Source organism: Carcharodon carcharias, chromosome 14 (genome assembly GCF_017639515.1).
Source record: "Carcharodon carcharias isolate sCarCar2 chromosome 14, sCarCar2.pri, whole genome shotgun sequence".
In the NCBI taxonomy this organism is placed as follows: domain Eukaryota; kingdom Metazoa; phylum Chordata; class Chondrichthyes; order Lamniformes; family Lamnidae; genus Carcharodon; species Carcharodon carcharias.
This window is the reverse complement of record NC_054480.1, coordinates 42,559,174-42,631,262: the sequence shown is the minus strand read 5'-3', so window position 1 is coordinate 42,631,262 and position 72,089 is coordinate 42,559,174. Positions and strand designations below refer to the sequence as shown.

The 72,089-nt window shown below is 43.5% G+C and overlaps 1 pseudogene; it reads right to left on the bottom strand.

Annotated features, from left to right (window-relative positions):
- Positions 1-23,443: 23,443 nt before the first annotated feature.
- On the bottom strand, positions 23,444-63,917 carry LOC121287525 (annotated as a pseudogene).
- Between the last annotated feature and the right edge of the window lie 8,172 nt (positions 63,918-72,089).

Here is a 72,089-nt window from a genome sequence, read left to right as displayed (position 1 = left end):
ACTTTACTTACCAACAGTTTCATCTGAGCAAATACACTATGTTGATCACCAGATTGATTGACTTCTTGTCTCCACAGAATGCAACCTGTGATGATTACAGAACACCTTCGCCTCTCACATCAGATCTCCTTGCAAGGCCTGCTGGACCTTTTTGGTCAAACCATGCCTAGTTTTTATTGGTCAGGTAGCACTCACAAGCTTTGGCAAACCAAATTTTATTGCATCTGCATCTCTAAAGCCTTTGTGAGATTAAGGCACAAATTAGAACTTTCAAGGCCTAAAGTGAACTTTAAGCACATTGTTATTTTCACTGTCTGATGATATCAAGGTAAAGTGGTGTGAGAAGTGATGTGCAGGAGTAGGCTTGGGAAGAGAGTGATAGATTTGAGGTAATAGACACATGTAGCTGAATGTCACAGTGCTCACATTACCTGCCCTAAATAGGTCACTAACCACTTCTGGCATTGCATCCAGGCATGTGGCAACACAAATAAAACCAGAAAATGCTGGAAAAGCTCAGCAGGCCTGGCAGCATCTGTGGAGAGAGAAACAGAATTAACGTTTTGAGTCCTTATGTCCCTTCTTCAGTGTGGCAATACAATCCTGCTGCTATCCTCCTCAGTGCATCTCCCATCACGCATCCTTACTCTCTGAGGCAGGTTCTTTCCTGTCACTGGCATGAAAGAATATCTCCCTCTATAGAGCCCAGGATCAGGTCTGGGAAAGCAACCATAAACCAACACACATCCTTGCCATTTTGGGTATGTATAAGAAGAGGTAGTTACTCTGTTTCCCCACCTGCACAACCCTTCATCTATCACCTTTGCATTTCCCCTTTCAGTAGTTCAGCTGAAATAGACTCATGGAGGTCATCATCATGCTCACTCACCCTAATTGGTCAAGAACCCTAGAAGTCAGATATTACTGCAGTGGCTATGCATCTGGCTACAGATACTTTTAGGTTCTTTACATTCAGTCAGGCTCCCCCTGCTCCTGACAAATCACAAATTAGAAGTCCACCAAATATGTGAGGTGGGAAAAAACTGGTTGTAATTTTCACAATGATGGCATAATGTGCAAGTAACACAATCATGTTTTTATGAACCCAGTGATATGTTTCAATGTGATTTGTGCCTGTCAGAGAGATTGTTGAATGCTTTTTGCAATAACGGTGTCTCTAAGAGCAAATGTGGGACAACCCCAAGAGCGCACTGATAGACTGACATTTACAAGTATTGTGCACTGAATAAAAAAAAACAAAGATACAACTAGCCTTTATAAAAAAATTCAAAATCATGAATAAGCAATAAGCAAAGGCATTATGAATACATTGTAAAGTATTAAGTTGGACAAGCTTGGTGATTTTCAAGTTATTTGAGCACTCAAAGTATCCGAATATTTCAGCTGTAAAAGTAAAGACAAAATTTAAAGGAAACTTACAACTTTAAACCAAAATGTGATTAAGGGGGTCAATAAAGCACCTCAGTCCCTGCGGTGCCCACCGGGCACGGAAGGCCTCGAGAGTGCCGGCAGACACCGCGTGGTCCCTCTCCAAAGACACCCGGCCACGAACGTAGTCGTGGAAGAGGGACAAACAATCGGGTGGGACTCCCCTGTCGATCGCCCGCTGCCTGGACCTGTTATCAAAGTATCCTAATACATATGCATTACGCTTTAGCCAACTAAACAATTATAATGCAAATTCAATCAACTCTCCAATTATCTATGCAGTCTGTTTTCTTTACTTTAATGCTTGCCTGTTTATGGCCTCGATTTAAGGGCTTTGAAGACATCTACTCTTACTGGAGAGTCTCAAATAACTGCATACTAATTACATGGCAATTCTGAAGGGACACTTGAACAAATAAGCATCATTGCATGTACAAGAATAGTTAATAGGATTGCACTTTAATTACAATCTAATTACTGTCATTGTTCCTTTTTGTGAGAACATCAGTACTGATTCTGAATTTGATGTGGTCTGAACAAATTACTAGTTGTTAAATCTTTATCAGAAGTCTAGTTCACCATAAAAATACATCTTGGGGGTCAATTGACAGAGGCCTGAGAATTAGGGCATCTGGTTGCGATGAATGGCTAAATAAATTCATGAAACAAAGTACTCAAATTTGGTGATTATTCACAGAAGATTTGAATTTAGTCTAAATTGAAATCATTTCAGGTTGTGCTTCCCTTGTCCAATTAATATCTGAAGGACCTACAACTGTGCAAGTAACATGTCCCACTGTAAATTTTCTGCAATGGCTGATGAACCACAGAGTCAAAGATAGGTGTTGTTATACTAGAAGTTTTAAATGTTGATAAAAGCAAAAAACTGCGGATGCTGGAAATCCAAAACAAAAACAAAAATACCTGGAAAAGCTCAGCAGGTCTGGCAGCACCTGCGGAGAGGAACACAGTTAATGTTTTGAGTCCGCATGACCGTTCAACAGAACTAAGTAAAAAGAGAAGAGAGGTGAAATATAAGCTGGTTTATATTTCACCTCTCTTCTATTTTTACTTAGTTCTGTTGAAGGGTCATTCGGACTCGAAACGTTAACTGTGTTCCTCTCCGCAGGTGCTGCCAGACCTGCTGAGTTTTTTCAGTTTTAAATGTTGATTCTTTTTTGTCATCTGGTGGGAAGATGGAGGTGTAATCCATGGTGGTCTTTTGGATATGTAACTGTCCCAAAAATACAAATGGTAAAAATATGTCTGATATAGACATCAGTTACATGTTGACCTTTCTCCCATTGGGACTTGTCTTATGCTTAACTGCCTGGGATGAGGAGAGTTGTCTCCCTTTTCTCTGTCAAAGATTGTGATACAAGTAACCTGTCTAATTTCAGGCTAACTTTGCCAGACCTGAACCCTGCTCCACCAGGGAAGACAGAATGGTGAGTATCAAAACTGCTCTTTTGAAACAACATCTTATTCAACAACAGAGTCTTTATTGCATTTGGTTTATTTTAAACTTAGTTTACATCCATACAGTTCAGTACATAAATACAATAGGATACAATTTCCATAAGCATTTCTGAATTTCCAAAAAAATAAATATCTGTTAGCATGGTGCAGTTCTTAAAAATATAGATAACAGATTGGCTGGATGATGCCTGATTCAGAATCCTGTTTTCTGAACCAAATCACTTTGTTATGAAGTAACTGGGCAGTATGAGCCCTGTTGAACTAACTACTCAATAGTTATAAATGGTGACATCTGTTTTATATTAATGATGTATTAAATATTTTGAGAATCTCAATAAGGTAAGATGCTGGATCTTAGAGTAAATATTGATTGGGGATCAGGAGATAAATGGATCCATCAAGATCCACACCTGCTTTTAAAAGGTATAAAACCTACCCACATTGGAAAAAGTGGCAAGTCATTGCTTGCTGATGCAGATGAAAGTGTCAAGTTTGATGCTAGTTTTCTTGCAGGAGGTGGTATCAGTCATTTGATCTATAATAAAGATAAATACTCTGGATAGATTCATCATTTCTGTGTAAACTGTGGCTCAGTGGATAATTTCCTTTTGTCTGAGTCAGGTGTTACTCCAAATGCTTGAGCACAAAGATCTAGGCTGACACTTCAGTGCTGTACTGAAGGAGTATGCACTATAAGTAGGCACTGTCTTTCAAATGAGATGTTAAACCAAGGCCCTGTCTGCCCTCTTGTGTATATGTAAAAAGTCACATGATATTGTTTTGAAGAAAAGCAGTTGAGTCCTCAATGTCCAGGCCAATATTTATCCTTCAATCATTAATAGATTATCTGGTCATTGTTAAGTGTTGTTTGTGAGATCCTACTGTATGCAACTTGTCTGTCACCTTTCCTAAATTACAATAGTGGCTCACTTCAAAAGTGCTTTATTGCCTGTAAAGTGGTTTGGGAAATCCCGAGCTCATGAAAGGTGCCATATAAATTCAAGTCTTTCTTTCTGCAAGAAAACATTTTTAAAAATTCTCCAAAGCGTATAATTACAAGAGCAATTGTGGTGCAAACAACCATATGGGGAGAATTTTCTCCGTCAGGGGTGTTGTGTGGAAGCGGGCATGGGTGGGCACGCAGCCAATCGCCACCTGCGATTGGCTGGGCACCGCCATTTTACATAGATGGGCCGATTTAAGGCCTGCCCAGAGACACATGCCCAGAAGCGCTGAGCGCTCCCTGTGTGGGCAGGGGGGTGGGTTTCCTGAGCATGCCACAGCATATGTGTGAAAGAGCACAGAAATCTCCCTGAGGCACAGAGCTGCCTCAGGGAGATTAGTTTAAGTTTAAATAATTTTAATAAAAGGAAAAAAAAATTAGGACATGGCCCCTCATGTGAAACTGTCACATGAGCCAGGAAATGTCTATGAATTTTATTAAAAATGTTTACAAACCTTTAAAAACCTACATGAAACCTCACCCCGCCCGTGGATGAGGTTCCTTGAAAAATGCAAAGGCTGCCTGGGCTCTTAGCCTGCCCGCCAACCTTAAGGTTGGATGGGCAGCTCTGTTTATTGTTTTACTTAATAGTTAACTAGCCTTAATAGGCCTTTGACAGTTCGGCGGGTGCGCAGCTGACTCCGGTGCGCGCCCGCTGAACTGAAAATCTGAATGACCGGCAGTGACGTCGGGGCGCATCATTTTACACCTCGGGGAGTGGGGGCTGGGGCCCCTACTCGCTGAGCCGAAGGTTCTACCCTATGTTTTTGTGGTAGTGAAACTTTTTTTATTTCAATGGATGGGAATTTTTTTTTAAATGTGCTCAAATATCTAAACCCTATTGCTGTTCAAGACTACAACCAATGTCCCCGCTAAGTTGCTTGGTTGCATGGCCGCCCAGCAGCCTGTACGATACTGCATAAGCCTTACACTTGCTCTCCATGTAAAGAGATCTAAGGAGACCACACACTATAAAAAACAGGCTGTGCACAACAATGAAATTTTAAAGGGAACACTACTGAGGACCATTGCAAATTTCTTTAGTTCCTTTCCTCTAGCTTATGCATGTATGTATAATGAAAATGCTTCACTCTGTAAAATACCTTGAGATTTTTTATGTAATACTATATAATTGCAAGCATTATTACAATGTTTTATTAACTTCCTCTATTATATTAGTATAAATTTGTTTTGTATTTCCCACTCTACGGGCTGGGTTTTCAAAAAGCCCCAGCGTTCGGGATCCGGTGCGGGCAGGAATTAAAAATCCTGGTCCTGGATGTGGTCTCTTGCGCCCCCAACTCCTTTAAGCCAGCTTTGAATTTTCAAAGGACCAGCAATGGCAGAGGTGGGGGAACCGGAAATGCAGGCGCCGCCAATTAATGGCCCATTACACTCCTTAAGGAGCTTGATAAATGGCTTGTCTGTTTGGCATAGCAAATTTCATTGCTTTTTCAGGTGAGCCCAAACAATCTTGTGCAGGCTATTGCATAGCTGTCAGGTTCGCTGCTGGGCCCAAATGAGGTTGTTAGCTGCAGATATTTTTTTAAATGTTTGGGGCCAATTAGCACCGGCATGAACACTGCTCCTAACCTTATCATCAGTGGCCACATTCTACCTCCTAGCCACCCTGAACTGCCTGTTCTAAATGACAAGGTCATGGCAGCCCCCGGCATAACTGCTGCCTACCCTTGCCGCTGGCACCAGACAGGCAGCTCCTGTCTCCAGGATGCCCTCAGTGCCACTAATTGGGCACCAAGCTCACTACCTGGCAATTAGGTCATTTGCACTTAAAAACAGCATTGAGAGATCGACGCAGCTGAGACATGGGTTTGGGACCCGAAACTCATCTGGGGTTTCAGGTCCCTGGTCCTACTTTTAAAATCCAGCCCGACGATTCTCATATGTCGCTTATGTGATAGTGCCAGTTGATACCAAATGGTGGGCAGCTTTGTGCCATACATCTGAATCTAGTTGATCAAAGCCCCACAATGGGTTCATGATACCATATGGTTCGCTTAGCTCACCTGAAGCTGGAAATAAAGTTGTATTGTTTATAATAGGCACAGGAGCCTATTGCCCCAAAAAACAGACTATTAATTTTATCAACCATTTTATCTCAGATCCAACACTGGTGGACAATGGGAAATTATTTTGATTATGTAGAATAAACTGCCTTGGGGTTTGATACAAGTACAGCATGAAGATAGTGAATTTGGTCACCAACTGCTTATTTGTTATTTATACCTCAAAACATCTTTATGGTTTTTTTGTAGGAGTGAAAATGGCTAAATTGTGTGAATTTAAAAACAATAGTTCTATTGATTATCAACTGAATTTTAGTGCTGGTGTGATGCCAGGTATGTAGGCCATTTGTAGTCCCAGTTATTGGTTGATCGAATCAAACACCCTTTTGTTTGTTCATAACAGGCAGAGTACTGTACTCAACCAGTCCATGTTTGCAAACACCCAAAACAAAACGTCTGCTGTTAGATGTGATTCTGCAATTGAGCAGCACTTGCTGAATAATCCTGAGTGTGCTAATCACTATACTAACAAGCAATTTAAGATAATCAGTCAAGTTCATAATGTGGCTCATTTACACTTGCTAAAATTTACATACATTCATACACAGGGACAAATTCTGAGCAAACAAAAGGAATGGGTTCAAGTCTTGCACACTTTTGGAATTACCTAGGTGTTTGGGGAGCCTCTAATTCCCTGTTGCTTTCTCCCTGGCTATGACTTGGCTAATCTAAGTCAACTTGCCAACCAATCAGCACCCTTTTCTCCAGTAATATGAATGATTGTAATTGTTTGAAATTTGGCATCCTTGTGTTTGTCTAGATGATTGCAAGCTGAAAAACTTCAGCAACATGCCTTTCTCTTCAGCAGTAGTTCTAAATCTCTATAATATAGCTTCATTGATATTTAAAATTGATTATCGTAAGCTGGATAACATCAGTCAAAACTTGTCTATTAATCTCTATACACAATGCTTGCTCAGAACTGTTGAACTGGGTACTACTTTCTCATAATCATGGCTATGACAAGATCATTATAGTTATGAAACTATAAAAATTTAATCCAAAAGTTTTATTTATATAGTTATCATCTGAACAGTAACTTAGCACTGGTCTGGAACAATTATTCTTCATTTACTTGCAAACTTGGAGGATCTTCCACATGCAAAAAGAAGCACCAGAAGATGTTAAAACTGAGTGTGTTGGTAAAAAGAAATATTGTCAAACTGACAAACTCTTTGTGTCACATCCTGTCAGTACTTGTTGAAATTGTTATTGCTGTTAGCTGCCTTGATGGAACTGTCAAGTGTAACATGACAGAATTGTTTCCAAAATGTCGCTGAGTCACAAACACATTGTTGATGTTATTAACCTTTATTCGCAAGGTTCAGAAGGTAATTTTCAACTTTGCCATAGCAGACCGTCTACATATTGTAGAACCTACCCTATTATATCACTGATTTTTTTCATTTTCTGTAAGTACAGTAAATGCAGAAAGAAGCAAGTTACTTGTAAAATCCTACAACAAGTCATTTTTCCAAATATTTGTACCTGTTTTCATGATCGCCTAGTACTTCAGCATTTGTGAAAAGTTAATGTACTATAGAGCCATAGGGTAGAATCTTGTGTCCTCCCCATGGCAAGTTTGCTGGTGGTGGGTGGTGGGGGGGGGCATTTAATTGAGGCATGGAGGTGGGGACGTCACCACCTTTCCATGTCCATCCCAATTAAGTCTGAGACAGGAAGGCCTGGTGATGGTCTTCCCATCCTGCTGCCAAGTGAGGCCCTTCAGACAGCAATTAATGCCCACTGAAGGCCGTCATCCCACTGTCACTGATATTAGCCTAAAGGCTGCAGGGGGCTCGTCTTGTGAGGAGCAAGACAAGTAAAACCTGGTGTATTTGCTTGCAGGCTCCTGGGGGGGATCCCTTGTTCAAAGGCACTCAGTGACTGATTGAGGTACCTGGCACTGGGAAGGGGGAAACTGCTGAGAGCCAACCCCTGCCCTTGTTGACACCCCTCTCTCTACATCCCTGTGACCACCCCCCCTCCCCCTCCTGCCATCACTCACCTGTGTTAGATCCTTCCATGATGCAAGGCCTTTGGTGGGTGTAGTATCAGTAGCAGCAACCACCACCTCGCTGGTGGAGTTGCTAAACAAAGAAGAGCTGCTGGCCTCTGATTCGACGGCTGCTCTCGGTAAGTGGGACTACCACCCCTGTTGTCCTTGATCCCAGGGAAAACTGCAATGCTTGTCTGTTAAGTGCCCGAGTGGCACAAAATGCAATAGGAATACAGGGCTCTTGCTCGGTCTTCAGTCATCAGCCAAGACCCCCATCACTTCCACAAGATTCCATCCAGAGTGTCATTACCACATAGAAGGAACCCATTTGGCCCATTGAGTTTATGCTGGCTCTCTGTAGATCTATACCGTCAGTCCCATTCCCCCACTCTATCCCTGTAAGCCCTGTGGATTTATTTCCCTCAAGTCCCATCCAACTTCATTTTGAAATCATCAGTCATCTCCACTTCTATGACCCGTATAGGCAGCAAGTTTCAGATGGTTACCACTCACTGAATAAAGGAATTTCTTCCTCCCAACCTCTTGCATCTCTTGGCTAAAGCCTTAAATCTGTGCTGCTGAGTCCTGGTACCATCAACCAATGGGATTGGCTTATCTTTGTCTACCTTATCTAAACCTGTCATAATATTGTACAGCTCTATCAAACTCCCCTCAATCTCTTTTGCTCCAAGGAAAATGACCAGGGATTCTAGCTAAAATCCTTCATCCCTGGAACTGTTCTGGTAAATCGCCTTGGTAACTTCTCAAGGACCCTCACATTCTTCCTAAAGTGTGGTCCCTGGAACTGGATTCAATATTCTAGGTGTGGCCTAAGCAGAGCATTGTAAACATTCAGCATAACTTCCTTGCTTTTGTATTGCATGGCCCAATTTATGATGCCCAAGATCCCATATGCTTTTTTAACTACTCTCCAGTACTAGTGTTTCAGTACACTACAACACTGGCATCTACCCGGCAATGCAGAAAATTGCCCTAGGTATGTCCACAAAAAGCAGGATAAATCCAACCCGGTCAATTACCACCCTGTAGTATAAGGGTTAACATGGGACTGGGTACAGTACCACCCACACTGAGATTTAAAGGAACACGTGATCTGAGTCTAGAGGGCAGTCTTGTACTGGACAGAGATGTGCGCAGAGGCAAGCATGGAAACAGCTCCTAGCTTAGACTTTATATGTATGAAGTTACTTAACACACTGTTAACCTATACAAGCCTCGGAACCTCTTCATGAGACCTGCTGAACTATATGCAACATCTTTAAGCATGGTGGCAGTGAGGGATGGACCCCAAAATCTGAAAGCATGAATAAGGAAAGAGCAGAAATCTGACCTGACTGAAAGCACCAGCAGAGAAGATGCAGAGGGAGATCACTTGACAGAAGCTCTGAAACGGGAATGGAAGCAGAAGGCAGAAAGCAGAAGACAGAAATAACACTCCACACTGCAGCAGAAAACTCCATTGAATCCAGTGGAGGTCCAGCATCAATGCCCAGAGAGTGCAGAGTCGGAAGGCCTAGCTGGGGTGAGCTAAAAAAATTAAACCTTGGCCAAGATGAGTTTTAAGAAGCGTTTAAGTCAGCAGCAGTCAGAATTGCCATTTTAAAATGCACTGCAAACAGCCCAAGTTCCAAGTCAGCGCCTGAACACATGATGGCTGATTTTGCTCCGATCGTGTAAAATATATCATTTAAAAAATAATCGACAGCTAAAAGACCCAGCAAGAGCAGGGAATTGATGGTTTCATGGCCCCAAAATACTTAGATACTGTGGGGAAAGCTCATAAAAGTCAATTCAGGGAATCACTGCTGAAAATTTTAAAACACAGAACTCGCCATTACTGCGGGAGCCCGCTAAAAAGCACGGGAAACTAACTTCATTGAGGAGAAGCAAACAGCATTGGCACCTCGGATTTCCTAACAGCATTGAAAACTATACACCATTTTAATTTTAAATGGTCATGGATCAAAAATCTACTTTACCAGACCAGTTTGGACTCATTCAAGGGCCATACCTAAAGCAGAATTGGGCTTACTGGAGAAGAAAATTTTTAAACTGCCAGAGTACATCAGGTCTAATTAGGAAATCAGAAATCCAGAATAAAATACATTTTTATACTCGTTTCGTGTACTTGCTGATGAAGTAATCCTAATGCAGTGCATTCATGAATCTTCAAATAGCTTTGATGAACTATTAAATTCTTTAAACTCCCAGATGTGGAGTGCACAGAGCTTTTAAGGAGTACTAGAAACCCCCCAGTAAAGCTACAGTAGGGGAAAATACAATTCCCACGCAAAACACATGAATGGCACCCAGATCCCATTAATTAATTTAAAAAATGGTCCTACCTTTAAAGATGTTTATGCCTGAACCACCTTCAGAATTGTGCAATTAAGTCTATTTTTTCCAATCCCTATCCCTTCTACTAAATGCATCACCTCACAATTCTCTGTATTCAATTCCATCTGCCACTTATTTGTCCATTCTGCTAGCCTATCTATGTCCTGTTTCAGTCGATTAGTATCATCTTTAACAATTGTTGATCCTAGCATTGACCCTTGGGAACACCACTGTCTACCATTCTTCACTGTGAAAAACACCCATTTACCATGACTCTTTGTTTTCTGTCCTTAAGTCAATGTTTTATACAAGCTGACATGCTCCTATTCCATGAGCCCTAATTTTGTTAATGCTTGGTACTTTCAGGTCAAATGCTTTCTTAAAATCCATATGGACAACATCCACTGCATTCCCTTCATCAAACTTCTTTGTTACTTCAACAAAAATTCATTAGGTTAGTCAAGTATGATCTGCCTTTTATAAAAATCATTCTGGCTCTGCTTAGTTAACTCAAACCTTTTTCCAGATTATTGTTTCTAAAACCTTGCCTACCATTGATGTCAAACCTACTGGCCTGTAACTAGAAATGTCTGTTCACATTTTCTTGCATAAGGGTGTCACATTTGCTACTCTTCAATTCTCTGGCTCCTTCCCCACATCTAGGAAAGATTGAAAGATTACGGCAAGCCCTTCCACTATCTCTAACCCCACTTCCCTCAGCAAGCTGGAATGCATACCTTCTGAACAGGTGACTTACCCACTCTAAGCATAGCTAACATTTCCAGTACATCCTCCCCTTCAATTTCCACCCCATCCATTACCTCTACTATCCCCTCTTCTACCAATATTTTGTCAGCATGCTATTCCTTAGTTAACACCGATACAAAGTATCATTAAGTAATGCAGCCTTGTCCTGCACCTCTAAGAATATATCACCCTCTTTGTCCTGAATAGGCCCCACTTCGCTTCTTACTACTTTCATAAACACTGAACTTAAAAAGACAGTGATGTTTTAAAATGTATCTTTAACTGAAATTAAAATAGACAATTCTGGATAAACACTTTAGCTCAGAACCATAACCATGTGATCTGGTTGCCATGAAGATAGAAAATCACACACAAACCCATTGAAGTGTGACAAACTTTGGCTTGGAAGCAATAACAATAAGGAAAACTTGTAATTACTTTAAAATGTTTGAGGAATCTGTAATGACTTCTAAAAATGTTTGAATAGAACTTGAAGAGCTGGATTCCTGAGCAGAACGAAAGTACATTTAGAACTGCTACCTATGGAGAAACAGCTAAATCCTTGAAAGAAAGGCCTGGAATTTAGCTCAGAAGACCTGTGTGGCTGAAACTGAGGCTATACAGGCATGGGCTGCCTAAAAAACCTATAAGATTGTCTGTTGTATCTGCTATACCAGGTGTAATTTATAGTTTGTACCTATTGTTGTTTCCCTGTTATTTTTAATTTATGTTGATTCTGATTTGTGTTCAAGTAAAAGTTACAGAAAGTGAAATCTTGTTGGTAATTTCTTCATTTGAAGTAATTTGATAAACTTGGTCATTTTGGTTTATAGATCCCCACAGTGATCATATCACTACCTGCTTACTATTTACAGCGGAATAGCAATGGCAGGAGTTTCTGGGAGTAATTTGGGAGACACGGCAAAAATTCATCCCTAGGAAGAAGAAGCATACTAAAGGGAGGACGAGGCAACCATGGCTGACAAGGGAAGTCAGGGACAACAAAAAGCTAAAGAGAAAGCATACAATGCGGCAAAGAGCAGTGGGAAACCAGGGGATTGGGAAGCCTACAAAGACCAACAGAGGACAACTAAAAAAGAAATAAGGAAGGAGAAGATTAAATATGAGGGTAAACTAGCCAGTAATATAAAAGAAGATTGCAATAGTTTTTTTAGTTAGATAAAGGGTAAGAGAGAGGCAAAAGTGGACATTGGGCCACTGGAGGAGTAGCAGTGGGGATCAAAGAAATGGCGGAGGAACTGAATAGGTACTTTGCATCAGTCTTCATGGTGGAAGACACGAGTAACATCCCCAAAGTTAAAGAGAGCCGGGGGGCAGAGGTGAGTATGGTGGCCATTACCAAGAAGAAGGTGCTAGGAAAACTGAAAGGTCTGAAGGTGGATAAATCACCTGGGCCAAATGGATTACACCCCAGAGTTCTGAAGGAGATAACTGAAGAGATAGTGGAGGCTTTAGTGGTGATCTTTCAGGAATCACTGGAGTCAGGGAGGGTCCCAGAGGACTGGAAAATCGCTAACATAACCCCCTTGTTTAAGAAGGGAGTGAGGCAAAAGACGGGAAATTACAGGCCGATTAGCCTGACCTCGGTCATTGGTAAGATTTTAGAGTCCATTATTAAGGATGAGATTTCAGAATACTTGGAAGTGCATGATAAAATAGGGCAAAATCAGCATGGTTTCATCAAGGGGAGGTCATGCCTGACAAATCTTAGGATTCTTTGAGAAGGTAACAAGTAGGTTAGACAAAGGAGAACCAATGGATGTTATCTACTTGAACTTCCAGAAGGCCTTTGACAAGAGGCTGCACAGGAGGCTGCTCAGTAAGATAAGAGCCCATGGTGTTAGAGGCAAGGCACTAGCATGGATAGAAGATTGGCTGTCTGGCAGGAGGCAGAGAGTGGGGATAAGGGGGTCCTTCTCAGGGTGGTGGCCAGTGACTAGTGGAGTTCTGCAGGGGTCAGAGTTAGGACCACAACTTTTCACTTTATACATTAATGATCTAGATGAAGGAACTGAGGGCATCCTGGCTAAGTTTGCAGATGATACAAAGATAGTTGGAGGGATAGGTAGTATTGAGGAGGAGGGGAGGCTGCAGAAGGATTTGGACAGGTTAGGAGAATGGGCAAAGAAGTGGCAGATGGAATACAACGTGGGGAAGTGTGAGGTCATGCATTTTGGTTGGAAGAATAGAGGCGTAGACTATTTTCTAAATGGGGAGAGAATTCAGAAATCTGGAGTGCAAAGGGACTTGGGAGTCCTAGTCCAGGATTCTCTTAAGGTTAACTTGCAGGTTGAGTTGGTAGTTAGGAAAGCAAATGCAATGTTGGCATTTATTTCAAGAGGACTAGAATATAAAAGCAGAGACGTGCTGCTGAGGCTTTATAAGGCTCTGGTCAGACCACATTTAGAATATTGTGAGCAATTTTGGGCCCCGTATCTCAGGAAGGATATGCTGGTCCTGGAGAGGGTCCAAAGGTGGTTCACGAGAACGATCGCAGGATGAAAGGCTTAAAATATGAGAAATGTTTGAGGACTCTGGGTCTATACTCGACGGAGTTTAGAAGGATGAGGGGGATCTGATTGAAACTTACAGAATACTGAAAGGCCTGGATAGAGTCGATGTGGGGAAGATGTTTCCATTAGTCGGAGAGACTAAGACCCGAGGGCACAGCCTCAGAGTAAAGGGAAGATCTTTTAGAACAGAGATGAGGAGAAACTTCTTTAGCCAGAGAGTGGTAAATCTGTGGAATTCATTGCCACAGAAGGCTGTGGAGGCCAGGTCATTGAGTGTATTTAAAACTGAGATAGATAGGTTCTTGATTGGTAAGGGGATCAAAGTTTACGGGGAGAAGATGAGAGAATGGGGTTGAGAAACTTATCAGTCATGATTGAATGGTGGAGCAGACTCGATGGGCCGAATGGCCTAATTTCTGCTCCTATATCTTATGGTCTTACATGCAAATATGGGGTTTTTGAATTCCCTTGTGTTAACTGCCATTCTATTCTCATATTCCTTCTTTGCCAGTTTTATTTTCCTCTTCACTTCCCCTCTCAACTGATTGTATTTGGCCTGGCTCTTGCTTGAAGAGAATTCACCTTCCTTTTTTTTGTTTCATCATATTCTCTATCTCCCTCATCATCCACAAAGCCCTGGCTTTGGATCCCCTGCCATTCCCCTTTGTGGAATATACCTATTCTGGAGTTAAAACATCTCTTCCTAAAATATCATCCATTGTTCCTGGCTAGATCACCTCTCATCCTATTGAATTTAACCATCTTCCAATTTAGAAGTTCTACTTTTAGATTGTTCCTTGCTCTTCTTCATTACTTGTGTAAACCTTATGGTACAATGAGTGTTCTTACCTAAGTGTTCTCCCACAGGCACTTAGTTCATTCGGCACACCTTTTATTCCCTAGCTTCAGATCCAGCAATGCTTCCTTCCTTGCTCATTATGAGCTTAGTCCAATAGAAAGTTCTCCTGTGAAAATTTCAGAAATTCCTACCCATTCCATACTCTAGCATTATCCCAATCAATACTTATGTAATTGTGTCCCCAATATTGCCACTCTATAGTCCTTGCACTCTTCATGCAGATTCCCTGCAGATTAGGTCCTCTATTTCTCTCTCACTATTTGGAGGCCTATATATTACACTCAATAGCTTGATCATACCCTTTTTACTTCTCAGCTCTAACCAAATGGATTCTGTCACTTTGAGGACATCTCCCTTTCCAACACTAAGTGGCCAATAATTGGACAATGGGGCAAGGGAGGGCAAGACGCCCCAGGCCTCACATGCCCCCCTGTAAAATTGAGAACATGGGATGGGGGGGTTGGGGAGTGGGCCAGATGGTGGTGGAAAGACCACCCAGGGAATTTTACTGGTCACCCCACCCCGCCTGCAAACCCATTGATGAAAGACTATAAAATTCTGCTCCAAAGGTTGTAGGCAGATGATGAATTTTGATGCTGTAACCTTAATACCATACACAATGATCAGTGAAGTAGATACACAGGGAAATATCATATAGCTTTTAAATTGAAGGCAAAGTAGTACACATGGGATGGAAATGTTAACAATATCCACAAGATAACAAGATAAATGGGACCTATTTTGATAATGCCAATAAAAATATGTTGGACCAGGTAAACCTAACCTGCAGTAGCATATAAGTGTCTCCCTTAAAGTAGTAATGCTATGAATATATCCTTTTGGAAGCTCTTTTTTGATTACAAGAGGATTACATTGATAGTCAAGGAAAAGCTTCTAGTTTGATCATTCACACCTTTTCAACTAAACAAGTCAAATATTGGAACATGTCACAAAGGTTTAGCTTCAGAATAGAGTGAAAAGGCTGATTCTTGGACTGGAAACTCTAATTTATGGGGCAGAATGTTGAGCTCAGTGGACGGGCACACTGAGTGTAAAATGATGCGCGATGACGTTGGGCGATTGCGCAGTCCCGCGATATTTCATTTTGCGGGTGCGTGCCGGAGCTGGCAGCGCACCCACCAACAGTTAAAAGGCCTGTTAAAACCATTAAAAAGGTAATTAAAATTCAAATTTATGCTGCCCGTCCAACCTAATGGTTGGCGGGAAGGCGAAAACGCCAAGCGTCCTTTTCACTTTTTAGGAAACCTCATCCACGGGTGGGATGAGGCTTCCTAAAGCAAATAAAAATCAAATAAAAAGCTTATGCTTGAATTAAAAACATGTCCCTGCTCATGTGACAGAGTCGGCATGAGGAGACCTGTTTTATTACATTTTCATTTTCTTTATTTTTTTTTCAACAGCACTTCAACTGCTCTGTGCCTCAGGGAGATTATGAAGCGCTCACTCGCGTGCATGTGCGAAGTTCGCCCTCGGCGCATTCAGCCCACTCACCGTCCTCCCCCTGCCTGCACAGGTAGTGCTGAGCGCTGCCGCTTGTGTTCCATGCTGGGCGGAACTTAATTGGCCCATCAGCGTGACATCATAGTGCAATGCCGATCACGGGCAGCGGTCGGCTTCCTGACCATCCCTGCCTGCCCCCCGCCGAGCCTGCACGCCAAGGGCAAAATTCTGCCATAAAGTGAGAATCAAACAGATCAGTTTGTTTTTACTGTGGAAAGGCTCATGTCTTTAACATTCTGACTAACATCATATTAACAATATTGGACTTAATGAGAATTCATTTTTGCACAGAGTACTGGATGTGTAGAATATAGAACCAAGCAGCATTCGTTAGTGCTATTAAGTGTGGACAGAAATGATCATTTATAACAAACATCACAGTTGTTAATGCTGCTGTATATATAAGTCATATATAAGATCATATATAAGTCATCTGTGGTAATCAGCAAAGTAATGTTGGATAACTCAGGTTATATGGTTAAGTTAAGACACCAGAGATTTAATCAATGGTGTTTGGTGAGGAATGAGAATTTTTTCTGAAATTAGGATTTGGATAGTGTATGATTCATAACTTTGTTAACAGAAGGAAATTGCATGGAAGGAGCAGCTCTAATAGTTGAATGGATTTTTGGCTTTTCTCACTATTACGTTCTTATCTGCGAGTCCATTGTTATCATTTTAATTGATTTTTTAAAAAATCTTAAAACAAAACTAAATAGACAAATTGTTCAACCTGAAAAACAAAGGCCACCATATTTAATCTGGAAAGGAAAGAACAGTGAAACCACTCATCATAATTTCTAAATTTTCTATTACGATAAAAAATAATGCTCACAGATAGAATCAGTCCATAGGGAAAAGGTCTTTTGTTTTCAATTGTATCATTAGTCTGGATATAAGACCTATGAGAGAATGATATGGTAACCACCACCTTATGGCAATTAGCTGGTCCCGGAAATGTATTAGGCATTAAATGTGAATGTGTTCTTTATAAACCTGCTTTCTGAAGAAATGCATATTGCCTGTAAACCAGCTCCTGATAAACAAAGCATTTCAAAATCGTAATAGGAATATATCTTCTAGGAACACTGGACTTTGAAACGGGAGTGGGCCATTTAGCCCTTTGAGCCTGCTCTGTCATTCAATAGGATCATGGCTGATCTAGTTGTGGTCTCAACTCCACTTCACCATCTGCCCAATAACACTTGACTTCCTTGTCTGTCAAAAATCTGTCCAACGCTGCCTTGAATAAATGCAATGACCCAGCCTTCACTGCTTTCTGGGGAAAAAAGTTCTGCATAATAATGACCCTGTGAGGGAAAAAAAACTCCTCATCTCTATCTTACATGGTAGACCTCTTATTCTTAAGCTGTGTAGCCTCTGCTACAAGTGGAAACATCATCCTGGTATCTCCCCTATCAAGTCCCCTCCGTATCATATGTTTCAATAAAATCACCTCTCATTCTTCTAAACTCCAATGTTTGTGGGCCCAATATATTTAACATTTCTTCTTTCTTTTTCTTTCTTCTCTTTGGTGAAGCTGTTCATGTTGTGCTTTTCTCTATTAAAATAACTCTTTATCTTATGGGTCTGCAGTAAATTTATATGGAGGTGGGTTTTGTGTTTGCAATTTCTTGGTTCAGATTCTCACTAGGGAAAACTGATAGGCAAGTCATTATGCATTTCAAGTATTCAAGTACATAAGAAAGGTTTAGATAAAAACATTAAATACTAGTTAAATAGGCTATGTATTTCCAGTATTTCTGTTTTTATTTCTGTTAAATAATAGGTATTTTTAAAATGTTCAGTGATAAGTTTAGCTAAATATTTCAGGATAACAGCATTTCTAATTAATATACTTTGACCAACAATGATACTGTCAGGAAGGACACACAAAGGACTGGATTTAACACTCTCTTGCCGGCAATTTGAACTTAGTGGGGGTGGGGTCTCATTATATCCAGCGGGCAGCCTTCCCGCTGCTCACCCACCTGCCCCTGCCCCCACCACAATTACACCAGCAGCGAGGGTGGTGTAGGGTGGCCCGCCTGTCAGTGGGCTAATTGAAGCCCTTAAGTGGATAATTAATGCCCACTTAAAGGCTTCACCCCACCACCACCAGTATTTAACTGTCAGTGGGAGAGGCCCACACCAAGCAGCTAGCCCAACAGGTTTCCCACCCCATGCTGGTGGTGGACAGAGGGGTCCCTCCTTAACTGGCCCAAAGGGCCTATTGGGAGCTCCACCAAGTTGCAGCCCCACACCCCCTACCCCATTTCCACCCCCCCCCCATGGTCTCTCAAACCCGAGACCCCACCCACCTCGCCAACTCCCAAACACCTACAAAGTTCTGATCCATTGCAGCTCGTCTCCTTGTCACCCGAGTGCCGTACCAGCAGTGGCCACTGCTCCCATAGGCACAAATGTTACATCGAGAGCTGTTGGCCTTTGATTGGCCAGCAACTCCCTGAGGCAGGACCTCCTGTCCCCGAGGGGCGAAAATCCCACCTCCAGCCTATTAACGGGCAATTGGAAATTAAATATCTGCGGGGCAGGTGTTCTTCCCCTGGGTGGGCTCTCCCCTGATTTATTAGGGTCTATGGCATCTTAATTCAGCCTATAATTTTTAAGAGAGCATTTGCTAGTTCTATGCCACGTTCAGAAAATGCACATACAATTCAAGCCTGCATTCAAACAGACACACATGCTGACTTTTAATCCATTAACTTCATAGAAACTCAATTTGCCCAATTGCTCAGCAGTGGTCCCAGACCTCTGAATTAATAATCCCAACAAGCTAGCAAAGTGCCACGTTACAGGAGCCAGTACACTTGCTAAACCAATGATAAGTTCAGTACGATGACAACATAATAATAGAGCATTCTGAATTGCTTTTCCTTTGGATTATCATTCTTAAAGTGACGTCAACATCAAGTCAATAAACTTGTTCTTTGTCAGGCTGGTTAAACTTACACAATTGTAAGCCCTGACACTGGCCTGTCCATTTGACTGATACATTGAGAAATGATCCAAATAATAGAATAAATCATCTTGGTTGATGCTTGATGGTTATACCTGTTTAACTGGGTCTTTCTCAGTAAAAACTAAAGGTATTTAAGGTCATGCGTATTTATCTAATGCTATCATTCTGATTTGGAAGTTGTCTTCTTTCAAGATGTTAGCATGTCTACTAACATCCTTCATTACTCCCTCATCCAATGATTGCCTTGATGTCAGGAAGTCAGTGGGTCTAGGTTGACCATTCAATAGCTGACACCCAGCAGTTTGCAAACAGACCCCCTCAAACCCAAGTAAGCTGAGCACAAGTGTCTCAATGGTCCCAATGCAAGCAGTGATAGTCAGCAGGGGAGTACCTCATAAGAGCAGCAAACTTTGGAAACCTCCTTATAATAAAGGTACAATGCAGTGGCACTTGGATGAGAAATGAAGGCAGTTATTGTGTCTGATATTAAATTCACTTCTTTCATATATGGAATTTTGGTCTGCAGTGTGGCTTCAGATTTTTAGTGGCTTCACAATTTGCATTATCAGTACATTGACATAGAAGTTGGATGAATGGTTGTAAATGTTCTTTAATGCAGGAATAAGGTAGGATGAAGTTGAAAACTTTCCTGACAATCAAAATAGTAAAATGTCACACAATTGACGTTTTACTGTCTGGAGCTTCTGTGATTTCAAGTTAAAGTTGTGTTGGGGTCCCAGTGATATCAGAGGACTCAATTATCATGTATGTATGAGGCTCCCACCTATCTCTGGGTACACTCCTGCTGACAGCTGACCAAAAAAAATCATGATGGAAAGGCAATTGACAGAAATGCAGTGGAAATGGAGCAATGAGTAACCTGCAGCAATTTTATTTGTCCGCCTCTTTCCCATCAGGCAAGCAGGGTCAAAGTTACCCCTTAAGAATAAAGGTTGTGTTCGGTATTCTATTTGGAAGCTCTCTATGGGTCTGCAATCTGTTCATTATTGCATTGGCTCACAAGGAATGTGAAGGGTGTGAAACTCTTCCATATTCTAGACGTAGATGTGATTGTAACTATAACTCAGCTTGAAAAGTATATTTTAGGAAACTTCTCCTATGTTCACCCAAGCAATAAAAAATGTTCTTGCTTTTGCAGGATGACACTATGAAAGTGAAGTATGATCAAGGAAGTAAATAAGTATACTGCTGAAATTTTGAGTAGGATAAATTGGCTAGGCTGACCAAGGTAAATAAAGTGATGATCAAACGCTATTGACCAGTTTTCAAATTAAATTCATTTAAGAGAGAGAACGCTAAAGGATGATATTAGACTTGGGCGGTCCCTTCAAGGGCATTTAAAATTTACATTGCCTCATACGTTCCATATAACAGCGCTGTTCACCAGGAGTGCAGAAAACCCGACACATTAAATATTTCTGCACCTTATTTATGTTATATGAGTACCATTTTGGATAGCTGCCATCACTTCCAGCAGGAAATTCCCTATACTTGTAGGAACCTAGCAGAAAGATTTCCTGCTCGATTTTCCTCTCAGCTGGAGATAAACCAGGGCAATTCCAGAGAAACCATATCCTCAGCAGAGTGTGGATTAAGATTTTAGTCCTGCATGTTCCTATTGCAATAATCTTAAGGGCTAAGAGAAGGTGAATTTCTTATTCTGCACCCCTCTATTGGGAATAGGGGTGTTTTGTATATAAGACAAAATTCTGAAGATTCTGTAATGGAGAAAATGATAGAGAAAAAGTAAGACAGAGGTGGAAGGCAAAATTCTGTTACATTTTTTGACTTGTACCATTGTTAACAGTTATTAAATACACACTCATCTATTTGTTTGAAGCCTTGACTGCAACATAAAAATACAGTTATCTGTGCTTATGTGAGTCTTCACACAATGTTCCTTTGCCATCAACATTTCCCCAAAAGTCATGATCAGAAATGTCACCACAAATTACTTGTCACTCTGTGGAAACAAAAGCTGCAGAAAATCTCTGAGCTGTATGGCCACAGCAAGACTCAATGTTAGTACAACAATGACCTGTCAAAATAAAACTCAATCAGGAATCATCACCATTTCAATTGGAGGAAAAGAGGTCATCAAGGAACAGGCTTATCAAACTTCTATTCAGCATGAGAAGTTATATTATCTAAAATACAGAAAAATCACACTAAAAAAATCAGTTCAGACTAGTTCAAGATTGAACTGGCCTGAACTGATAGGAACAGGTTTTGAACTGGTCTCAGTTGGATCTTACTGGAGAAATCCAAGAGGGACTTGCAGTTGCTGAGTTGGCACCAGTACTTTTCAGCTACCGTCAGCTGGAACCAATTTACCTGTTGTCAATTTTACTAAAACCTGTACACCAGTCGAAACCTCTCTCTCACCTCTCTCTGTCCCCTCCAACTGTCCCTCTCTCCCCCACCCCTGAATTATGTCTCTCTCCCTCAGCTTCCCCTCCCTTGTACCATCTCACCTCCTGCACCACCTATCATTTAGTTTACACTGTCTCTTCTCGTGATTGGATGTGTTCTCTGAATGAAAATCCATTTGAGGGGGCATGTTCATTGTCTCATGTTTAAAAGTTTTCTTTGTATGGAAGCAAAATTGCAAGTATTACAAAGTGACAATTTCAATGGAGATTCATACATGCTGAAATGTTTACCTGATCTTAATCGGCTCTTATTCCATTATTATTCATTGGGAATGGATTTACCCAATACCCACCAGGCATTTTGCATAGTCCTCTGTGCTGTACAACCTTTCAACCAGATGCAGCAATTCCCCGCTCCCACCACCCTCCCCCAGATTGCAGCAACGGTGCCCCCCTTCCCCCCACTGATTGCAGAAACTCCCTCATTTCCCCCAGTTACAGAAACTCCCACCTCCCCCCAATTGCAGCAACTCCCACCTCTCCTCCCCTATCCTCCCTCATCCCACCCCTCTCCCCATTGTAGCACTCCTCCCCCCTCCCCCAACAATTGCAGCATCTTCCCTGCTCACCCCACCACCTGATTGCAGCATACCCTTCGCCTGCTAGCATGGCATTTGGGGGTCGGGCCAGAACCAGAAGCGATGGGGTAAGTTCAGGCCGTGCTCCAAAGGTGCAAGCAGGCCCCATGAGAGAACCAGCTACAGCAGAGGAGGTGGCGGTGGCAGCAGAGTCAGCAGCAGTGGTCGAGCTGGTGGGAAATGGCGGGGGAGTGGGCAACAGTGGCGGAGGTGGTGAAAGCAGCAGTATAGCTGGAGGCGGTGGTGGCAGAAACGACGGCGGAGTCGGCAACAGCGGCGGAGGCGGAGGTGGCAACAACAGCAGCGGAGGCGTCAGCAACAATGGCGAGGAAGTGGAAACAGCTGTAGAAGTGGCTGAAGAGGAGGAGGCCAAGGAGGCGGCTGAGACAGTGGCTGTGGGTACGGCGGTAAAGGGAGCTCGAGGAACAGCCACAAAACCCCGCCTAGCTCTGAGGCTCTGGGCAAGGTGGCGGCCATGAGCGAATATATCTCATCCTGTGCCATCGCTGGGAGTTCCCCGCGTGGCTCCAAGTCAGCAGCATACCAGGCCACACTGCTCCTGCCTGAGCTGCGGTTGGTGGAGATTTCCAACTCCAACCCCAGTCCAATCCCACCCAACTCGCATTCCCGAAGACAGGTGTTGGAACCTGCCCGGTGCCGGGGAGAGCTGCTGGGTTATTTGAGGAGGTTGGAAGCAGGGAAGGCCGCCCTCCAGGGAAAGGCGGAGAATATTTCCAGACTTAATGGCTACTTCCAAGAAGAAATTCTTACAGCCTTCAGACAGGATAATAGAGTTGTTTATATATTGCAGTCTAACATTACCTACCACCTTTCTTTCAATGCTGATTAATGCAGCATCCCTCTGGTCAGAAACAAAAGAAAGATTTATTGGGGTTGTGCAAATATCCCCCCAACCTCTGATATTAAAGTAATAAACTAATTTTTTTGCTTCCAGTTGTAACTGGAGGACCACTCCAGCCTCTCAAGGTGACAGTGCAGCCCAGGGTTACACCTCGTGGTTAGACAACTCCGTCCTGTGCATGTGGCATAAATGTCCGATTAGGAAGGCATTGATTCTCACAATAAAATTTCCACGTCTTTTACTCAGCCTTTTGTTCTGAGTGATATGTCTGGACATATGATGAAGTAACCTCAAAATCTGCTGATACTCATACTTAATAATCCAGAGCACCTTCATTCACACACACACACACACACACACACACATATTGGAAAGGGACTGCATACTTTCAGTTGATTATTGACATTAGTTGACCCTCATTCGAGCCTGCAATGAATAAGCAGTTTGGACCAGTATTAATGGCAATGTCGCTAGTTTTACTACTACTAGCACCAGTACTACTGGCAACATCACCAGTTTTACTGACACTTCCTACTGGGCTATCAGTTCAAAACTGACCTTCATTTCCCAGTTCAGAACTGGATCAACTGGTACCAGTTTTACTGGCCAGTTCCCTTTGGAAAGTAAGTGTTAGAATATTATAAAAGAACTAATTGAAAGAATGTATAAAGGTTTAAAAGAAAGGTTGAATAGTTAAAAGCACATGGATTGATTCTATTCTCCCAGTCTATATCTATTAATTTTAATGAATGGAAAATAGCAGGCAGCTTAAGTATAATTTCCTGCGATGTACTCTCCAATAGTCCAATAGTGCTGCGGCCTGCTAGGAGCACAAGAGTGTGGAATCGATCCTACAAAGTTAACTTGTTATATTTATCTTTTGTAGAGAAGAAGATACAATGATATTGGTTTAGTTAGCAGACAGACAGGCACCTGGGGATCATTATGCACTGTTGCAGCTGTTGCAGTTATAAGTTAGTCACACCATATAATTAAATTGTGCACTGAATAAGACACACTGCAGGAATGTTTCCTGGTGCGTTATTATTTTGGCCATATATTCTAATTAATAAAGTCTGTAAAATAGATATAATTGTTATCAAGAGCCTTACATTTTTTGATATTATGTTGAAGTGCATCTTATGTCTCAACAGTAGAAAAAGGCAAACCAATATTTAACCTGAATTGAACAATCTGATTGAACTAGTAACAGCTTATCTACCAAGATTAAGAATGTTATAAACACCTGATCAATCTCATTTTATCAACTATTTAATATATTACAATGAGAAATGGGAAGGAGTTTCTATTGTCACTGACATGCAGTAATATTATAATTTTCAATGCACTTAATGATTTAATTAGTTTGCATTATCAACTGCCTGAGAAAATTTAAGACGACCTGACAATTTAATTTTACAAAATATTTTGTGTTCCTCTCTTTGTATTGCCATTGCAATATGCTAATAAAACGATTTTCCCCTTATAAACCATGTTTAGACCGGAAATTATAACAGCAAACTCAACCCTGTGAAACCTGCAAAGTCCTCCTTACTAACATCTGGGAACTTGTACCAAAATTGGGAGAGCTGTCCCACAGACTAGCCAAGCACAAGTCTGACGTAGGTATACTCCCTTCCTAACAGCACTGTGGGCGGACCTACGTCACATGGACTGCTGCGCTTCAAGAAGACAGCTCACCATCACCTTCTCAAGGGCAACTAACGATCCGCAAAAAATGCTGGTCCAGCCAGCAAAGCCCACATCCCGTGAATAAATAAAAAACTCTCATGGAATCATACCTTACAGATCATGTCGAGACACCACCATCACCAACGCTGGGTATTTCCTGTCTCACCAACAAGGTAGTACCGGCAGAGTTGGCAGCACAATGGTGTACAGTCTGCAGGGTGTTGCCCTGTGAGCCTACAACATCAACTCTGGATCCCCTGATGTCTCACAGCATTAGGTCAAAAATGGGCAAGGAAACCTCCTGCTGGTTACCACATACCATCCCACCTCAGCTGCTGAATCAGTGCTCCTCAAGTTGAACACCACTTGTTGGAAGCACTGAGGGTGGCAAGGGCACAGAATGCATTTCAATTTCTATTACCAAGAGTGGCCCAGTAGCACCACTAGTGATTGAGCTAGCCAAATACTAAAAGACATAGAGGAGGAGGCAGTGAGGTAACCAACAAGAGGGAAAAACCTACTTTACCCCATCTTCACCAACCTACCTGTCATGGATGTATCTATCCATGACAGTATTGGTAGGAGTGACCACCACATAGTCATTGTGGAGACAAAGTCCCGTCTTCACATTGAGGATATGGTCTATCGTGTTGGGTGGCACAACCACCTTACTAAATTAGATAGACTGCAAACAGATCTAGCAACTCAAAGCTGTACATCCATGAGGCGTTGTGGGGCATCAGCAGCAGAACTGTATACAAACACAATCTGTAACCTCATGGCCCAGCATATCCCCCAGTCTACCATAAGCATCAAATTGGGGGATCAACCCTGGCTCAATGAAGAGTGCAAGAGGGCATGTCAAGATTAGCACCAGGCATAGCTAAAAATGAGGTGTCAACCTGGTGAAACTATAACACAGGACAATTTGTATGCCAAACAGCAAAAGCAGCATGCAATAGACAGAGCTAAGTGATCCCACAACCAACAGATGAGATCTAAGTTCTGCAGTCCTGCCGCATCATGTGAATGGTGGTGGGCAATTAGACATCTAACTGGAGGAGGAGGCCCCATCCTCAATGATGGGGGAGCCCAGTATATCTGTGCAAAAGATAAGGCTGAAGCATTTGCAGCTATCTTCAGCCAGAAATGCCAAGTAGATGATCCATACTGGTGGCCTCCTGAGGTTGCCATCATCTCAGATGCTCGTCTTCAGCCAATTCGATTCACTCCACATGTTATCAAGAAATGGCAGAATGTACTGGATACTGCAAAGGCTATGGGCCCTGACAACTTCAGCAATAGTGCAGAAGATTTGTGCTCCAGAACTTGCTATGCCCTAGCCAAGCTGTTCCAGTACAGCTATAACACTGGCATCTACCTGGCAATGTGAAAAATTGTTCAGGTATATCCTGTCCACATAAAGGAAGAAAAAGCCAACCCAGCCAATTACCACTCATCAGTTTACTCTCCATCATCAGCAAAGTGATGGAAAGTATCATCGATTGTGGACTGAGTACCTCCAGTTGTTGGGTAAGAAAGTCTAATCTTTTTTATTTTGCAAAAACCTAATTTAGTTTGTAGTTTGTCGTTGCTATTAAACTAAAATCTACAGTTTAAATTCTGTAGTTGCCAGCCTTAAGCCAGGTTTTCTCAAGGGTTCCACTGAAAGAGCAGCTTAATGAAGAACCAGCTGAAAAGGGATCCTCATTAAGTGACTCAGATAGGCCTTTTGTGGTAGGGGCATATAGTGCAACTTAGAACTTGAGTGCAACTTACAATAGAGTGCCGGAGTTGAGTGCTTCAGGAAGTGCGACTTACAATAGGGTGTGACTTACAATAGAGTGCCGGAGTTAAGCACTTTAGGGAGTTAAGTGGAGGAAGGGAAAGGGGTGTTTGGTTGCTTTTGCCTAAACTTTTTCAGCCTCCAGGAATTGATTCTTGCTCTGCTACAGGAGAAGCTGCTTAATTGGTGATTATCTGGTAAGTGATTAAGCTTTAATTCTTTTCCTAATGCTCAAAACAGTATGTTTTGAACAAGAGGTGAGCGAGAGAGGATAAAAGGATAGATCGAGAGGCCTACCTGCAGTGAGACCAGCAGCGGAGTGACATCACGCACCATAGCATGAAGCGAGTGCAGGGAAAGCAGCTGATTGGTGGGTAGGATTGGTAAGTATTCCTTATCTTTAAAGTAAAAGTAAGGTCTTTAGCTTGTGTTTAAACCTTAAGTCTTTTTTCTCTATTTTTCTTAAAAATAACATGTTTAGTTTAAGATCAACACTGGTGTTAAAAAAGCATTAATTACAATAAAGTGTCAAGAGCAGGGGATTCTTCAAGTATAAAGAGCAGGAATGCTAGAGTAGTTAATTCATAAATTAAATAAGATATGATCATGATAGCAGGATGGGTGATGTGTTGCTGTTGCAGCACATGGGAACTATTGGACACCAAGGTAATCCAAAGTGAACGCATCTGTAGTAGGCATTTGCAGCTCGAGGAACTTCGGATCCAAGTTGAGGAGCTGGAGACCGAGCTGTAAACTTTGCACCACATCAGGGAGGGGGAAAGTTACCTGGGCTCTTTGCTCCAGGAGGTGGTCATAGCCCTCAGATTAGGTAATTCAAGTTTGGACTGTGATCATGGACAAGAGGGTGTGACTGCAGGTGAAGCAGGTATGGGGATTCAGGGGATAGAGTTCGAGGAGGCTTGGCCCCTGCAATTGTCCAACTGGAATTGTCCAATCCTTCCAATTCTTGCCAGCTGTGTGGATGAGAGCGGAGACTGCAGGGAGGATGAGCAAACTGACCACGGCACCATGGTACAGGGAGCCATTCAAGTTGGGGGAGGAAATAGGAGCATAGTAGTGGTAGGGGACAGTATATTTAGGGAGATAGATACTGTTTTCTGTAGTCATGAGCATGAGTCCCGAAGGCTGTGTTGCTTGCCCGGTGCCAAGGTTAAGGACATCTCTTCAGGGCTGGAGCAGAACTTCGCGTGGGAGGGGAAGAATCCAGTTGTCATCGTCCATGTTGGTACCAACGACATTGATAGGACTAGAAAGCAGGTTCTGCTGAAAAAATTTGAACAGTTAGGAGCTAAATTAAAAAGCAGAACCTCCAAGTTAATAATCTCGGGATTACTACCTGAACCATGGGCAAACTGGCATAGGGTAAATAAAGTCAAGGAGTTAAATGGGTGGCTCAAAGATTGGTGTGGGAAGAATGGGTTTCAGTTCATAGGGGACTGACATCAATACTGCAGTAGGCAGGAGCTGTTCCGGTGGGACGGGCTTCACTTGAACCCTGCTGAGATCAGTGTCCTGGCTAATCGAATAACTAGGGCTGTAGAGAAGGCTTTAAACTAAATAGAGTGGGGGAAGGCTCTGGAAAGGGGATACAATGCTTACAAAGCAAAAGGATATGACAGAATTGCAGAGCAGCTATTTAGGTAATGATACCCAGAGTGTGACAGGAAGGGACAGAGAGTACAAATATAAAAAAAAACAGCATGATAAAAAGGCAAATTGAATGGCTCTTTACTTAAATGCACACAGAATTCAGAACAAAAAAAATTAATTAATGGCACAAATAGAGGTTAATGGTTCTGATCTCACAGCCATTACAGAGGCATAGTTACAAGGAGATCAAAGCTAGGACCTAAACATTCAGGGGTATGTGGCTTTTCAAAAGGACAAGCAGAAGGAAAGGGTGGTGAGGTAGCTTTGTTAGTACAAGATGGAATAAGGACGATGGCAAGAAATGATCTTGGATTGGAAGATGTAGAATGCATATGAGTGGAGATAAGAGATAACAAGGGGAAGAAGTCACTGGTGTGAGGAGTCCATAGGCCCCCTAACAGTAGCTATATTGTAGGACAGAGAATAAATCAGGAGATAATGAGGGCATGTAAGAAAGGCAGAACATTAATTATGGGTGTCTTTAATCTTCATGTGAATTGGGAAAATAAAATTGGCTGAGTAGCCACGAGCAAGAATTCATAAAGTGTATTCGGGGTAGTTTCCTAAAACAATATGTTGTGGATCCAACCACGGATCAAGCAATTTTGGATCTGGTAATGTGTAATAAGGCAGGAATAATAAATGATCTCAGAGTAAAAGATCCCCTAGGAAACATTGATCATAACATGGTAGAATTTAGCATTCAGTTTGAGAGAAACTGGTGTTGGAAATAACTATGTTAAACTTAAATACGGGTAATTACAAAAGAATGAAGGCATAATTGACTGGAGTGGATTGGGGAAGGAGTTTTTAGTAGAAAAGATGGTTGATGAACAATGGCAGATGTTTAAGAAAATAGTTGATGACTCACAACAAAGATATATCCCAGTGAGGAAGGATTCTAGGAAGGGGATAAACCAATCATGGTTAACCCAGGAAGTTAAGGATAGTATCAAATGTAGCAAAGATTAGTGGTAAACCAGAGGATTTGGAAAGTTTTAAAAACCAACAAAAGATGAGCAAAAAATATTAGAAAGAGAAAATAAATGTTGAGGGTAAACTAGCAAGTAATATAAACATGGACAGTGAAAGCTTCTTTAAATATTAAAAAGGAAGAGAGAAGCCAAAGTGAACATAGGCCCCTTAGAGAATGAGGCTGGGGAAATAATAATGGGGAACCAGGAAATGGCAGAGGAGTTGAATAAATACTTTGCATCAGTCTTCACAGTAGAAGACGCTAATAGCATTCCAAAAATACTAAATAATCAAGGGGAAAAAAGGGAGGGAGGAAATAAATACAATAACTATCCCTAGAGAAAATGTACTAGGGAAACTGATGGGGCTAAAGGCCAATAAGTCCTCTGAACCCAATGGGTTGCATCCTAGACAATTAAGGGAAGTTGCTACAGAGAAAGTGGATGCATTGGTAGTAATTTCCAAGAATCCTTAGATTCTTGAGAAGTCCCAGAGGATTGGAAAATTGTCAATGTAACACCCTTATTCAAAAAGGGAGAGAAACAAAAACATGTAACTATAGGCCAGTTAGCTTAACATCCATCATTGGGAAAATGTTAGAGTCTAATATAAAGGATGTAATAGCAGAGTATTTAGAAATGCATAATATAATCAAGCAGAGTCAGCATGGCATCATAAAGGGGAAACCATGCCTGACAAATTTATTAGAATTCTTTGAGGGGGTAACAAGCAGGATAGATAAAGGGGAACCAGTAGATATAATATATTTAGATTTCCAAAAGGCGTTCAAGAAGGTACTGCACACAAGGCTACTTAATAATATAAGAGCCCATGGTGTTTGGGGTCGTATATTAACATGGACAGAGGATTGGCTAACTAATAAAAGACAGAGAGGTGGGATAAGGAGAGCATATAGAGGATGGCAATATGGAACTAGTGGAATGCCACAGGGATCAGTGCTAAGGCCACAATTATTTACAATATATATCAATGACTTGGATGAGGGAAGTAAATGTACTATTGCCAGGTTTTTGGATGACACAAAAATTGGTGGGAAGACAAGTGGTGAGGATGGCACAGTCTGCAGAGGGATATAGACAGGTTATGTGAGTGGCAAAAACTTGGCAGATGGAATATAATGTGGGGAAATGTGGGGTTATGCAATTTGGCAGTAAGAATAGAGGAGCTGAGTATTATTTAAATGGAGAAAGACTGAAGAAAGCTGCAGCACAGAAGGATTTGGTGGTCCTCGTGCATGAACCCCAAAAAGCTAGCATGCAAGTTCATCAGGTGATAGGGAAGGCAAATGGAATGTTGGCCTTTATTTCAGAAGAAATGGAGTATAAGAATAGGGAAGTTTTGCTAAAACTATACAAGGCACTAGTCAGACCACACCTAGAATATTATGAACAGTTTTGGTCCCTTTATCTAAGATAAGATATACTGGCATTGGAGGCAGTCCAGAGAAGGTTCACTAGGTTGATCCCAGGTATGGAGGGATTTTCTTATCAGGAGGGGTTGAGTAGGTTGGGTCTGTATCCATTAGAGTTTCGAAGAATGAGAGGCAACCTTATTGAAAAATATAAGATTCTTAGGGGGCTTGACTGGGTAGATGTTGAGAGGTTGTTTCCCTTTTTGGGAGGGTCATCGCGCGTCATTTTACATGTCGGCATGTTGGGCCCGCCCCTGCACGCCCACTGGAAAATCCTGTCCGTTTTTTTTTTAGGAATAAGGTATATCTTTAAGTTTAAGTTCAATTTATATTTTTACTCTTTTTGGGTTAAAAAGTGAAACCTAGTGTCTAGTTTCATTTTTGAGCATAGACAGCAAGTCTAAGGGCATAATTTTGCCCTCGTCAGGCAGGCTTAGCAGGGTGGGGAGGGGTGGGGGTCGAAATGACCTCACATTGTCGCACGAGCTGCTTGTCCCCTCAGTGCGCTCCGAATGACTGCAGCAGCTCCTCTGCCCCTCTGCTAGTGACCATGGCATCTGATGAGGCTGCGGCGACTGGGGAGATGCCAGCCATGGCACTGGCCGCTCCCTCCCAGACGGGGCCAGCACAGGCTCCACTGGCCAGAGGATTACCGCCAAGGTCATCAGGGCCAACAGGGCACCAGAGTCAGCAGGCTGTCTCCAATGCTGGTGCCAGTGAAGGGGGGTCACCTAGACATAGCACCTGTAAACATAGGTTTTTGACACCTTAAGCACAACAGGGACTGGTCATGGGTGATCTTTTGTTCCCCCACTTTGTTTTTCTTTTTTTAATGGTATAACTACCAACACCAGTTTTTTTTCTGTTTAAGACTTTGTGAGTTCCAACATAAAATTACATTTGCTTTTGTGTTATTGGCCTGAGTATGCTTCATTTATTTTGTAGGTACAAGCTAGGCCAGTATGTAATGCTGGACATGAGTGGCTCGAACCTTTATTGCACAGGCACTGAATGTATCTTGGGGGCAGAGGAAAAGGTAATTTCTGTGATTTACGATGGAGGCGGCAACCCTGGCATGAGCTGGTAGTTCTTAGTTGGCAGCCTAGCTGAAGGAGCATTGGAGCAAGGCATCCCTGATGTCCCTACCTCCCGGGAGGTAACTGAGGTCTGGCTCCATGCCCTCAGCATTCTCCTCACCATGCTCCACTTCTGACTCTCCACTGAACTCATTATCTGTGGCCTGTGCAGCTGCGTTAATATCCTCTTCCTCCAGTGGGTCCCCCCTTGCCAGTGCCAGATTGTGGAGAGTGCAGCATGCAGCCACTATCAGTGACACCCACTCTGTGGGGTATTGCAGTGCGCCCCCTGAATGGTCCAGGAATTGGAAACACATCTTGAGAAGACCTATGGTCTTTTATATCACTGCCCTTGTGGAGCCATGGCTCCTGTTGTACTGCTGCTCCGCTTCTGTTCTTGGGTGACGGAGAGGCGTCATAAGCCACCTTTGCAAGGGATATCCCTTGTCACCCAGCAGCCATCCATCCAGTCGGGCTGGAGCACTGAACAATCTCAGCACCTGGGAGTGTCTCAGGATGTAAGTGTCATGGGAGCTCCCAGAGTACCTTGCACAGACTTGCAGAATCTGCACACTGTGATCACACACTATCTGCACGTTTATGGAGTGGAATCTCTTCCTGTTGATGAAGCACCCGGCTGACCCGCTGGCGCCTGATGGCCACATGAATCCAATCAATTGCACCCTGGACGCGGGAGAACCCAGCAATCACTGCAAAGCCTTTAGCTTGCTCAGTCTGGTTGGCCTGGTTTATACAGAAATGAAGGAAATTCAATACCGCCTGAACATAGCTTCTGTCACCAGTTTGACGCAACTGTGGACAGCTGATTGGGAGATACCACACAGATCTCCCACTGACCCCTGGAAATAGCCGAAGGCAGAGAAGTTGAGGGCCACTGTGACCTTCAGAACCACTGGCATGGAGTGTCCACCCACACAGTTGGAGCTGCTCTCAGGGCCAATCATCTGGCAAATGGAGTTCACGGTCCCCCTAGAGTGGTGGAACCTCCTTCAGCACTGCACCTCAGACATATTGAGGTAGCTGCATCACTGCCTGTAAACCCTGGCAGCAGGATAGTGGCGTCTTCTGCGGCTCCTTTTGCTTTGGACTTACTGCTAGCCCTGTGCCCCTTGTGCCTGCACCAATCATCCCATAGGCCCCTCCCCTGGAAGCTGAACTGGGATACCTGGCCTCCTCTCCTTTCTGCCCCTCTTCCTCCTCAGAGGAGATGCTTCCAGCGGAGACCACAATCCCCAATACCAGGGCAAGGGAAGGCTGTCTTATACCTGGAATGGTCCAAACGGTCCAAATCCTCAGGGGGCTTGGAAAGCACCAATGAGTCCATAAATGAAGCCTGGAAATGCTAAGAATGAAGCCCCGATCAGAAAATAAGCTGCAAAGTCTCAATAAGCCACCAGCAACAAACAATCTCTTCACTACTCACATTGACAATGCTGCTGCTCCTTTTTACTCCACCCATGGATGAGGTTTTGCAAGTTGTAGACTGCCTGTTTTGCCCGTACAATGAGCGAAAAACCACACGGGCAGCATTAAATTGCTGACATTTGGGTTGTCAAGGGCCTTAACTGGCCTGTTAATTAATGGTGGGCGTGGCTCCAACTCCCACACGCATCTGCCAAGCAAAATATCGCGTGTCATTTTATGCTCGAGCAGATCGGGCGCACGCCCACCTGCTCAACGAAAAATTCTGCCCTAAAGCTCTGTTTGTATTCCTGCATTTCTAATGAGATGTTTACGGCTCTTGAAGGACAGTTAAAGCCAACAGAGTAGAAAAATAAACTGCTGTTGCCTAGCAACATGGGTCCAGAAAGGGAGGCACACACACACACACACACACACTCTGAGTTCAGTTGGAAGCAGTTGCCAGTGGAAGCAGGCTCCAGAAACTAAAGAATAAAGTCCTCAAATCCAGGAGAGTGGAACAGGAAAGGTCCCAAGAGGACAGCCTAGTCAAAGGGCAGGAATCTGGAAAAGGTTCGGTTCCGTGGAACAGAAAGTAAGGAGCAGAGAAGAAGGTTCAAAACTTCAAGCTTTAAAGAGGTGAAAGCTGCAGGATGCAGATTTAAATCGATATAGGCGTGTGAGAAGCCGGAAGGTCAAAGGTGACAGCTGCATGTCTCTAACTCTTTACTATGTGCATGCGAAGCTGTGGTGTTCTGTTAGCAGAGCTAAGTCAGCGAGAGAGAGAGTGTGTGGAAGGAAGCCTAAATGCACGTGGCGATTCAGGGGAGTGGAACATTGGAAGGATAATTCCAACCCTGGAGGTGGACCCTTGTGGACGGCAACTGAGAGAAAGTGTCGGTTTGGGAGTTGGCGAGTTCTTCGAGAGTGGAGGATGGAAACCCTCGTGTGAAAGATAGAGTTCAATGAGACCATTTGGCTCATGATGTGACAAGCGTCTGGGGACAGTTGATGAGAAATCCATCGCATCTGCTTAGGCATCTGTCATTTGATTTCAGAGTGTGGTGTGTCAGACCACAGGTCACCTATCGGTTTGCATGGACTTTGTTCTTACTGTGAACATTAGAGTATAAAATAGTTTTGTAACTTGTGTTATCCTTACAATCTGTATTTATCTGTTAAAGTATGGTTGTGGGTGAAGGAGTATTGAAATCTAGTTCATTTTTTTTTTGTTTAATAAATTTTCTATTCTTGTTAAAAGTTCATCAGCTGAATCCTATGATTCTGTTCAGTAGCCATTCTCCATGTAGCTGATAAAAGTAAAAGTTAGGATCTATCATCCTGGGATTTGGTTAGTCCAGTAGTAACATCAGCTGGGATTATAACAGTGTCCACGTGCAGGAAGATCTGGATAATATTCAGGCTTGGGTTGATAAGTGGCAAGTAATATTTGTGCCCCACAAGTGCCAGGCATTGACCATCTCCAACAAGAGAAAATCTAACCATCTCCCCTTGGCGTTCAATGACAGCACCATCATTGAAACCCCTATTATCAACATCCTGGGGGTTGCTATTGACCAGACATTGAACTGGACTAACCATATAAATAGTGATTACAATAGCAGGTCAGAGGCTAGGAATCCTGTGGCGAGTAACTCACCTCCTGACTCCCCAAAGCCAGTCTACAATTTGCAAGGCACAAGTCAGGATTTTAATGGTATACCCTCCACTTGCCTGGATGAATGCAGCTCCAACAACACTCGAGAAGCTTGACACCATCCAGGAAAAAGCAACCCGCTTTATTGGCACACCATCCACAAACATTCACTCCCCCCACCATTGATGCACAGTATCAGCAGTGTGTGCCATCTACAAGATGCACTGCAGGAACTCACCAAGGCTCCTTTGACAGTGCCTTCCAAACTCATGACTACTACCATCTAGAAAGACAAGGGCAGCAGGTACATGGGAACACCCCCACCTGGAAGTTCCCCTCCAAGTCACTCACCATCCTGACTGGGAAATATATTGCCATTCCTTCACTGTCACAGGGTCAAAATCCTGGAACTCCCTCCCTAACACCACATGGACTGCAGTGGTTCAAGAAGGCAGCTCACTGCCACCTTCTCAAGGGCAATTAGGGATGGGCAATAAATACTACCCACATCACATGAATGAATAAAAAATATCTTTGTGGTGGAGAAGGGTGCATAGAGGCCAGAGAAGCCAGTCACTGAGAGCAGCTGGAATCCAGAGGGAGGGCAGAATGTCAGGAGGAAGAGGCTTCTGATGTAGACCAGGAAGGAGGAGGAGAGAAGCAGGCTAGCCTGGTGCTACCATGTGGGAAAGATGTAGAGATCCAGGACATCATACTTCAATATGACAGAGAATCAGTGCCGATATGAGTTGGTGACAGACATATGTCACATGCTTCAGCAGTGATTCAAGCCACAATCCATCAACTGCCATGACCTGCCAGTGGCTGTAAAGGTCACCACTGCTCTCAACTTCTATCCTTCAGAATCTTTCCATTAGGACTCCTGTCTGGTACACTGCAGTCAGCAGCACACAGCTACATTAAGGCTATAACTAAAGCCTAGTTTGTTCGTGTCGGGGATCCATGGATAGATTTAACAGTTCAGATGTAGAAAGCCATGACCTTTGTCCAATTAGCAGGCTTCCCTCAGGTTCAGGGTGTTATTCATTGCACCCATGTTACCATAAAAATCCCCAACCTCCAGAATTACCACCATGTGCCAAGGTGATTTCAACACCGCCTTTATCATCTGCTAACAGCAATTCACCATCACCAACAGATAGTTGTTCAGATACCCTGGCAATCGCCATGGCCATCTCTGTGGTGTTCTTCATGCTTTTCAACTGCAACAACAACATGAATTTATGTTAGCCTGATAAATAGTGCCTGGATGTGTATTGCTCTTCACTGTGCCCATACATTACAGTGCTCATTCACTGTGTTCTGTGTGCATCTACATGAGCTGCTTACACAAGCCTCAATGCTGAAGCAGAGGTATGTGCCAGCTATCATACCTTAGTTGCAGCATGCAGATATGATCCATTCCCCAAAGCACTGTGTGGATTAGCCAAGCTACTCATTTTGCTGGAACACAGCAGGTCATTGACCCTTTTCCTGCACTGAATCCATGATTGCTGATAGTTTCCTGCTGCATTCACCACAGCTGCTATTTGAATCCAGGCCTTGGTTGCTACAGGTTACAGCAGCCAGGGGCTTGGCCTAAATAGCCAAGTGGTTATGGTACTGGGTTTGTAACCCCAAGATTAAGAGTTCAAATCTCACAATGGCAAACTATGAAACAACGTAACTTCATCTGAAACAGATGGAAACAGGTTTGTACTCGAAAGAGTTACAGCAGCCAGCTGGGTGGTGGACTAGTCTTCACTCCTGAACCTCTTCTACTAAAACTTAGGCCTGAATTTTTCAGATGGCAGCGTCTCACCCTGCTGACTCCGAATGCCCTGCAGCCAGTTCACACTAGAATGAATGTTAAGTGGCTGGAAGTGGGAGTTCTGCCCTTTGCTTGGGAGAAAGTCCCCTTAGGGAGCTGCCAGCCAATCTGATTGGCTCACAGCTCTCCAGTCCCTGAAGCGACAGCGCTGCAGTGGACAGAAGAAGAAATGCAGGAGGACATCGAAGCCTATATCTGGGCACAGGACCCCAGGAAAGTTCAAGGGGTCCCAGGGCGGGTGGAGTAGGTAAGGCCCAGTGAGGCGTGAATGAGGCAATCAGAGTCTCAGGGGAGAGGCCAGGTGAGGGAGGGAGGTCTGGAAGCCATTTTAGGGGGGGGTGGGGAAGGCGCCCAACTTCAGAAGGGGACATCCACCCCCTCCTTTCCCACTCGAGATGTATCTCTGTTCTTTTCTTCCTCCATGGAAGTTCAATCCTCCCGCCAGCCTAAAAATTGAGGCTGAGCAGGAAACAGCCCTTAAGTGGGCAATAATTACGGCGGGTGGGAACCCAAAGGGAATCTGGTCCATTCAGTTTTATGCTCCCCTCCCACCAGCAAACCCACCATTGGGAAGTGTGAAATTCTGGCCTTAAAAGTCCTGGTCAGAAAAGTATGGGGCAGTTGGGCCCACCCCTTCCCCCATGTCTGCTCAGTGTGACATTCTATGAATAAAAATGTAAGGTGCAAAGGGACATGAGCCATTCGGGTTATAATGCTGTCATTCACTTTTGTGTGCGTCCATGCACTAACCATTTTCACCATATTATCAATGATAACTGGTAAGGTTTGGTGGAGAAAATGGGTCTGCACAAATGCTTGTTGCCATGTATGTTGTGGCTGTGACTCCAATTGGCATGCTATGCTCTATGATCACCAACTGCCATATTTGTTTCCTCCCCCTTTGTCACTGTTACTTTGACAGAGTGCAGATGTGAGGGACCTGGTCAAGGGTCAACATGTGGGCACAACCTGATAGATGGTGGCAAGAGGTCAAGAGGATAGGATAGTGAGAGGGCAGTGTTCATCATTCAGATGATGAATGAGTCCTGGCAGCTAACTGCATGACTGCATTATATCTATACCAGGTAGTGGTGGCAAGCTGATGCCTTCTCCATGGCTGTGTCTTGAGAATCGACTCCATGCTTTCAGTGTTTCAGTAGAGAATACTTTGAATAGGCAGCAACAATGATATTTCTCCCATAGAGAAAACCCATGATGCGCCTTCCATTCCAGGATCAGCTAACAGATGGACAACATTTACAGCTTGGACACTCACCTAACAAGGCAATGACACCTCATCTGAGGCACAGAGACTTCACCATTGATGAACTACCTCTCAATTGACTTTGTCAGAGGGAGGTCATGTCTAACAAATTTGATTGAATTTTTTGAGGAGGTGACCAGGTGTGTAGATGAGGGTAGTGCAGTTGATGTAGTCTATACTGATTTCAGCAAAGCCTTTGGCAAGGTGCACATGGGAGACTTATAAAGAAGGCAAATGCACATGGGATACAGGGTAATTTGATAAGGTGGATTCAAAATTGGCTTAGTTGTAGGAGACAGATGGTGATGACAGAAGGATGCTTTAGTGACTGGAAGCCAGTGTCCAGTGGAGTACCACAGGAATTTGTGCTGGGTCCCCTATTATTTGTCATTTATATAAACGACATGGATGACTATGTGCGGAGGTAGGATTAACAAGTTCGAGGATGACACAAAGATTGGCCGGGTGGTTAACAATGAGGTTGAGTGTCTTGGGCTACAGGAAGATATAGACGGGATGCTCAAATGGGCAGATAAGTGGCAGATGGAATTTAACCCTGAAAAGTGTGAGGTGATACACTTTGGAAGGAGTAATTTGACAAAGAAGTATTCAATGAAAAGCATGACACTAGGAAGTTCTGAGGAAAAAAGGGACCTTGGCGTGTGTCTCCATAGATCTCTGAAGGCAGAGGGGCAGGTTAGTGGGGTGGTGAAAAAGGCATATGGGACACTTGCCTTTATCAATTGAGGCATAGATTACAAAAGTAGGGAGGTCATATTGGAGTTGTATAGAACCTTGGTGAGGCCACAGCTGGAGTACAGTATGCAGTTCTGGTCGCCACATTATAGGAAGGATGTGATTGCACTGGAGGGGGTGCAGAGGAGATTCACCAGGATGTTGCCTGGGATGAAACATTTGAGGTATGAAGAGAGGTTGGATAAACTTGGGTTGTTTACGTTGGAGCAGAGAAGACTGAGGAGCGACCTGATTGAGATGTACAAGATTCTGAGGGGCATGGACAGGGAGGATAGGGAGCAGCTGTTCCCCTTAGTTGAAGGGTCAGTCATGAGGGTACATAAGTTCAAGGTGAGGGACAGGAGGTTTAGGGGTCATGTGAGGAAAAACCTTTTTACACAGAGGGTGGTAACGGTCTGGAATGCACTGTCTGGGAGGGTGGTGGAGGCAGGTTGCCTCACATCCTTTAAGAAGTACCTGGATGAGCACTTGGCACATCATAACATCCAAGGCTATAGGTCAAGTGCTGGTAATTGGGATTAGGTAGGTACGTCAGGTGCTTCTCACGTGTTGGCGCAGACTTGATGAGCCAAGTGGCTCTTCTGCACTGTGTGGTTCTGTAATTCAAATAGGCCTTTCTGAAGGCCTGCTTTTTATCTGCCCCCGAGTCACTCCACCCACTCTGGGCCCACATCTTCAACACTCTTTATGACACTCCCAAATTTTACATCACCTATAAATTTCAAAATTACAACCTGTACCCCCAGATCCAACTCATTAATATATCAAAAACAGCAATGGTTCTAAAACCTTTGGGAACTCCACAGTATACCTCCCTCCAGAAAACCAGCCATTCACCACAACTTTTTTTTCTTCCCCTTAGCCAATTTAATATCCATGTTGCTCTTGCCCCTTTCATTACAAATCGACTTCAATTTTATTAACAGACCTAATAAGTGTTACTTTACAAAACACCTTTTGGAGGAGGGTGTGGGAAGGGGGATTAGGTGTGAGGATACTATCACCTTCAATGGTTTTAGCCCTGCTGATCACAGCCTCAGCAATGGCTGCTCCTATGATGGTGACCAGCACCTCCTCCATGATTTAAGGGCATGCAGGCACACCTGTCCCCTACTGGTAGCTACTGTTTTCTCTGGTTTTGTGCTACCTTATCCTGCAAACGAGATTAAAGTGTGTCAGCTTGTGTGGTGCAATATGTTTGGGTGATCTGCCTATTATGGTGAAATAGCTGGTAGTGTGTGCAAGCTGTGAAATGTGTATGAGAGGCTCATGACATTGTGATGCATGAGGGTGAGGCACAGATTTGAATGTTAGGTATGAGTTATGATTGATCGCTTGTTGGTAGATGACTGATGGGGTGTGTTGCTTTGAACAGCGTGTGAGGCTAGTGGTACAGTTGGATGAATTTAGCTTTTGGTGATTAATTCACTGACCTTAACCACTCTTGTGAGGTCATTGAACTTTTGTGGCACTGAATCCAGGTCTTTGGGACTTGACTCACGCATTGATCACCACAGCTGTTTGGTTCCACTGCCTTCTGAGCATTCACCTGATGGCATTCTGGCCCCCTGTGGACATAAAACTTCTCTCCTCCCTTTCACCTCCTCGATCAAAGGTTCCAGTGCATCATCTGAGAATCTTCGAGCACAATTTTCTATGTTACGTCATTAATCAGCCCATTTCCAGGTCAGAGTGATTGGTAACAGGACTTCTGTCAAATGTGTCTGCCACACCTCCCCTTTAAGAGGTGACTGATTTTAAATAATGCTGGATAGCTTTAGCTCCTGCGATGCTCTCAAGATTTTGGACCCCTTGCTAAGGCGTGCAGCCACTTAATAGCATGGTTAGCACTAGCTGCTTGCTACAATCATGGCAATGAGCAGGCAGTGTGAAATTAGTGTGCTTTCTGAATCACATTAAATAGTGTATCATGAGCCCTGTGATCATTTTCAGGGCTGTCCAAATTCCAGATTCTATTTTTCACTGCAAATGAATATACTTTTCAAGACAGACAAATTGAAAAGGATTTGTCAGCAATGGAATGGCTGCATTATAAATGATTCCACAAATTTACACGTTTGAATTGTAGTGTTAATTTTTTAACGAGTCATTTTTTGCAGATCAGCACATTTCAAATTATATTTTAATATATTCCTGTGAGTATTATTTATCATAACCTTTATTTTTTATAGAAACATTAAGATTAGTGACCTTATCATCAAAGGCTAATAGAAACATTCCTGAACTATCCTGATCAGTAGATACCTGGCCTTTGATAGACATAGACCATGTTTTTGGGGATATTTCCAGCTAAAATGAAAATCTGAGATAAATTGTCACTTTGCTAAAATAGGTGCCCAAACAAAATGCCTCATTTTAGAAGCTGAAGTATTTCTTTGTTTCCCCATGTTCACAGGTTCACATAGTGGTGGCATCAAATGTCTCAGTTACAATGTAACACAGTGAAACATGTTCAACAGCAATTAGGTAAAACTGCTATGGTTACACAACCTGATCAAAATTGGAGAAGGAAGAATTCAGTCTTTACAAAGTCGAACAGAGCACAGAATGCGCCTCACTGACCCCCGACTGCCAATTAAACTAGTGATAAAAGGAAACAATGATGTGACAGTCAGCTGTTCTCAATCATTACATCTGATAGGCAGTATTATGCTCTTTGCTTTTAAACCAGGCCAAGCCAATTGCAGTCACATCGAGCTGTTGTACACTGTTAATGGTGGAGGACTATCTTTTCCAAGTAGTTGCAACAAGTGGCAAATGTGCAGCAGTGTTAGTTTGATACTTTTAACCCTGGATTTCAGGCAGGGGAAATGCAAGTCAGGCTCATTCCAAACTTCCAAACCCTAAGCCACCTCCAGAGGTGTTTTGTCTCTGAGAGATGTAGGCAGGGATGGGTTGGGTTTTGCGAGCCACGATGCAGTGGAGGAGGAGTGCATGAGGAATCAGGGTCCAGATGCAAGCTGGTTAGAAGGCCTGCCTTGGTTCTCCAGGACTGCAGCCCAGCTCACAACATCGTTGTCTCCTAAACCTCACCCATCACCCTCACCCACACCCATTCTCCTTCCATATCCCTCAAGCCTCAGAAACCTCATGCCCTCTCTGTACCCCCACATACCCCCATGTTTCCTCCAAACCCCTCGTAATGCCCGCACCCCCTCACCCTCCCCATGCTCCACTTGTATCCTCCACAGCTACTCATCCAGCATCACTATGGGAAGACCTCAGAATGTCTTTGAAATGCACATAAAAAAATAAAGTTTTAACAATCTAATAGAACTGTCATACATGCTGGAAAAAAACCATGATTCATAAAAGCCATTGAAAAAAAAGTAAATCCCCTCAAATGGTTAATTTGTTGTAAAATCAAACAAACACTTATTCACTTAGCACATCCTGGATAGATAATCCAGGAATAAGAAGACTTGTGCTCCAGAACTATCTGCGCCCTTAGCCAAGCTGTTACTGTTATTATGACAGCAGCCAATGTTATTCACTGAGCAAACAAAATCCCAGAGGAAAACTTTTCTTACTGATCATAACCTTTTTTTTTGTATTTTAGAAATGAGGGAAAACTACTGATCCCAGAAGCATAGGGTGAAATTTTCCATGACGGCATGAGCAGACAATATGGCAAGAAGGCTAAAACTCCATTTCACAATGTTGTTTGCAATCATCCGCTCTGCCCATCAATGGGGGGGCCACTGTTGGACATCAGGAACTTCATTGTAATACATCTGCATATCATTATAAGCCCAACCCGCCATCATCAGCCCCCCCACGCTGAATCATCCGAGGACATCAGCGTGATTACACACTGATGTGTTTCACAACTGTACATAAGCAACACACACCTGGTGAGCTGCACTTCGCTCAGGACTTTGAGGTTTGTTTGCCTACCTTGTTTTGGGCAACACTCACGGTCATCAGCACCAGGCTTCGCAGGCAGCACCACATCACTTTTAGGGGGGCTCATGAGCAGGTTTCTATCTACCAACAAGCCATAAGGTAGGGGTGGCTTTTCAATGGTTGCAGGGCTAGGGCTTGCTTGGGGAAGGGGGAGAAGTGGCCTCAGGCAAGAGAAGAGGCTGCTGGACAAGGGCTATACTGGGGAAGTGGGTATCACAGGGTGTGTATGGGGGCATATGTTGAGCTGTGCAAGTGGCTTCAAGATGGAGAGGGCTGATGAGGCAGTCTGCGGAAGAGATGAGGCCAGATGGAGATGCGAGTATTTGTGTGAGAGAGTGAGTGGTGATGTTCCTTCAGCTGGCAGTGAGTGAGATGCCAGGGAATGTGTGATAGGTTTGTTAGTGTGAGTTGACAGTGATGAGATGGTGACCCTGGCGGCACGGATGAGATCATTCATCCTCTTTCTGCATTGGATGGCCCAACCTCTTCTGTGCAGGATTGGCACTGATCACCACAGCCATCACCTACCAAGCCAGAGTGGTGAGATTCCTGGACCTCCTGCGACCAGAATGGGGTAGAGGACATCATGTCAGGCCTCCATGGCATCCAAAAGGCATTCCGGGGATGTGTCACTGAATTGGGGGCTACAGTCTTCTTGCCTTTTTGGGACATGCCTTCCGTGCAGCAGTCCTGGGCTGGAAGCACCGAGAGGTGTGTGTGCACGGCTGCACTTTAAATATGGCACCCAGTGTGAGGAAGCGCAAAGTTGATGGCATGGCAGGAAAATGAGAGCCCACCTGCCAACAAAGCTGCATGTTTCCCAGGAATGCATGATTAATGAGGTGCAATTGGGATGATACGGTGTGAAAAGCCACCATTGCAGCCGTCGGGTAAAACATTCTTTTTCCTGCCTGCTACTGCACTTAGGTGCAAATCTGGGATGATCCCACCAATAGAATCCCAGTAACACTTTAAGGATTTTATAATTAAAAGATTTACAAACAAGAAGAATAAAAAAAACTTAAACACACAAGATTAAAATTAGACAGTCAAAACAGTCTTACAAAACAAATCCCAAAAAAACCTATATGATCAGAGCACAGAATAAACTACTTGGCAACAGATCCCTTGTGGGTTTTTAATCATAAAAATCCAGTAATATTACCCAAGGCAAAACTGCTGCTACTTTAATAAAGTATACCACACAACTTCTCAATCTCTTCCACTCTGCTGTGGAAATCCAAGAAAGTTCAGAAACAGACTGTTTCTAAAAACAAAAGATTTTTCTGGCTTGAAACTGGATGGCTGCTTCAAATTCACAACTTTTCTCAGCACAGAGCTGGTCTCAAGACATCTCCCCCACACAGCCCCCTACAACTCACATCTTTCCTTAAGTATCATTTTTTCCCTTTCATCTTAGATTGCATTGTCCTCAGCACCCCTTTGAACTCAACTTTTCCAAAATATAAAAATCTTTCATATCTTCCTATTGCTTCCACTTTTGGATCAAATAAAATTGAATAGCCTTCCCTTGTTTACTTGTGAAACCTTTGTATATAGCTTCTAGAAATTTAACAGCTGAAAAGTCAAGACCATGCCTCACTTAATGCAAATTTTAAAACGTAACCTATTTACTCATATGTTCAACTTCACCATCGCTTCTCATTACAAATGTATAAACCTAACACCTTTACCTTTCATCTATCAGTCCCCACAGACAAGCTGTCTTTACTAACCTTCTCCCAATTTAATTAACCATGCACACGCACACACACGCACACACATGCACACACACATGCACACGGAGCCTTCTTTGCAGAATACCACAATATTGCCAAAAATACTTTTAAAAATAACACCCATCTTCACACTGTGCAGCTACAACAATGGCATCTACCGAACAATGTGGTAATTTGCCCAGGTATGTCCTGTTCACCAAAAGCAAGACAAATCCAACATAGCCAATTACTGCCCCATTGGTCTACTCTCGAACATCAGCAAAGTGATAGAAAGTATCATAGACAATGCTATGAAGCAGCACTTACACAGAAATAACATGCTCAATGATGCTCAGTTTTGGTTCTGCAAAGGCATCTCAGCTCCTGACTGTTCTATCTTGTATGTTCAGTAGGTCTCAAGAAGATGCTCTGGCGCTTTTATGGTTGAATAGTAACTGTTTGTTAAAAACACATAACTATGTGCATATATATAGCTGAAGCTATAAGCTAACTCCATGCTTGCTTCTGCACAGGTCTCTATCCAAGACACAACTGACCCTAGTCTCAGGTCATGCATCTAGTTTCATCACATTGTGGGTGTTATTGTTTCCCAGTCCCATATTAACCCTTGTTATGCCAGATACCGCTATAATACATTGACCGCATTACAGCCTTGGTCCAAACATGGACAAAGAAGCTAAATTCAAGAGGCAAGGTAAGAATGGCTGCCCTTGACATCAAAACAGCATTTGATGGAGTGTGGCATCAGGGAGGTCAAGCAAAACTGGGGCCAATGGAAATCAGGAGGAAAACTCTCCATGGTTGGATTCATACCTAACGCAAAGGAAGATGCTTGTGGTTGTTGGAGGCCAATTATCTCAGCCCCAGAACATCACTTCAAGATTTCCTCAGGGTTGTGTCCTAAACCCAACCATCTTCAGCTGTTTCATCAATAATCATCCCTCCATCGTAAGGCCAGATATGGGGATGTTTGCTGATGATTGCACAATGTTCAGCACCACTCGTGTCTCCTCAGATACTGAAACAGTCCATGTCCAAATGCAGCAAGATTTGGACAATATCCAGATTTGGGCTGAAAAGTGGTAAGTAACATTCATGCCACAAAAGTGCCAGGCAATGGCCAGAGAACCTAATCATCTCCACTTGATATTTAATGCGTTACCATCATTGGATCTCCAGCTATCAACATCCTAAGGATTACCATTGACCAGAAACTGAACCAGACCAGCTATATGAATACTGTAGCTACAAGAGCTGGTCACGGGCTGAAAATTCTGAAGCAAGTATTTCACCTCCTGACTCCTCAAAGTCTGTCCATCACTTACAAGGTACAAGTCAGGATTGACTTGCCTAGATAAGTGCAGCTCCAACAACACTCAAGAAGCTGGACACCATCCAGGACAAAGCAACCCAACTAATTGGCACGCCATGCACCACCTTAAACATTCAGTCCCTCCACCAGTAACACAGAGTGGCAACCAGCATTGTGTACCATACACAAGGTGCACTATATACCATGTGTACCATATACAAGATGGAGAAGCAGGGATTAATCAAGGACAGTCAGCATGGTTTTATTAAGGGGAGGTTATGTTTGACCAATTTTGATTGAATTTTTCGAAGAGGTGACCAGGTGTGTAGATGAGGGCGATGCACTTGATGTAGTCTACTGAGATTTCAACAAGGCTTTTGATAAGGTCCCGCATGACAGACTGATAACGAAGGTAAGAGTCCATGGGATCCAAGGAAATTTGGCAAATTGGATCCAGAATTGGCTGAGTGGCAAGAAGTAGAGGGTGATGGTTGAGGGATGTTTTTGTGACTGGATGCCTGTGTCCAGTGGGGTTCCACAGAGATTGGTATTGGGTCCCTTGCTGTTTGTGGTATATATAAATGATTTAGGCTTGAATGTAGAAGGGTTGATCAGTAAGTTCGTGGATGACACGAAAATTGGTGGGGCGGTAAATAGTGAGGAGGATAGCCTTAGATTACAGGAGTATATAAATGGGCTGATCAGATGGGCTGATCAGTGGCAAATGGAATTTAATCCAGATAAGTGTGAGGTGATGCACTTGGTCAGGACAAACAAGGCATGGGAATACATGGTGAAAGGTAGGATCTTGGGAAGTACCGAGGATCAGAGAGACTTTGGTGTGCATTTCCACCAGTCCCTTAAGGTAGCGGGACAGGTAGGTAAGGTGGTTAAGAAGGCATATGGGATACTTGCCTTTATTAGCCGAGGCATAGAATATAAGAGCAGGGAGGTTATGCTGGAACTGTATAAAACGCTGGTTAGGCCACAGCTAGAGTATTGCGTGCAGTTCTGGAATCTGCATTATAGGAAGGATGTAATTGCACTAGAGAGAGTGCAGAGGAGATTTACTAGGATGTTGCCTGGGCTGCAGAGTTTTAGTTATGAGGAGAGATTGGATAGATTGGAGTTATTTTCTTTGGAGCAGAGGAGATTGAGGGGGTGGGGGTGTGACTGAAGTGTATAAAACTATGAGGAGTATGGATAGGGTAGACAGGAAGGAACTTTTCCCCTTGATGGAGGGATCAATAACCAGGGGGCATAGATTTAAGATAAGGGCCAGGAGGTTTAGAGGGGATGTGAGGAAGAATCTTTTCACCCAGAGGGTGGTGGGAGTCAGGAACTCACTGCTTGAAAGGGTGGGAGAGGCAGAAGCCCTCCTAACATTTAAGAAGTATTTGAATGTGCACACGATGCTATGGCAAACAAGACTAAGGGCCTAGTGCTGGAAAATGGGATTAGAATAGTTAGGTGCTTGTTTGACCGGCGCAGACTTGATGGGCCAAAGGGCCTTTTTCTGTGCTGTAGACCTCTATGACTCTATGACTCTAAGACTCTATGACGTTGCAGCAATTCACCAAAGATCTTTTGACAGCCCCTTCCAAGCTTGCGACTTCTACTACCTAGATGGACAAAGGCAGCAAATATGTGGGAACACCACCACCTGCAAGTTTCCCTCCAAGCCACACACCATCCTGACTTAGAACTATATCAACATTCCTTCATTGTCACTGGTTCAAAATCCTGGAACTCCCTTCTTAACAGCACTGTGTATGTATCTACACTATATGGACTACAGTAGCTCAAGTAGGTGACGCATTACCACCTACTCAAGGGTGATTAGGGGTGGGCAACAAATGCTGTCCTTGTCAGCCATGCCCGCATCCTGTGAAAGAATAATAAAAAAGCCTCTTAAAACTGTCAATGAAACTGAATACAGCTCCCGGCTGTGATAATTGATTATGAAACCTTTAAAACTCAGCCAAGCATTCAAAATAGGCCCTGCTATAATAACAATTCCTTGGAAATGTAAAGAATGGAGTCTACTGAACAGGAAATAAATAGGTGCCCTTTTTTTCCTTAAGCTGCAACAGATGCCCTGTCAATCAAAGCAGTCCAGTTGGACAGAGGTGGTTTTTTCTTTCTCTAAGTGAAAGCTACTAAAGGTTTTTTTTTAATTTAAAAGGGCTTTGAATATTTAAATCACTGCAGATCATTACTCTTGAGATTCCAAACAGAGTTTTCTTCATCTTTGAATGCATAAGGATACCAAAATTTCAACACTTACACCATGTTGGTCAGTGCAATGGTCAATGTTCCTTTTCAGGACAGAACCCTGTGAAGAATCACTGCAGTGAAAACACACCTAAATTACAAAACAACATCTAACAGTGACATTTGAACTTGTCAAAACATTTAACACTACCTTTCAGGACGTTCCTAACTCCTCAGTGGGCTTCCCTCAGAGGTCACGAACTCTCCAACTAGATTTTTGTTTAGGGCTTCCAAAACCCACAACAGTGTACAAAAATAGCAGGATAGAATAACAGGGTAGAAATTTGCTCTGGCCACAGTCACCCAACCTCAGAAGAAGTATATGTGTAGGGGCGCGACCCAAGTAATTCCAGGCCCATGAAAAGGCCACACAAAAATAATGCGAGGCCAGAAAAGACTGCAAATTTGAATTTAGTGCAATCCCATCTCCATTTTTCATCCCAAACTCCATTCCTGCCTCCACCACCAGATGAAAACTGGTCCCTTTACATTGCATATCTTTGGTTGGTGCGATGCATTTTTCATCCTACCCCTGGCTGTTTTAATTAGGTTTGAGCAAGGAAACTGCTACAGCATTCCTACTAGGCAAAAACCAATTCAGGACTCACTGAGAAGAAGCAAAGGCCACAGGTGATACATTTTAAACTCTACTTTGTGGTTATGAGAAATTAAGGAAACAGATAGAGGGGGCAAAATAAGACCTTGCTTTGTTCATTTCTTGGGTGCAGCACAGGGGCAAAACATTCAGCTTTGTGGGGCTAAGTCTGACATGTTGGCTCAAGTGACGTTCAAGCTTCCCTAGCAGCATCCTTGTACGGGAGTTAGGACTCTTAAATTTTCGATGCCTGTGGATATCCACTTGTCACCCACAGTTCCATGAAGTGCAAATTTGCACAAGTTACATGTTCAAAACATGTGAAATATTTTATTCATAAAAATAAGTTTTTGTCCTGAGAAATGGGCGGAAAGAACAAGTCATCTATACAGAGCAAGGAATGTAGAAAAGGGGAAATAGTTGGGGAGAATTTGAGAGATATACTCACGAAAACAGGGATGTTGTCCAGTCTTGTTACCAGCCCAACAAATTACCTTAACCTGTGAGCTGCAATGCATGGGGTCCTTGTAAGTAAGATCTTAACTGCCTGTTCATGGATCTAGACAGTTATTGAAGAACATTCTCGAAATGATATCTGGCAATTCGCATAAAATAGGAAGCTCAGGTTGTGCAAAGAACCCTACATAAAGCGTCAATATATTCAAAGAGGAGTCATATTCAGCTTGAAGTGTTAAGTCTGCTTCTGTCTCCGCAGATGCTGCCTGACCTGTTGAGTATTTTCCACACTTTGTGTTTATTTCAAATTTCCACCATTCACCATTATTTTCCTTTTATCAATTGTATCCAATACTTAAATTTTACAGAATTCCAGTGGCACACTGTTAATCCAAATCTAAACACAAAGGAGCTTCTGCATTCTAAAGAAAACAGCTGCCTTTTGTGCTCAGCTAACTGATCTGGTGTAATTTAGGCTATTACATATATTAATAAGGACGCATTGCCACCTTAATACCAACCTCAGAACCTACCTGAGTGCGGCTGCCAACATTATAGTCAGACACAATTGATCAGCAGCAAATTGCCAATGAATTGCTCAATTGATATCCATAACTCGATGAATTACTTAAGACAAATAGCAGAGCTGCTCTCATTCCTCTGATGATATTGTTTCTTACATGCCATGAACTAAGTAATGCACCTTGACACTTTGCATTTGAACTTATTCCTTCTCAGTGATGGAGGACAAACATGAGAAATTTTGGGAGTTGTTTTCAAAGTTTGTTATAGTTCAGAATGGTAACAAGTACAATATCTGTGAGGTGTTGATGCAAAATGGAAAGCACGTAGATGTCCTTGGAGCTTTTAACAGAACCATCTGCTGTGCAGCCTATCACACTTGAGATACAAACAGAAAGTTCTGGAAAAGCTCATTGGTCTGGCAGCATCTGTGGCAAGAGAAACAGAGTTAAGGTTTCGAGTCCAATTTGCTGTTCTTTGGAACTCAGTTTGGCCTCCAACTTCACACTTGAGGCCTTGTTTAACAGCTTTTAGTTCTCTCATGAATGCTTAGACTGCTGAAATGTAGACCATTGGCGGAACTGAGGCAGGCTCCTTGAACACTTTCACTGAAGAGGTTGCTCAAACCAGAAAGGTAATTGCGAGCACTACGCATACTGCCATTCTTCTCATAGTGATTCTCAGATCAATGAGCAGTGTCAGGGGAGGTGGGAAAAGGGGAAGTTGGAATTCTTTTGGTGATGGTGCTCTCTCCAGTTGATTATCACTATCTTCAACTTTCAAAGGAACTGGAAGCAGACGGAGACAGGTTGCACCCTGAAGACAGCTCATTAAGATGGAAAGTTACCTTTGGGTCTGGAACCTGACACGGACACACAGCTACCATGTCCTGACCTCTTTCTGGCTCAGTTAAACCCTACAGAATAAGTATCAGACCAGTTAGCTGAGCACAAAAGGTAATTTTCTTTGTAGGATATAGAAGCCCTTTTGCGTAAAGAAGCTCAACATCATCCAGTACAAAGTAGCCTGCTTGATTGGCACTCCATCCACCACCTTAAACATCCACTCCCTCCTCCACCAACACACAATAGCAGCAGTGTGTATTATCTATAGATACAGGACTCAGCAAGGCTCCTTCAATAGCATTTTCCAAACCTACATCCTCTACCACCTAGAAGGACAAGGGTAGCAGATGCATGGGATCACCACCACCTGCAAGTTCCCCTCCAAGTCATATGCCATCCTGACTTGGAACCATATTGCCATTTCTTTCGCTGTTGTTTGGTCCAAATCCTGGAGCACCAACCAAACAGCACTGTGTGTGTGCCTCCACCACATGGACTGCAGTGATTCAAGAAGGTGGCTCACAGAATCACCTTCTCAAGGAAAGTTAGGGATAGGCAACAAATGCCGGCCTAGCCAACGATGCCCAGAACCTGTGAAAGAGCAGAAGAAAATCAACAATCAGGACAGGAACTTTGTGGGGAATGCTGTTTTAGCAGAGACCTGACATTCTAGCTATGTTTGTGCCACAGATGCTTGTGGGATGGTAGGGCTGAGAAAATCAGCTTGCTACAGCTTTAACAATCCTATGACAGAGCTTCATGAGGACATACCAGAAATTCAGCTGCAAGTTGCCCCTGATTTTTCAAAACTTAACTCCAAAGTTTCCTGAATGAGTTCCTTGAGCTCATCACCAGGCTGTTTCCTTGAATTCTACCTTCCCCATTCCCATTTATGACAACTGTGAGCAGCTGTTTTAAGTGCAATCTTTACTCCAGGGAAGTATTGTTCCAGAAGATAGCCTGATGAGAATGGTTTTACCAGTGATGTGCTGGCAGACTTACAAAAGCTAAGTTATCAAAATCCAGTGAGTGAAACTTAAAATCTCTGTAGTGCTATCTATTTTTGAACTGAGGATAGCTATTGAAATCAAGGAACTCATCACAAGTTCAAATGGCTCAATGTCTCAGAAAATGGCAAAATTGATTTCTTGTTCAAAGAGAACATTATGAGACTGCAGAGCACTTAGCAAAAGAATCGAAAATTATAAATTATTTTCATGCATTTTAATAACTACTAATTATATTAACAACTGTTCTTTGAAGGGTAATTTTCCATTTTGCAAACACGAAATGCAATCACTAAGTTAAAAGCACCAACCTTACCTTTTGTTAATCCAACGATGTTAACGTTGCATTGCAATCACTTTCTACATAAATTGAAAGGAGTGATTCAATAGTTTTGTTCATCAAGTTTTTCTTTCAGCAACTTATTTGCGCTACTGAGTCACCATCATAATATTATAGAACTAGGTGGAATGGTATGCAATCATTAATTAAATGGTTTACTTCACCCAGCTAAAAACTTTCCATCAAGAATCTGGCTATATCAATAAAAGAAGAGGAATATGTTCAGCAAGTTATGATTAGACATTAAAGAGATGTAAATAAATATTGGTCCAACATTTCAATACAAATTCTGAGAAATTACACAGCAGCACAAAGAAAAGGAAACAAGAGCCATCAATTCCCAGATAAAAAGAAATCCTATGCCTCGTCCTTCAGGTCACCACTTGTGATCTCACCACTGTCTTAGAGGATGCAAAAAATAAAAGGATAACTAGCTCCATATGTCATAGATGGATCCTCATGTGATCACTTGTGTGTTTGTTTGATGCTCAATCTGTGTCAAGTCAAATCATCTCTGTCAGTGTGATTGTAGGGTGCTATCATTGCCTCTACCTTCTTGGCAAAGAAGGACAACTGGGTCAGGGATTCCACCCTCTGTGATTAAGTAGGCTTCCAATACTTTGGGCGGGGTGGTATTTTAACTGATAAAAATAGCTAGGTTTAGGCTGTTTGGATATGGAATGGGTAGGGTCTTAATGTTAAAAAGATCTGTATACCAATCCAAACCCACTTCCAACCCATATATTTCTGGCTTTAACTGAAGTTGGAAGTTGGATGGACAGTCAACCCCACACAAGGACTTGGGTAGTAGTTTTAAACATGATAATGAGGCTATAAGCCTAATTTTAAAGCAGCTTTTGACCTTTTAACTGATGTTGGCTAAGTTTCCTGAGCAGTGAGGAACTCAGCAGTTCCACTGAGGTGAGGACTTGGTGGAATCAGAAGTTAATGTAGAATTAGGTGAATTCCCAGTGGCTTCAGTCTTCCTTTGTTACAGAACAGTTCTTTCTTTTCATCTCTAGTTTCAATATTCACCCAACCTACCTCACCTTCAATCACCATTCCGATCCCCTCACCCACCCCCCCCCCCCACCCCACCATGAGGACCACTCCCTTCAGAACCCAAACTACGCCATACCCCAGGGACTAGAAGCTCCTGACACTGGAATCCCCTTGCTGTGCCCCTCCCCAACATCCCCCAACACAGATTGCTCATAACTGCGTTCCTGCCCGACTGAAGGCCTTGTTGCCAATCAAGCTGGGCCTCTGGGCAGGGAAACAATCACAGAAACCACCAACTGCACAGGATGTGGGAGAATCTCAAATGGCACATTTTCCCTGGCTTTTCTAACTGACATGCCCCTTTCAGGACAAGTCAATGAAAACTCTACACTTGATGTCAATTCACACACACACACAAAGTTGATACTTGGGTCAGATACCAGAGGACATTGTGTGCATGTGGAATTATGAAGCCTTCAAGAGATACTGGAGGTGAGGAGAAAACTTTAAGCAAAAAAATCAGAAGCTAGTTTATTCCCATTGTTAGATATGAATAGATCCTGTGTTGCTATTGAAGGAGCAAAGACATTTCCACATGTCATCAACAGCAATTTAAAAAAAAATTCATTCATGGGATGTGGACGTTGCTGGCCAGACCAAAATTTATTGCCCATCCCCAATTGCCCTTGAGAAGGTGGTGGTGAACTGTCTTCTTGAACCACTGTAGCACATGCGGTGTAGGTACACCTATGGTGCTTTTAGGGAGAGAGTTCCAGGATTTGACCCAGTGACAGTGAATAAACGGCGATATATTTCCAAGACAGGATGGCGAATGGCTTACAAGGGAACTTCTAGGTGGTGGTATTCCCATATGTCTGCTGCCCTTGTGTTTCTAGGTGGTAGCGGTTGTGGGTTTGGAAGGTGCTGGCTAAGGAGGCTTGGTGAGTTCCCACAGTACACCATGTAGATGGTGCATACCACTGCCACTGTGCATTGGGGGTGGAAGAAATGATTATTTGTGTATGGGGTGCCAATTAAGCAGATTGCTTTGTCCTGGATGGTATCAAGCTTGTTGAGTGTTGTTGGAGCTGCACTCGTCCAGGCAAGTAGAGAGTATTCCATCACACTCCTGAGTTGTGCCTTGTAGATGGTGGACAGGCTTTGGGGAGTCAGGAGATGAGTTGAGGTGGAAAATGAGGACAGAGTGGAGGCAGGGATGGTGATTTTGTGCATTGGGATGTTCTGTCTGTGTACCAGTGTCTTGACTCCCAATACTCTGGGCAGGATTTTCCTCTCGGTGATTTGGGGGCGGGGCTTGTTCGCCGAGGGGAAAATGACGCAGGATGACGTTGGGAGGAATCCCCGACGTCATCCCCGTCCCTTTAAATTTTTAGGAAGGTGGGCGGACATTGAAATCAGCTGTCCACCTGCTGACCTGTCATTGGCCAATTGAGGCCATTGACAGGCTCATAAAGATTATTAAAGACCTGTCCATCCAAGCTTAAGGCTGGCGGGCAGGCTCCAGATTATTCATGAAACTTCATCCACTGGTGGGATGAAGTTTCATGTCCGTTTTTTAAACATTTAATACATTTTATGTGTTTATTATTAACATGTTCCATCTCGTGTGACATTGTAACATGAGGGGGACATGTTAATAATTTCAATATTTATCTATTTTTAGACTTTACTTACCTGTCACGAATCTCCCTGAGACAGAACTTTGCTTCAGGGAGCAGTGCACTCTTCCAAGCGCATGCACAAAAGAGCGCACTTTGACAGATGGGGAATCCCTCCCACCTGCCCGACTGGGGGCATGCGCTTCCTGTCGGGCAGGCCACTGGGCGGACCTTAATTGGCCCACCCACTCAAAATGGCGGCCGGCCCTGTTTCGGTGGCGGGGGTCGGCTGTCCGCCTGCTGCCGAGCTGGTGGGGCCCGCACACCATCCGAGGGCAAAATTCTGCCCTCTGTTTTTGGGATGAATTATTTTCAGCAGCCTTCTGTTGATAGTGAGGCCCAGCAAAATGCATTATCCCATTGTTCTTTGACTGAATAAATAGAATAAATAATTGCTTCAAGGAGGTTATTTGAAAAGAAGAAAGTGGAAAGTGAGAATGCGCACAGAGGCAGACTGGAGGTTTGGAATTATGTGAAGGAAACAAATAGTTTTCAAAACAACGTGAAGAAACCTTCAGATGTGGACATCTAACATCCCATTATTATCTGGTGGTCATCACTGACTTGTGAATTGGGCCGATTAAGCCAGTGTGGAGCAGATACCTGTTACTTTACCATAAATAGGACTTACTAAAATCATCAAATAACACGAGCAATCATTCCTGTTTTATGGTAATATGGAGTAGTGGATAGGGGCATGTGACCTGGTTGCCATGGGGGCGAGGGGACAATATTGAATCTTATTGCAAGTAAGGTGGAGACTTTAACACCTGAACACAAATGGGAAGGCAGCTGTGCTTGCTGCTTGCAGACATACAGACTCTCAGAGACAGTCAATCCAAGTGAATTGGGGAAGACCCCAAGAGTAAAGGGGATTTTGTTTAAAAGGACACTGGAAGATTCACCCTCTTGAATCAATCACCCAATACCACCCAACAATAGTAACTAAAATTTTATGGTCAGTTGCTGTTTGTCCGAGCTTTCCGTGCGCCAATCCATTGATTTGTGTGCCTACATATAATAGAGGCTACACACTTCAAAAATAATTAATTGACTGTGAAGAATATTGGGGCTCTAGAGGACACAAAAGGTGTTATGTAAATGCAATTTTTTCCCTTAATCAGAACATACCTTAGTTAGTTCCTTTTGCCACTTGTTATTATAAAGACAAAGCTTTATGGATACTACAACAGTTAATACCCTTGTTAAACTACACACCTTGGTAATTCTACTGTACAATTTATGGTCAGAAAACAAGAAATCTATACATGAAGAACAAATGAAGCATTTTGGAGATGCCAAAAGCATCTTAAACCAGGAAAAGTATTTTACATTTCTGCTAAATAGTGAATGTCTAGCTGCAATTCAATGTTGCAGAGTTGTGGAAGTATACGGCTACAATCTACTCAGCCTGACCATATAAAAAATACTAAAGCTAATAGCTATTGCCTTTGAAATTGAAAAAGAATCATTTTCCATTGCCTTATTTAAAAATACATGGGCCAGTAATACTGACATTTATGCTGGCCCATTTCCGCAATGTAGTGTTTCATGATTCCTCAGATTTCCACCATTCCTATCAAAATTAAAATGAAAATCCCATGAAATTTCAACCCTTGTGCAGTTTAGTATCTTGATATATGCATTTGGCTATCATTTTAAATGTAATTTACTCTGTTAGCTGATTTCTTGGTTTGCAGGTAATAAATAATACATGTGGATATATAAAAATAATTTCAAAGGAATTGTCATTCCTAAAAAGCATTTCCAGACACTTATCTGTTTAAGTGTCAGTCTACTCAATTTGGCCAATTGTTAGCTTGACACCTTGCTTAGGTAGAAGACAGATATGCTGCAGGATGTCTTGTGCTCTATTCTAAGGGGTAGCAGTATTTGTACATATATTGTTTTGAAACCCTCTTTTCTGGGAATGAAAGAAAAAAATTGCAGTCATGTTTTAGAAGAGAGGGGGTGCAAGATTCTTTGTCCATTTGGCAGGCAGCTCAGTAAGAAGCAGCCTGATATGGGCTTGGTATTTAACAGTCTTTGTCCATTTGAGCAGTCATTTTGAAGCCTTCAGGGAATGAGCAGACCAAGAGATTTCATTATTGATCTGCAGAGAACAGTCACATAAGGTACCTTGTTTCAAGGTTCAGCTTTACACTGAGTACTAGCTTGACAAAGCACCTCTGTTGTTTCCAATATCCCTAAAGTATATAATTATGGTAAATTTATTGCTTATTCTTGTTCATTTACTCATTTACTGTTCTAAGAGCTTATAGTCTAAACCATGGACTGATATTTATTCTTCTATTTATCCTTCTATTTATACATAACGTCAACAGGATTTCTGTAAACCTTCTACCAGAGTTACAGCTGCTAGACAGAAAAAACCCTGAGAAACTTCCCAGCTAAAATGTTAATAAGCAGCCATCTTCTGCTATGAAAGCCTGTTCTTCATGAAGCACTGGTTCTCAGACACATTGAGGGAGTTGATCCCCTGCCTGTAGATCCTGTGTCAGGGGTCTCTCCATCTTCTAGCTGGATCTCAGTGGTCGTCCTCTCTGTCCTGTGAAGTGCCATGTGGCTGAAGAGAAGGCAGCTTGTGCAGTTGGTGCTGCTGTTCCTCTTTCTCTTCATCAGAGATCCAAGGTAGAGTCGCATTAAATGCTCTCATGCTCCAGTGAAGGCTGACAGCAGGGAAGTGCAGATCAAGGTGCGTGAAGCAAAAGACAGGTGAATTGATTTCCGAGTTGGAAATCACCTATCAAACAGTGAGAGCACTCTCCCAGAAGAAATGCTGCGAGTAGTACCCTTTCACCTAGGCATGGCTGCAGCTATTCCATTTCACTTTGAAAGCTTCTTAGCCTTCAGTTTCACTGAATCTCCTGATTCATCCTGGCAAGTTGCAGGTAGATTGAGAAACCCATGAGCTGGCTGTTAAAGCCAGGATGCTAGGTTAAATCCTAGATAATTGCTTCTTCGAATATTTTAACTGCTTACCTGACAGCTTCACAGGTGTTCCCCGCATACATGCAAACCTGTTCAGGTTAAAAGTGAATGGGAAAATGTTGTGTTCCTGACCCAAGGCCACTTTTGGGGTCTTGCACTTGAACCTACTCTACCTTAGCGGTTAAAATTCTGACCTTGGGTCCCCACTGTTTACAGAATGATTTTTGTGTATTCTATAGAGAATGCAGATACAAAGTAGTGACTTAATGCCAGTGCCATTTCTTTATCCCCCCTCTGCCAGTAGGGGGCCAGATTTACTTTTGCTAATTCTTTCCTTTTATATACCTATAGAAATTTTTATTACGTGTTTTTGTGTCTGCTAGTTTACATTTACATTCTATTTCCTTTCTCTTTTTTCAGTTGCTTGCCAACCTTTGGTGGATTCCAAATGCCTCCCGACCCTCAGGCTTAATATTTTTTGGAACATTATAACCCACTTTCTTAAATCTTACAGCAGACAGGATTTTTACTGCATTTGGCTGGCTGTGGTGGACGGCCTGGGAGCAGTTGTCCGCGTTCGGGCACCAACTGGGGTTTCGCGCTGGCTGGCCAATTAACGACTCGCCAGCATGAATTGTGCACAGCAATGCTGGATGCCGCCAGCCTGGGAGCGGGAGGAGGGTGAGGGTGAGGGTTTGCGCATGCGCGCCGGTGCACACACTGAAAGCTTTCTGAAGGCACAGAGCTGTCGCAGGAAGCTGAAGATTTTGAAAAACATAAATAAAGAATTTAAAAATGTTAAAACCATGCCCCCTAATGTGACGCTGTCACATGAGCAGGGACATGTTATAAATGAGATTTCAACGCTTTTAATTTAAATTTAATTCCTGTTGGAAACCCTATCCCGCCCATGGATGAGGTTTCATAAAAAATCCAAAGGCCACTTGGCCTTTTTGTCTGCTCACCAACCAAATGGTTGGATGGGCAGTGAAAAATCAGATTTAATTAGTCGACGAAAGGCCTTAATAGGCCTCTTAATTGTCGACTGACACCTCCCGCTGAGCGAAATACCACGATAGCGCACAATGATGTCGGGACACTCGTTCAATGTCATTGCGCGCTATTTTACTTTTGTTCAGCTTGGGTGCACACCCGCCTGACGAGAGAACATTTCTGCCCATGTTCTTTAACTTCTCTTTATTAGCCTTGGACCATTTTTCACATAGGATTCTTATTCTTTAAAGGAATGTATATCATTGCAAATTATGAATTAATTCTTTGTATGTTTCCTACTCCTTATTGTCATGGGGCTAAGACCTCACCCTATATTTTTAAAGAAGTAAGTATATATATTATCCTGGCTAATCTACAAAATTATTGTTTTGTACAAAACTGGACAAAAGCTTTAAAATGACTGAAGCCAGGATCAGCTATGACTCACACAAAAGGAATTTCTGGCCTTCAGAACAGCAGCAACCTTGTTATCTCTAAAGATGCACTAAGGCCCATTGAGGCTGCTGAGATCAAATCCCAAGAAGTTGTACAAAATCCATTTACATTTCTAAGGCCAGGCTCTGGCCAATGAAGATGATCCATCTGAAGGACTAAGGACTCCAAAACTTCTATTGAACTTATTAATGGGTAAAATATTTACCATCTCAAGAACCAGATCAGGAATATATGTTCTTTGGCCAAACCAAGGGGAAGAAGTGGAAGTTATGTCACATGACACTCTACCTCACCACCACCATCCCCCTCAACACTCCCTCCCCAAGCTGCTAGAACCTGTAATATTGCCTTGGGAAGCTGAAAGAGGCAGTCTGCCATTTTCTATCAACCAAACAGCAGCAGGACTAGAGCTCTGTCCAAATTTAGATTTCACTGTTTCTGTGAGAACTTCTGTACCAGCGCCTCTGAGGCTATTTCATCCCTGTGGGCCCATCTAATCGTGGAGATCATTTCTACTGGAAAAGTCTATTATCCAGTATCAGTCTTCGGACTCCGAAAGAGTACACCATTGAACTTTTATTCTCAATTCTGAACATACATGAAACAATAATTCTTATTTTGTCTGTGGTCTTTGCCTCATATCTCTTTCTTTCCCTTATCCCTCTTTGATTGTATGAATGTACCGAGGGTTACATATTGACACCCCTGCTCACATTTTGAGTGTTTGTAAAATAACGTAACCCTCTGATTTTACCCTATCTCAAGTTTGTTGTAGGGTTATTAATAGAGGATTGGATCACTCCAGAACTGAAGGGTTGTGGAAAATACTCCAATACTTTATAAAGGGGGAAATTGAAAATCAAAAACACCTTTTTACAGACAGGTGGTGAGAGGAGAAATCAGGGCTGTTCAAGTTGATATCCCATAATATTATCTACTGTCATATCTTTTAGCCCAATCTACCAACTCACCGCTCATATCAATTTAGTTTGCTTTATTCAGATTTAAGATACCAGTTTGTTCTTAACTAAATTATTCTCAAGCTCAACATAAAATTCTATTATATTATGGCCACTTTCCCTAGAGGTTCCTTTACCTCAATGTTACTAATTAACCCTTTCTCATTGCACGCTACGAACTAAAAATAAGCTGTTCCCTAATTGATTCCTCAACACACCGATAAGAAAGTTATCTTGCACAAGATTCCATGAACGCATTCTCCATACAATTACTGCAAACTTGGTTTGCCTTGACTATATGAAAATTAAAGTCCCCTATGATTACTGCATTACCTTTGTTATATGCATCTCTAATTTCTTGCTATATGGCCTACCTGACACTTCAAATACTGGTCCTCTGCTGACGGTGAAGTTGGTGTTGCTCTACCAAGTGAAGGTTCAGCAATGCTACATTCATCAGACAACCATGCTGTGAGTGATGTGTCCTGTTTCACAGGCCACTGCCATGTACTAATTATCTCCCCTTGCTTCCGGAGACATATCTTGGAAACAGCCAACAGTCCATGACCCAAGGCCTCCAGTCAAGCCCTGAAGACATCTTAGAAGAGGAATCTGAAGATACCCTCCTTGAAGTCCCGTCACAGTGATCACCTACACCCTCCACCAGCGCAGAGACACACACCTTGGTGGGACCTAGCTTTAGTATAGCCTTGGGATCACAATCTGGTGAGCACATCACACTGTCTGATCCACAGCAGGCAGCAGCAGGGCCTTCCCTGCTGTCTGGCACTCAGAGGATAGCTGGAGGCCATACATTTGCTGAGTCCGAGGCAGATGACAAGCCTCTGGACTCAGTCACGTCACAGTTGCTGGAGCTGCAAAGACAAGCTCAGGAGCATGAGAAAGGCTGTCCGCTGCACTCTTCAGATTGAAAGGCACAATGGAGATTTCAGGCTGAGGAGATAGCTCCAGCATGCCAGCGCACTGAGGTCAACACTGGTAGGATGGCAGCCACCATGGACATCTTGGACCAGGACACCACTCCTGCACTGCTGCGCGGGCTCAACTCAATCGCTGATGCCATAGTTGCCCTCCAAGAGTGTGTACGCGAGAGCGGTGCTGGGCAGCTCGATCCCACTCCAGCTACCCCTTCTCTGCAATGAGTCAGCCAGGGGCCCCTGAGCACTCATAGGGAGGAGGATCAGCAGGTGGACACCCAGGATCCATCCATCCAGGTGACTTGGGAAGCGTGCATCCCATCCGAATCCTCTTTTCCTGTGGCCTCAGCAGCTCCAGCTCCACAGGCCGATGAAGGTGTCACTACCACACAGCAGGACACTGAAAGCAGGCTGGGGCCCTCCAAGTCTTAGCCGTCCAGAGGACGCCCACCTAGGTCATCACAGACAGGGTGTCACAGTCAGCAGGCTGCTTCCACTTCTTCTGTGGATGTCTGGGGAGCACCAAGATGTAGTGCAGGGTTAGGAAAATTAAGAAGAATTAATTGCACTGTCTGGGCATGGGTGTTAATCACTTATACTTTGGGTTCACTATTGTCAATAAACTCCCAATGATGTCTTCCTCTTCTGATGAGGAGTCAGATGTGAAACCTTCCTGTGCAAAATAAAGGCAAAATATATGTGTTTTGTGCAGCCTTCAGACCAAAGTGATGTTCCGGCCTCACCGTGCCTTATTTTTTAGTCATTCACAGGATGTAGGCTTTGCTGGCTGGCCAGCATTTATTTCCAATCCTTAGTTGCCCTTGAGAAGGTGGCAGTGAGGTGCCTTCTTAAACTGCTGCAGTCCATGTGGTGTAGGTACACCCACAGTGCTGTTAGGAAGGGAGTTCCAGGATTTTGTTCCAGCGACAGTGATGGAATAGTGATATATTTCCAAGTCGGGATGGTGAATGACTTGGAGGGGAGTTTCAAGGCCTGAACATATTAGTGACACCAAAGTGATGGTCTGGCCTCACACTCCCTGGACACATTACTGATGCCTTCACCTTGATGGTGCTCATTTTTGCTGCCAGAATGTCGGGGCAGGTGTCAGGGAATTCCGTCATTCTCTCTGTGTACCCTCAGCACCTTTAAGGTGGGGCTGGCCCCCACCTCTTCAGCATCTGTGACCGGTGACATTGGGCTCCTGAAGGGCTGAAGGTGGCCAAAGGGTCAGATGCTTCTTAAGTTTCATGCCTGCATCTCTATGATATGGCCCTGACCACAGAGCATAAGCAAGTTTCCCTCGGCCAGACAGGAGTCAGACATTCTCAGAGGCTATGTGAAGATTTATGGAGTGTCCTCACTGCATTTCATCATCTTCCTCCTGTAATTGAGTGACTACTATGGCCTCCACTGCATCACCATGACTGGTGCATTCCCAAAGAGGGTATTTGTGCTGCCATAAACCAGACTGGAGTGAAACATTCACAGATGCAGTGTGAGGATCTATGGGGTCACACGTTGTTATCATCCTCCACAAATATAGCAGTTATGAGGGCCTCCCAAGCATGTCTGCCTTGTCTAGCCAGTGCAAGGGCCTCATTCCTGCCATCGTCGCCTTCGAAGATTTCCTCACCCTCATCCCCGTCAGCGTCCTCCTCATTGGAGGAGATGTGCAGCTCTTCCGTCTCCTCCTCAGCCAGCTCATCTCCCTGTTGCAGCGCCAGGATGTCAAGAGTGCAGCAGATGACGACGACCATGGCAGCCTCTGCGGACTGTATTGCAGGGCTCCACCAGACCTGCCCAGTCACCAGAACTTCATCTTCAGCATCCCACTGGTCTGCTCCCCTAAGTTGCGAGCTGCAACATAAACCTCATTACACCGTCACTCTGCTGCACAGCTATCATCAGCCACATCCTCTGTGGGTAGCCCTTGTCCCTGAGGAGCCATCCCTGCAGCTTCTGTGGACCCTGGAAGACATCAGGGACCTGTGACCGACTAAGAATGTAGGCGTCATGCACACTCCCTGGAAACCGTGCGCACACCCGCAGGATGCATTTCTGGTGGTCAAACATCAGCTGCACATTCAGCTAGTGGAACACCTTGCAGATGATGTAGTCCACCGCGTCTTGTGATGGAGATCTGACCGCCACATGAGTGCAGTCGATCGCACCCTGCACCTGTGGGAAACCTGAGATCTGGGTGAATCCAATCGCTCTTACATCTTGGCTGTCCTGACCCTGGGCAAAATGTGCAAAGTTGTGTGCCCTCACAAAGATGCCATCCATGCCCTCATGGATGCATTTGTGGGTGGAAGCTTGTGAGATCCCCCAGAGATCACCTGTGGAGTCCTGAAATTGAGTGCTGCAGTCACTTTCAATGGCAGGGCTGCCCTTAATATCACCCCCACCAACATTCCTCAAGCTTGAAGTCCAACAGGCGACCCTGGCGAGTGCTGCGCAATGTTAATTTGTATTCACCTCTGAGGTCCCCTCAAAGTGCAGCTCACCAAGTGCACGCCTTTTATGTGCTATTGTGAAACATATCGGTGTGCTTTCCCACCGATGTGGACTGACAATCCAGCGTAGCGGGCAGGCCTAATAATGAAACGCAGATGTATTACAATGAGGTTCTTGATGTCTGATGGCGGAAAACACAGCTGCCATTGGCAGGCTGAGCGGACGATCTTGAACTGGTTTCATGCCGTCATTAAACTGATCGCACCATATTGCCCACTCACGCCACCGAACATGTCCGATGTCAACGGGCACGGAAAATTCCGGCCCATGTCTCTGTAATGTGCATTAGATCATATGACCATTAATTTGTATATGTGGTATTAATTCATCTATAATACTTTTAGCTTTACCATTTTTTCTACTTTTCCCTGATTTTTCTTCAAAGCTGAAGGCAATATACTTGTGAGAAGAGTGGATTGCATATCAGCATTTGTTCATTCAGAATCATCATTTTTATTCAGCGCTGCTCCCCCAGTTGATTTGAAACCTTTTAATTTGTAGAATTGAAGCCAAAATGTTTCAGTGGAGCTTAAAGGGATCTAGATTCACAGGAGGATTTTCATGCAGCTGTAGATTGCTGTATTCATTATTCTGATAAAACCCATAAATTCTTAATCTTGGTAAGTGCAGATTATTAAAATGACAGCTACTCCAACTGCATCTGCATCTAGGATAAGGGAAGGATTTTTTGCATCAGCCTGAAAGGCAAGCATATGTCTTCCAGCAACAACAGGTCCTACATGTACAGTGTCTAAGACTTGGTCATATTTTTCACTTTCCGTTGAACCAACATAAATGTTTTTTTCCATTCCAAATCCTTAGACACAAATTTGATACAGTCAAAGGTGGTCGCATGAAAAAGGTGAAAAAAATTGAAAGACAGCAATGGGTTGTCACCAACAAATTGTTCAGCTGCATCTCCACCATGGCTCCTACATGTTTCTTTTTTTCATACATATATATATAAATATGTTACATTTTTCAATATGAAAATTGTAAAGGAAAGGAAAGAGTGAATGGTACTTATTAAGGAAAAAAATCAATGTGATAGAAAGGGAACTAGTCAAGGCAAACTGGAAAGAAAATAGATAGCAAACAAGAAAATGTACACAAAGAGATTTCCCTTGATTCCCACTGATTTTTGTCAGCACTCCTTGATGCCACATCAGTTAAATGCTGCCTTGATGTCAAGGGTCATCACTCTCAATTATAATTTGTAGACTATATTTATGAATGTGTTCAAGGTTGTAGCACAATTCTAATGTTCAGCAGAATGTAAATATGTAAGTTTATCTGGCTTTTCTCTCATAATCATAGGATCATAGAATGTTCATGACACAGAAAGTGCTATACTTGGCACTGGCTGTACCCCCCCCCAGGAGAATCATCATCCTCACCAGCATTTGGAACTGAATGCAAGTTGGAGGTGGGAGATGCACTCGGGGGCTTCTGCACTATGTGCCTGGTTTTCCTTGACTGTCGAGGTGTCACCCATTCTCTCTTTCCCTGCTTACTCTTAAGCTTCAGGCTGACTGCATCCATAAATGTGTTATCCACAAAACTCTCAGCCTCACATTGGCCATACTTAAGACTAAAACTAACATTTACCAACTATTCACCAGTCACTCCTTCTTGTGCTGACATCAGTTTAGTATTTCTATCTCTTTCTCTGAGCCTCACACTCCTTTATCTCTGGGCTCTCTGATTTGCCAATTAATTGATCAGATGCTAAAAATACTGGACACAAAAAATAATGAAAGCTAACCCTGAAATATGTCCGTTCATGGTAAAACCCCAGGCTAAAGGTGCGCCAGGGCCAAGACTGGCTCCTCCAGAGTCACTCTACTGCTCCTCATCAGCTGTGTCCACTGGCTGCTGTGCAAGGGTCACTATGTTGAGTGTGTTGGGGTTGAGGACCGCTGTCCTCGAGTAACTGACTGATGAAATCCTCGAGCTGGCCGCCAACACAGCCCAAGACAACAAGAAAGACTGTATCATCCCCCGCCACCTGCAGCTTGCCATCGGCAACAATGGGGAGCTCAATAAGCTGCTGGGAGGAGTCACCATAGCCCAAGGTGGTGTTCTGCCCAACAGTCAGACTGTGCTACTGCCCAAGAAAACGAGACATCCCAGCAAGGTATATGCCTGAAGGGGCGAGTTGAGAAAAAGATCAAAATGTGAAATATAGAGATTTAACCTAGAAAATTGTCTTTCAAGTCTTGAGTTCCAATTCTCCTCTTTATGAACTGATTGTGAGATCACTCTGACATCACCTTTTTGGTAACTCATGTGTTTAATTTGCTCCACTCTCTTTCCTTTACACCCAACATCCAAACTTGAGGCACATTTTTAGAATATACAAATAACACACTGTCAGCTACTGCTCAGCTCTCATTTTATTCAAGCAACATTGCAATAGATGCCATATCCTCTGGTTCATTCTGTCCTACATGGAAGTCTATTTAATCAGGAACTGTATGTCTCTTCAGTAACTTAATTTCATTGAAACCTACAAAATCCTGAAGGGGTTTGATAGGGTAGATGCTGAGAGATTCTTTCTACTGGTCGGGGATCTAAAACATGGGGGCACAGTCTCAGGTTAAGGGGCCAATCATTTAAGACAGAGATGAGGAGAAATTACTTCATTTAAAGGGTTGTGAATCTTTGGAATTCTCTATGCCAGAGGGTTGTGGATGCTCCATTGTTGAATACATTTAAGGCTGAGATAGACAAATTTTTGGTCTCTCAGGGAATTAAAGAATATGGGGAACGGGCAAGGGAAAATGGAGCTGAAGCCCAAGATCAGCCATGATCGTATTGAATGGCAGAGCAGGCTTGATGGGCTGTGTGATCTACTCATGTTCTTATTTCTTGTATTCTTGTGTTCAATTAGCATTTCTTCTTGAACATTTTGCCTCACATTTTCTTCTTTCCTTCCCATGTAATAAACAAGGGCATTGACATAATGTGATATGTTAATTAACACGCTAATAAATGCTGCTAATCAGGACTTAATGTTAGCACTCAGGTAACAGGACTGAGGCTTGCACAATCCACTGAACATCATTACCTCTTCAAATAACTCTAATTTCTGCCTCCAGTGAAGAGAATTATTTTTTCTTTAGGATACTGACTTGCCTCTTATCTTTGCTGCTCATACACATACACTTTTAAATGAGTTAAATATGGTAAAATGTTCTATCATGAATTGCAGCCAGACATTTAGTCTGTCAAGTATGAACTGTATCAGAATCCATATGAATATTTATGAACAATCTGTTATAAATCAATGATAACACTTACTTTTAGTGAAAATAGTGTCATTCTGCATCATGTAAAGAATTGCAATCTAAAGCAAAAATAGTTTGACCAAATGATCATTAACTGAATATGGTTATATGAAGTCACAATTTTGACAGCTTACTAAACTATAGTCAATGCCTCATTAAATGAAAATAGATGATACACGGCCAACAGTATAGAATTTCAAAGTATTCCAGAATGATTCAATTACTGAATTGTTAAACAACATGAGCATGTGTTATAATTGTGTTTAGATCAATAAGGAATATTATCCAAATTCCACAATTGTTTATTGGGTAGTTTGTTTTTAGTTTAAAAGCATTCAATCCATAGTTTTTTGATTTGCTGGTAATATCACTTTAACATTTCAGTTACACATTGGTTTATGTGGAGATGGGCTGGTTTTTGACATTACTGAGAGGTATGGTGAGATTTCAAGCACATCTTTATAAACTGTAGCTATGATTGAATACCAATGCTTCACTATTGTAATATTAACTGGATACTATTTGACCATTCCATAGGTCGTGGCTAGCAACTAGGAACTTTGTGATATTCTAGTGCATTCAATAGACAAAGGCTTACTTACTAAAAAAAATCACATTGCATCTGCTCATTCTTCCTACACTCTTCACAAATGATTTCCAAAAATTCCTCCAATAGACGGAAATCAACATTTCCCCTGCCACCTTCACCCCAATCCCCAAAAATGAACACAGATACAGAAATGAACTCAGAATTTGGTGTACACTTCTGAAGACCTGTAAACAGAACTGGAGCCCATAGGATTAAAGATTAGCTGCGTGGATATGGGATTTGCTAAGGGATGGAAAGCAGAGTAGTGGTGAACAGGCGGGGAATCTAATGGAATTTTATTCTTTATTGCAAGGCAAAATGAATACAAAAGTAGAGAGGTTATGCTTCAATTATATAGGTCATTGGTGAGACCACATCTGGAGTACAGTATCGGTCTCCTTATTTAAGGAAGGATGGGAAATGTGTTGGAGGCATTTTAGAGAAGGTTAACTAAACTAATCCGTCATCCGATGCCTCAACAAGAAACTTTTTCTCTTTCTCTCAAGTGCTAAGGAACGCAAGCTCCAACAACTCATCGACACCAACACCCATCTAGGACCCCCCACCCCTGCCCGTCCCTCCGTCCCCACCCCATCTTCCAATCCCAACCCCAGCCGTGTATTCACTATACCCCCTGACCTTCCCCTCTCCGATGCTGAACGTTCAGTGCTCAGCAAAGGACTTAGTTTCATACCCTTACGCCCTCACCTCAATGAATTTCGGGCTCGGCATGATGCTGAACTCTTCTTCTGCCGTCTTCGTCTCCGGGCTCACTTCTTTGGGCAGGAGTCCTCTCCCAGTTCAACGGATCCTTTTACCCATCTCCAATATTCTCCCTCCACCTGGACCCCTCCCTCTGGATTCTTACCTTCTCTTGATCTTTTCATTGAGAACTGTTGGCGCGACATTAGTCGTCTCAATTTCTCTGCTCCTCTCACCCATTCTAACCTGTCTCTCTCTGAACTTACTGCACTCCATTCTCTCAGGTCCAACCCTGACATTGTCATCAAACCCGCTGACAAGGGTGGTGCTGTTGTTGTCTGGCGCACTGACCTCTACCTCGTGGAGGCTGAGCGTCAACTCGCAGACACTTCCTCCTACCTCTCCCTGGACCATGACCCCACCACTGAACATCAAGCCATTGTTTCCAGGACTGTCACTGACCTCATCTCCTCTGGGGATCTTCCTCCCACAGCTTCCAACCTGATAGTCGCCCAACCTCGGATGGCTTGCTTCTATCTGCTACCCAAAATCCACAAACAGAACTGCCCCGGTAGACCGATCGTCTCAGCTTGCTCCTGCCCCACAGAACTCATTTCTCGTTATCTTGACTCTCTTCTCTCTTCCCTTGTCCAGTCCCTTCCCACCTACATCCGCGATTCCTCTGACACCTTACGTCACATCAACAATTTCCAGTTCCCTGGCCCCAACCGCTTCCTCTTCACCATGGACGTTTAATCCCTCTACACCTCCATCCCCCACCAGGATGGTCTGAGGGCCCTTAGCTTCTTTCTCGAACAGAGGCCCGAACAATCCCCATCCACCACTACTCTCCTCCGTCTGGCTGAACTTGTTCTCACACTGAACAATTTCTCCTTCAACTCCTCTCACTTCCTCCAAATAAAAGGTGTGGCTATGGGTACCTGCATGGGCCCCAGCTATGCCTGTCTCTTTATGGGGTATGTGGAACAGTCCTTGTTCCAGTCCTACTCCGGCCCCCTTCCACAACTCTTTCTCCGGTACATCGATGATTACTTCGGTGCCGCTTCATGCTCTCTTCGGGACTTGGAAAAATTTATTAATTTTGCTTCCAATCTGCACCCCTCCATCATTTTCACGTGGTCCATCTCTGACACTTCCCTTCCCTTCCTTGACCTCTCTGTCTCAATCTCTGGTGATAGATTGTCCACCAATATCCATTACAAACCCACCGACTCCCACAGCTACCTCGACTACGCTCCTCACACCCCGCTTCCTGTAAGGACTCCATCCCATTCTCTCAGTTCCTTCGCCTCCGTCGCATCTGTTCCGATGATGCTACCTTCAAAAACAGTTCCTCTGACATGTCCTCCTTCTTCCTTAACCGAGGTTTTCCACCCACGGTCGTTGACAGGGCCCTCAACCGTGTCCGGCCCATCTCCCGCGCATCCGCCCTCACGCCTTCTCCTCCCTCCCAGAAACATGATAGGGTCCCCCTTGTCCTCACTTATCACCCCACCAGCCTCCGCATTCAAAGGATCATCCTCCGCCATTTCCGCCAACTCCAGCATGATGCCACCACCAAACACATCTTCCCTTCACCCCCCCTATCGGCATTCCGTAGGGATCGCTCCCTCCGGGACACCCTGGTCCACTCCTCCATCACCCCCTACTCCTCAACCCCCTCCTATGGCACCACCCCATGCCCACGCAAAAGATGCAACACCTGCCCCTTCACTTCCTCTCTCCTCACCGTCCAAGGGCCCAAACACTCCTTTCAAGTGGAGCAGCATTTCACTTGCATTTCCCCCAACTTAGTCTACTGCATTCGTTGCTCCCAATGTGGTCTCCTCTACATTGGAGAGACCAAACGTAAACTGGGTGACCGCTTTGCAGAACACCTGCGGTCTGTCCGCAAGAATGACCCAAACCTCCGTGTCGCTTGCCATTTTAACACTCCACCCTGCTCTCTTGCCCATATGTCTGTCCTTGGCTTGCTGCATTGTTCCAGTGAAGCCCAACGCAAAGTGGAGGAACAACACCTCATCTTCCGACTAGGCACTTTACAGCCTTCCGGACTGAATACTGAATTCAACAACTTTAGGTCTTGAGCTCCCTCCCCCATCCCCACCCCCTTTCTGTTTCCCCCTTCCTTTTTTTTCCAATAAATTATATAGATTTTTCTTTTCCCACCCATTTCCATTATTTTTAAATATTTTAAAATCTTCTATGCTCTCCCCACCCCCACTAGAGCTATACCTTGAATGCCCTACCATCCATTCTTAATTAGCACATTCATTTAGATAATATCACCAACTTTAACACCTATGTGTTCTTTTGTTCTATTGTTGTTGACATCTTTTGATGATCTGCTTCTATCACTGCTTGTTTGTCCCTACAACCACACCCCCCCTCCACTTTTCTCTCTCTCTCTCTCTCTCCGCCCCCCCCACACACCTTAAACCAGCTTATATTTCAACTCTTTCTTGGACTCGAACTCAAGTTCTGTCGAAGGGTCATAAGGACTCGAAACGTCAACTCTTTTCTTCTCCGCCGATGCTGCCAGACCTGCTGAGTTTTTCCAGGTAATTCTGTTTTTGTTTTGGATTTCCAGCATCCGCAGTTTTTTTGTTTTTATAACTAAACTAATACCTGGATTGGGAGAGTTGCCTTATTAGGAAAGGTTGGACGGGCTAGGCTTGTATCCGTTGGAGTTTAAGAATGTAAGAGGCGACTTGATTGAAACATATATGTTCCAAAGGGTCTTGTCAGGGTGGATGTGGAAAGGATGTTTCTTCTGTGGGAGAGCTTAGAACTAGGCTTCACAGTTTAAAAATAAAAGTTTGCCCATTTAAGACAGAGATTAGGAGAAATTATATTCTCTCAGAGGGTAATGAATCTCTGGAAAGCTCTTCCTCAAAAGGTGGCGGAAGCAAAGGGCCGGGATTTTCCATATCCACTGGTTTTGGGCATGTTTGGTGGCGTGAGCAGACAATATAGCAAGAAGGCCCAAAATTGGTTTCACTACACCGTGAAACCAGATTGCAATCGTCCGATCTGCCTTCCAATGGTGGGCCGCATTTGCTGCCATCGGATGTCGGGAATCTCATTGTAATACACCTGCATATCATTGTAAGCCCAGCTTGCTGGTATTATCCCCCCACGCTGGATCACCTGGGCATGTCAGTGTGATTGCACGCCGATGTGTTTCACAACAGCATATATAAGGCATGCACTCGGTGGGCTGCCCTGGAACGCAGTGGTAAGTGCATAGTAACATTGCGTAGCACTTGCCAGGGTTGCCTTTTGGGCCTCAAGGTTGAAGTGCCGCGCATTCAGGCATGGGCACAGATAAGTGCCGGGGCAAGGGCTGCCCTGCAGTTGAGGCAGCTTGGGGGTTTGGCAAGAGCTGCACTGTGGCTGAGGTGTGTTGTTGGGGGGCAAGAGCTGCACTGGGGTTGAGGTGCATTGGGGCGGGTTGGGTAAGGGCTGCACTGTGGTTGAGTTGACTTGTGAGGGGGCCAAGGGCTCCCTGTGGTTGAGGATTGCCCATTCAGGTAATGCAGAGGCATCAAAGTACAACCAAGCTCTCCAGAGCACAGGCTGCAAAATAATAAGCATTTTAGTTGGCTGCAGAACAGTCAGATGACTGGGCACATTGTACAATCTTCTTGCTAAAGCTGACATGGAGCAGTCACTGGTGGAGGCGCTCACAGCCCCTTGCAATTTCATCATCCAGGTTTGGACCAGCCTCCCCTTTGGTTCAAACTAACAGTGCAGCCTTGCAGTGCAGGTTAGGGGAATGCCTGCATTTGACCTGAGAGCACAACATGCAGTCCAGTGGGCAAAGCTGCTGCCAATTAGTCAGGTGGAGTGGGGCGGAGGTAGGTGGGGCCTTGGCAAGAGATGCAGTGCACTAAGCTCTGGCAATTCAAGTGGTGGCCAGCACTCTTCGGGAAGCGTTAAGGGGCCTTCACACTTAACCAAGACAGGCTCTTGGAGGTGACCTATCTGTATTCCTCTTGGCTTACAGAGACTGGAGATGAAGGAGAAGCAACAAAGGTGCCTGGTTGGGCAGAAAGAGGAGCAGCAACCTCAGGAAGAAGCGACAGCTGGGGCTCAGGCATATGTCACTAAAAAGCCTCAACGAGCCGTCGCTGTTCAACGCCTAGTGAGACCTAGGGTTTATAGGTGCTGCCTTTCATTACTGTAGATGACCGTGAACCACTGTCGCCAAAGATTGCGCATGTTAGAGAACTGGTTGGTCACATCTGCCAGCTGCTGCAGGATTTGGCGCCATGGGGACATGGAGGGCATCCCTGGCCTGGCCGTGAAAATGACTGCAGTGCTCAAGTTTTATGCCAGTGGCTCCTTTCGGGGCTCCACAGATGACCTCTGTGGGATATCACAAGCCTCCCCCACAAATGCATCCATGAGGCCACGGATGCCATCTTTGCAAAGGCACACAACTTTGTGCATTTCGCTCAGGACCAGGAAAGCCAGGAAGCAAGAGCACTGGGA